At 44.8% G+C, this 72,089-nt stretch overlaps 1 protein-coding gene across 1 annotated transcript; it reads right to left on the bottom strand.

The window, feature by feature from the left end:
* Window positions 1-40,412: 40,412 nt before the first annotated feature.
* Window positions 40,413-56,251, bottom strand: LOC146195257 (uncharacterized). The gene is made up of 3 exons (XM_084596204.1): window positions 56,204-56,251; window positions 55,922-55,995; window positions 40,413-41,005 (listed from the first exon to the last, which is right to left on the bottom strand). The coding sequence occupies exons 2-3, from the start codon at window positions 55,974-55,976 to the stop codon at window positions 40,608-40,610; spliced, it is 453 nt and encodes a 150-aa protein (XP_084452330.1). The 5' UTR covers window positions 55,977-55,995; window positions 56,204-56,251; the 3' UTR covers window positions 40,413-40,607.
* Between the last annotated feature and the right edge of the window lie 15,838 nt (window positions 56,252-72,089).

The following is a 72,089-nucleotide window of genomic DNA, read 5'->3' as shown; positions in this document are numbered from 1 at the left end:
TCAAGGGGATCGGCCGGTGTCAGCAGACCGCTTTCGCCACCATTGCCATCAATGGTAATTGACTGAACGCAGGTTTGCAAACGACCAGTTGACCATAGGACCCTTTGAAGTATGCTCCTATATACAAAACATTGTTAATATAAAGTGCAAAACTGAAAAGGAGCATAACATGCAAAGGTTTAATTATATAATTATGTCTTAGTTTGACCCCTTCACAAAGAAACGAATGGCTAGCATACGCTGGATAGTTGGGCATTGCTAAATAGAACAGGCGCCCCATTACCCCCCCTCCACACACACACACACGCATACACGCACGCACACACGCACACGCACACACACACACACGCACACACACACACACACACCCACACACACAAACACACCCCCACACACACACACACACACACACACACACACACACACACACACACACACACACACACACACACACACACACACACACACACACACACACACACACACACACACACACACACACACACACACACACACACACACACACACACACACACACACACACACACACACACACACACACACACACACACACACACACACACACACACACACACACACACACACACACACACACAGACACACACACACACACACACACACACACACACACACACACACACACACGCACGCACTCACACACACACTTCAGAAAATTACGAGCGACGTGCTTGTCGTTTGTTGTGTTCGTTTGTCTGTTTTTTCTGCTCTCCAAACATCTTACCATGTACTAATGTTTTCCTTAGAAAGCTTTAGAAAACGCACACCGATGAGTCTCTCCCAAGTGCTACACATATAGAGGCTGTTACCACAATGGCTATAACGACGTGTGAAGCTTTGTTATTGCCGCCATTGGATTTTTATTGTTAAATCAGCCAGTGACGACTATGACTCTAGTTGATTTCGTTCCTTTTTCTAACCTGTCAAGAACCATTTACTGTGAAGGCAGCCTATGTGATATCCGTCCTGTGTTCTCGATTGTTATCAGCAATTTAAACTGTTTACGCGGTGCTCTTTTATGCTTTAGAATAGCTGTGCTAATTGTCATTGAAGAAAAAAATTGTTTTTGGCGCCGAAGCATTCCTACGTCTTGTGAAGCTTAAATTTCAAAAGTATATTTTTTTATTTTTCCCATTTGTTGAATGTAGGTTTTCCAGGACTAGCATAATATCTCTAAACCGTTCATATATCTGTGGGCATACCGATGCTCTACTTTGGTCCTTTGCATGCTTCTTCCGTATAATTTTTACATTGGTTAGTTTTGATTTTACGGGGTTTCAATATGCTTAGTGAAATGTGGATTTAATAGCTAGTTTGAATGTCTACCGTTGCCAGTAATTCGGGCACAGCAGGGTCGAATTGCCAGCCGCAGGGCACAGCTTCAGCACGAGAGATGGGCGCCGGAGACAAGCGATGGTGATGGCGATGCCGCAGCGTTTTTCGTTCTTTGTCTTCTTTACATTTCCCCCACGTGAAGAAGTCGCCATCCTGGCGACTCAGGGAGAAGAGACGACCAAAGGGTTGTAATATGGCTTGAGGCGGCTAACGTGGACAATCTCGCGGCCGCGACGGCGGTGGTCGGAAGAAGGGGTGACTGGCTCGATGACGTAGTTCACAGGGGATGTGCGTTCCAAGACGCGATAAGGTCCGTGGTATTTGGTGTCTAGTTTGTTGGTGGCAGGAACGCATAGCCAAACTAAGCTGTCAGCCTGGAACGTGGGAGCAGGGGTATCGGTATCATCCTGATCTTTGCGATAGCCTTGAGTGTTGGAGGTAAACGCGCGAGCTAGCTGACGGCATTCCTCGGCCTTCTGTACAATGTCTGACAAAGCACTGTACTCAGAGGCATCTGGATGGTATGGCAAAATTGTGTCCAGAGTACAAGATGGTTCACGGCCGTATAAGAGAAAGAAGGGCGAAAAACCAGTTGTTGCTTGGGTGGCAGTGTTGTACGCGAACGTTACGAATGGCAGCACTTGGTCCCAGTTGGAGCTTCCAGATTCAGATGTAACATACATTGCGAGCCATGTCCCCAAGCGTACGGTTGAAGCGCTCCGTGAGGCCGTTTGTTTGGGGTGGTACGCAGTTGTAGCCCGATGTATCGATTTACAAGACGACAGGAGCTCTTGGACTACTTCGGAAAGAAAGACACCACCTCTATCACTCAGTAGCTCGCGGAGGGCGCCATGTCGAAGAATGAAGTGGTGTAGAAGAAAATGGGCTACCTCTCGGGCTGTCGCCGCGGGAAGTGCAGCAGTCTCGGCATAACGGGTCAGGTGGTCGACGGCGACGATGACCCATCGATTACCAGCGGCACTGCATGGTAGCGGACCATAAAGGTCGATTCCCACGCGATCAAACGGGCGAGCTGGACACGGTAAAGGCACACGGCTGGCAATTCGACGCACAGCAGGGTCGAATTGCCAGCCGCAGGGCACAGCTTCAGCACGAGAGATGGGCGCCGGAGACAAGCGATGGTGATGGCGATGCCGCAGCGTTTTTCGTTCTTTGTCTTCTTTACATTAGCATCACAGAGGGAGTCAGCCTATGAGGGACACCAAAATGGAGTACCAAGATACTTTGTTGGGCGAGTTGGTACTTATTCATTATTGATATAAACAGCGCGAACACGAAAACAAGGGACAAGAGTCAGCGCATGTACTGTGGCTTTCGTGTTTCTTGTCCCTTGTTTTCGTGTTCGCGCTGTTTATATCAATAACCAAAATGGAGGACTCTAGCCACCCGTGGATCGTTAACGTGCACTTACATTGCAATAGCCCATTTTAGCCCTGCTTTTGGCCTCCACCGAAAAGCCGCCAGCGCCTTCAGGACTCCACCCTGCCTCTCCGGACACAGCGGTTGAGAGCCGTGACAAAAGAGCCACCTCAGCGGGGACATGCGTTCTGTTAAACATTGCCAATTTTGTGCACAGGAAGCACACGCACATGACCTATAGTTACTCTGTGTGCGAATATCTCCCAATTCCGTCTCTTTCCGCTCGTGGCGCCATACATGGTTTGCATTTTTTTTGTAAAGTCAACCCTCAGTTACATATTTAGTACTGCGCACATATATGTATGCTCATGAGCTTTCTGAATAAAATCAGTTGTCAGCAGCGTTTGGACCCGCGTAGCTTTTCGAGTCTGTTCTTTGCTTTAATGACTCACTACCATGAAGTAAAGCAAACAGGTTGCAGCAAATAAATTTTGTACCGTGCAGATGGAATTACTGAATCTTCACCATTTTCCTATCACAGTGCACGCGTATTTAGGAACGTAATCAAGCCTGAAAGCTTTATAAGGGCAGCAGTAGGACTAAAGTCTTACGTCACGCACGGATGGTGGAATATGATATTGATCGCTGACATAACACGAAGAATCAAAACGTGAAACACAGCAGGCGTATTAACACGAGGCATACCAAGCACGCTGTGAAATGAGATTGTGGGATTCGGGCTTGCTGCGGCTGCCCTTTGCGCGGCCGCCGCCCGCTTCCCAGTTGTTCTCCTCGTTCCCTTTCTCCCGCCTAAGGCGGCGGAGAGAGGCTCGGACGACTTGTCACTGTCGCTGGGGCCACAGCTCCACCCTGGCGTCCCAGTGGCTGATCCCATTGGCGCCTTTTGGCGGGAACATGGCACCGCTCCGACGGCCGCGCTCGCGCGACCCTCCGAGCGGGGTTCAAAGAGAGACCCCTCCGAGACATCGCAAGGTGCGTACGCTACTGTTCTTGTCTGCCGGCCTTTGTCCGCGCAGACCAGTGTGTACTCGAGTTCGTCCGCTCCGGGTCGTACCTGAGAGCGAAGCTCGAGTCTGTCGATCGTGATCCAACGATCCGCGACAGGCGTACCTTGCGGTGGTTGCCCACTCTGTCAAAGGAACCCTCTGGTCACTGCGAGAGAGAGATCACAGCACGCCCTTGCATGCTTGCGGCGCGCACTCCGTGTCACTTCGTGCGCGCAGGGGAGCCTTGCTCCTCGCGCGCTCCCGGGACACGGTGACCGAGTAGGTGTGTGTATGGGCGTTTGTATATATGTGTATGTGTGTGCGTGTGCGTGCGTGTGTGTGTGTGTGTGCCGCTGGAGGATGGCGTTTCAATAAACGTCTCCTTTGTGAACTTGGAGGCTTGTGTCCTTGCAGCGAAGTGCTCTCCTCTCGGTGGAGGTTGAGTGCGCGCTGCGGTGTTTCAGTGTGCGCGTGGTGACGGCTGATCAGGGCTTCGGCTCGCGCGACGATCGAACCCGCGGTGGTTGGTGGCCTATGTTCACGTAGAAACCACAAGATTACTTCAATTTTTCTGACGATGCAACATAATTTCGTTGAATATTGCTCAATATTGACACACAGATGGTTGATTTACTAAAACTCTTACGAACAGCTCGCGTATTCAAAGTTGAAAACAACCGAAGAAGCTGATAATGTTTTTCGTTAAACCGTGTATATTGTCATCTAGGCTATAATTCCCAGTCTAAGAGGCTCAGCTCAGGCAGAAAAGTGGGTTTGCAGCAATAATAGACTGCGTAAAAAATCATTCTTTATGACACTATCTATTTCGAACACAGCTAAATCGTTCGTACTGCCCCGTGCATTACTAACTCATATTTTAGGAAACTTAGCCGAAAAATTGGCAGAGCATGCGTGCGAACGAGGGACTCCTGTTTATTATTTAAGGACATGTTTGCAGGCTTAGCACCCGAAAACAGGCACTACGTGGCTCCGCATAGTATTAAAGATGCAGCCAGTACAGTGTTGCTAATATAAGGCTATGCGGAACAAATATCGAAAAAAAAACTAATGAGCACTGCAGAATCTGCATTGGAGTAATGCGAAAGCATGGATGCTTTTAGTATGGTTTCTTCCTTTTTGCTGTGTTTAAATTTCCATTGTTTTTGTTTGTTATTTTTTGTAACTGTTTCGTTAAGCGGCAATCTCTTCCCATGCCCTTTTTGTCTCTACTTCCGGTTGCGTGACGTCACATCCTTGACGTCACATTGTTTCACTTCTTGTTTACCCACTTTTGTCTTTGATACTTTCATATTTCGAGCAAATTCGTTACTATGCCCTTTTTTGGTTCGAGTTCCGGTTGTTTGACGTCACATCCTCTACGTCACATTATTTCACTTCTTGTCTACCCATTTTAGTTTTTGGTACTTTCAAAGTGCGCACCAATCCCTTCCTGTGCCCTTTTTCGTCTCTACTTCCGGTAGCGTGACGTCACATCCTTGAGGTCAGCCAATTTGACGGACTTAACTATTTTACTCTTTTGTGCTTTCAAATTGCGCGCCAATTATTTCCTATGCCTTTTTTTGGATCGACATTAGGTTGCGTAACGTCACATTCTTGAGTCACCTTAATTGACTGATGTAATTAACTATTTAGTATTTGCTACATCTTGAGGTCCCCCTAATTGACTGACCTAATTAACTATGTTTGTATATTATACATTCAAATGTGGCTCCAAGCCATTGGCTAATCAGACCATCTTCGCCTTTACTTTTACATTTCCTGTCTCTAACTACTTACCTAATAACCTTTCTGGCCTAATTATTTTTTCATTTTCAGCAACAGCATTACGTCACCCTATATTGATTGACTCCACTCATTAACTCTACAACATCTCCGTTCCTCACAACTGCTGCGGACACGATTTTGCGGACGCGGTCTGCGGACAGAAATATGTTAACATACGGAAGTAATGATTTCGCAATAATAAACCGTTCCATTTTGACGAGGTAGCGTAAACGCCTCCTCGTTCATCGAAAATCAGGCGTCGGCGACCGTCCGCCGGCGTTGGCTTCGTGAGCGAAAAACCACGACATGGCGCTGACAGGCGGTAGCTGGCAGCTGGCATGACCACATACTGACCGGATATACGTAGGGTTGTCTGACATTACGTTTGGCAGGAGCGCCGATTCGGGCCTCTCTTTACACATTTGAGGGGGTATAGAATAAGCCTGCCAGCACACCTGCATTCACTATTATTCCATGCAGGCACGTTCATACGGCTTGGTTAGAGCTGTGCTTCATATATGGGCAGGGAACGTTCGCTATCCCGTCATATCCACGAAAGCGGAGCTTAAGTGTTCTTATAATTTTCTGTGCAACATACCCTATAATAAATTGCATACACATCACATTTTGGTTGCATGTTTTCATCTGTCAAATAATGTATAAGACATTATTGAGCATGCATCGCCACGTGGTACATTTTGGTAATTTTGGTTCCGGCCCGTTGCGTAGTCCGTAGCCGACGTCACGAATGACACTGAACAGCCGCGAAGAAGCAGCAGAAGAAGAGGAAGAAGAAGAAAAAGAACGCTCGGTCACCCGCAACTAAAGTTTTTGCTTCATATTCGGTTCTGCAGCTTGGATCCCTTCTCATTTTCTTAATTAAAATTTTGTTGACTTATTTCCGTTCCTGTTTCTATTCAAGTGGTTTCTATTACGTCGAAGTCCGGTTTGGTTCAAGTAAAACATGAAAAAAAGAGTGACATAATTACTGCTTGATTATTTTTTATTCATACAACCCTTTATTTAGCATGCCTTAAGAGCGAAAACTATTACAGATTATAGCCAACGATTGTATTAGAGTTTTATGATCCCTCATGCGACATGTACCAAGATTTGACGTGATAGCCATCGCTCAGCCTTTGTAACGGAAACACGTCAGCAGAGATATTCTACCATATTTTATTCAGGAACAGTCGGCAAATACTTGACGGTGATAAGTGTTTGGTAACTTGTTATGAATGATTACAAAAGAAACGCGCAAAAATTTGCTAGTCTCAGTTCGTTTACTGATCTGTGCGTAACGATCGTCGTTAGAAATGTCATACCCTTTCCAAGTTCACCGTAGGGCGTACTTGTTTACTTGAATCCTGTAGCGAACAAATCAGCAGAGCCCGTATTCTGAGTTTGCGTCGTTATCGAAATGTCACTACCTCACGTGACCTCAAGGCATCTGATTGGTGGAAACGCCGGATCAAGATGTTGATACCTCTTCCGGTTCCGTAGTGGCAACGCCTGGTGCCGGCGTTTAGAGCAATCAGATGACTCAAGGTAACATGAGATAGCGACAAGGGAATGTCGAGCTCCATAGACGAGCACAATCGTGGCAATAGAAAAATGCTTTGACGAACCCTTCTCATCACAGGAAATTTATTGAACGGAGAGCAGAAACCCTATACACACTACAAGGTGACTGCAGCAGAAATGTCGTTAAAGTTTGGATCGATGGAAATGGAAAGAAGCCCTCCACAAAGCGGTCAAGCCGAAGCTCTGGGACGAGTTCCACATCCAAGAAATGAGATAACGTTTGCTTCGAGATATGCAAAATCGGGGAGTGCAGGTGCACACGAATGGCATAAATATTCTGGGGTTTTTTGTTGTGGCTTCATTGTAAAAATGGGCCCGAAGTATTTTCATAGCCAATGAACAGTGCTACAGAGGTTGGGCGATATCATGTTGACACGACACGGACACAATTGCCAGCAGCCTGTAGTGAAAGCATACATATTTGATTTTTTTTGTTCTTTTGCGGCATAGACGAAGCACCGTTATTGATAATTAAGAGCCATGCACGAGAATTTTGAGGTTTCCTCATCAGAATAAAAAGTGCATAAATACGTCATTCAGCCAGGAAAACATTGATGAATCCTTTATGCACATCGCGCAGTTGAAGTTGTAGACAACCACGTTTTTCTATATAGCTCGCTGAAAAATTAGAATTCGCGTAGGCTACGCATTAAAAACATATAGCAGTCTGTTCTCTCTATTTATACCATTTCACTGTGGAAAGATCACACGACATACATATACATGAACGCTTGTTTCCAAGCTGTGGAAGCACACCTAGCGTGACATGGTGGCAGTAGAGAAAAAGGCCCTGCGCGACCTAGCTGGCAGCACGTGTTTGTTGCAACATAAGAGGGGTAGAATAGAATCCTCGATGAAAATTCAAAAATTTGCAGTTCTCTCTCTCTCTCTCTCTCTCTCTCTATATATATATATATATATATATATATATATATATATATATATATATATATATATGATAGATAGATAGATAGATAGATAGATAGATAGATAGATAGATAGATAGATAGATAGATAGATAATATATATATATATATATATATATATATATATATATATATATATATATATATATATATATGATAGATAGATAGATAGATAGATAGATAGATAGATAGATAGATAGATAGATAGATAGATAAAGAGACAGAGAGATAGGTAGATAGATAGATAAATAGATAGATAGACAGACAGACAGACAGACAGACAGACAGACAGACAGACAGACAGACAGACAGATAGATAGATAGATAGATAGATAGATAGATAGATAGATAGATAGATAGATAGATAGATAGATAGATAGATAGATAGATAGATAGATAGATAGATAGATAGATAGATAGATAGATAGATAGATAGATAGATAGATAGATAGATAGATAGATAGATAGATAGATAGATAGATAGAAGAAATTGGGCATAGGCCAAAACCAGATGTATGCGATAAGGTACAAGGCCGGCAACGTCATCACGAATATGGACAAGATAGTCAAAGTAGCCGAGGAGTTCTATACAGATCTCTACAGTAGCCAAAGTAGTCAGGACCGTAATGAGATTGGCGGTAGGGAAAAACAGTCAGACGTTCCACCAGTGACGAAGGACGAGGTCAAGAAAGCACTAGAAACTATGAAAAGGGGGAAATCAGCTGGAGAGGATCAGATAACTACAGATTTGCTGAAGGATGGGGGGATATCGTGCTAGGAAAACTGGCCACGTTGTATACGCAGTGCCTGGTGTCATCGACGGTACCGGAACCATGGAAGAATGCAAACATTATTCGCATTCATAAGTAAGGGGACTCTAAGGACCTTAAAAATTACAGACCAATCAGCTTACCGTCTGTTACGTATAAGGTATTTACTAAGGTAATCGCTATTAGAATCAGGACAACCTTAGACTGCAATCAAGCAGAGGATCAAGCAGGGTTTCGGAAACGGTACTCTACTATCGATCATATTCATACCATCAATCAGGCGATAGAAAATGCTCGGAATATAACCAGCCCTTATACACAGCATTCATTGATCACGAAAAAGTATTTGACTCAGTTGAAACCTCGGCGGTGATGCAGGCATTGCGAAATCAGGGGGTAGACGAGCCGTACGTGAAAGTGCTTGAAGATATATATAGTGGCTTCACAGCAACCATAGTTCTGCATAAGGAAAGTAACAAAATTGCGAAAAAGAAAGGTGTCAGGCAAGGAGACACAATCTCCCCAGTACTATTCACAGCTTGCTTAGAGGAAGTATTCAGAGACTTGGAATGGGAGCAGTTAGGGATAAGGGTAGATGGAGAATACCTCAGTACTCTGCGATTTGCTGATGACATTGCCGTGCTAAGCAACTCGGGGGATGAACTGCAAATAATGATTGATTATCTAGACAGGAAAAGTAGAAAGGTAGGCTTGAAAATCGTTATGCAGAAGACTAAGGTAATGTTCAACAGCCTCGGGAAGGAACAGCAGTTTACGTTAGGTAGCAAAGTACTGGAAGTAGTAGGCGAATATGTCTACTTAGGACAAGTAGTAACCGCAGATCCGGACCATGAAAAGGAAATAAGAAGAATAAGATTGGGATGGAGCGCATTTGGCAAGCACTCGCAGATTATGACTAGCAGCTTACCGTTATCGCTCAAGAGGAAAGTATACAACAGTTGCATCTTGCCTGTACTCACCTATGAGGCTGAAGCGTGGAGGCCAACCAAGAGAGTTCTACTTAAGTTGAGGACCACCCAGAGGGCTATGGAACGAAAAATGGTAGGGGTAACATTAAGAGATAGAAAGCGTGTACAGTGGCTCAGAGAAATAACTCAAGTTACCGACATTCTAGTGGAAATTAAGACGAAGAAATGAAAATGGGCAGGACATGTAGTGCGAAAAGAGGATAACCGATGGGCGCTGAGGGTAACAAACTGGATTCGATGGGAAGGAAAGCGTAGCAGGGGGCGGCAAAAAGTTAGGTGGGCGGATGAGATTAAGAAGTTCGCAGGGGTCAAGTAGATGCAACTAGCACAGAACCGGGTTAAGTGGAGAAATATGGGAGGGGCCTTCGCCCTGCAGTGGGTATAGTCAGGCTGATGATGATGATAGATAGATAGATAAAAAGACAGACAGAAAGGTAGATAGATATATAGATAGATAGAGATAGATAGACAGACAGACAGACAGACAGACAGACAGACAGACAGACAGACAGACAGACAGACAGACAGACAGATAGATAGATAGATAGATAGATAGATAGATAGATAGATAGATAGATAGATAGATAGATAGATAGATAGATAGATAGATAGATAGATAGATACATAGATAGATAGATAGATAGATAGATAGATAGATAGATAGATAGATAGATAGATAGATAGATAGATAGATAGATAGATAGATAGATAGATAGATAGATAGATAGACAGATAGATAGATAGATAGATAGATAGATAGATAGATAGATAGATAGATAGATAGATAGATAGATAGATAGATAGATAGATAGATAGATAGATAGATAGATAGATATATAGATAGATAGATAGATAGATAGATAGATAGATAGATAGATAGATAGATAGATAGATAGATAGATAGATAGATAGATAGATAGATAGATAGATAGATAGATAGATAGATAGATAGATAGATAGATAGATAGATAGATAGATAGATAGATAGATAGATAGATAGATAGATAATGTATAGGCTTTCTCAGCTAACTTGGACCACTGTGCCAGGGCAAACCGAAATTCAGAGATGCTCAGAGTTGGCTACGCTGACCTCCAGTTTTTTTTTTCGTTCACTACAGTTGCATAATTAATAAAACCTAATTAGTTTATTTTTAAATATTGAGCTTGAGAGAAAAAATGTAAATGCAAGGGTTGTAGATGAGCTCAAAACGGTGTTAGCTACGTTGTTTCCAGCCTAATACGACTTACGGCGCCCTGTTTGAGGCTTCCAAAAAATGCTATCAATTGACCAGGTGTTATTTTAAATTATTCGCCAAGTGCGTACAACCATCTTCATGGTTGAGTCGACGAAACATGCAAACAGTATTTTTAGGAGTACAGCGGATATAACTAGCTGCAAAATGCCTCTAATTATGAGTGAAATTATCAAGTGTTCACTAATTAATTTCTTATTTATTGTAATCGCCCGGTTAGTTCTAATAGGCAGTTGGATGCTGTGAACGAGGCGATGCAAAATTAGTCTTTTAAACGAATAAAAACTCATTTTCTAGAATCATCGGCTCGATGAAATCTGACGTTTTCTTTTTCCCCACACAACTGAAACTGAGCGCACGAGGAGCGCCGGAAGGAGGGCGCATGCGCAACGTCCGCTGTTGACGCGTCAGAATCAATACAGCGCTGAATTCGAAACGCGTGTGCTAATTTCCCTGGATAGGGGCCTATAGGCGTTCGAGCTTAGACCACGTCCGGCGTTATCATCTGCTTCTTCGCTCTGCGTAAGAAAAGGATATTCGTCCTCAGCCGCGAAAACGTCTGTTTTGAGAGCGCCAATGGGCTGAGCCGCAGTCTTATTTTTGTATTCGCCACTTCAGTTATGGCGGCTCGGCGAACTCGATTTCAGTCGTCGTCTTGAATTCATTTACACATTAGGTTGTCTCCAGCTTCCTATAATCCCTGAATATGTGGTTAACGGTACGTCCAAATAAACAAAAAGTTTGTCCGCGTAGCTAGGGGGTTTGCGCGGCAGTGGCTATACGCTATCAGACTGTTGTTCTTGCGGTTGTGAGCATGTGTAAGAGTGCAGCCGTTTGCTTTTGAGGTGCCCTTTTTTTTAGGTGCGCATGTGTCAAGGCCATTGCAACGGTGTTTCAGATCTCTTTAATGTGTGGAAATGCCGCCTGAGAATAGAGCCTCACGCCGTATTGTGTTAATTGCGGGTATTGTCACGCCAGCGCAGCTCCGATACTCCACAGCCGAGAAGGTGGTCATTGTGATCGCTTATTTCAGTGTGGAAATGGACGCAGAGCTGGCATCCAGGCTATATACAGTAAAATATCCTGGTCTCTGTGTGCCGACTCTTCCGCCCTTCATATCAATATTTAATTGATGTAAGACTGCTGTATTAGTCCATGTGCAGAAAAACAAAAGACCGGAGTAGGGGGGAATCGAAGTATTAGATGTGCTTGCAAAGAAACTATCAGGTGCCGGGAGCAAGTGTCAGCTAAATTGCCAAAGCGTACGGGGCCATCCCGGCTCCATTTAGCTACAAGCCAACGATATGCGCGTCTTGAAATGAATCTGACATCGAACGACTTTGAGAAACGGATTGAGTTTTGCAAATGGCGTCTAATTAAATGTAATTAAGACTCAAACTTTCTGCACAAAATGGTTTGGACAGACGAAGCCTAACCGGGGACACGAACGCCAATTTACAGAATGCACATTATTGGCGCGACAAACGCCCACATTGGCTTTACGCCAGTACAACCATCAGGTAAGATAGGAAATGCCTGGCGTGGTATTTATGACGGCCGTATTGTCGGTCCTTACTTCGACGGCGGAAGCCTTAAATGCATCTCCAGCGTTTTGTCGACGGTACTGAGGTAATCATTGATTGGTATTGCTTAAGGCTTGGTCATCATAGTACGCGATTTCATTTTTTATAATGCATAAGCAATAATAAAAAAAGCAAAAATCTTGAATCACAATTGAAACTCCCGGACGTTTCCCGGTGGCCTATTACCAAACCATAATCCGTAGAAGCACTCCAGCAGACGACGCTCTGGCGCGTGATTCCTCTGAGCAACCGCCACCTGGTGACAAATTGTGAATATATTGTCTGAACGAATAATAACGCATTTAGAGCCCATGTTACCGTCACTTTCCATGCCCACTGGATTGACACCACCCACCTATGCACTAATGCCACTGAAACATCTGTTCGACTCCCGTATTGTAATTGTTTTTCTGATTTTGATTTTCATTTCCCTTCACCGCATTTATTTCCTGCTTTCAGTCAGTGTATGTTACCTTTAGGTTACGTTCACTGACACATTTCAGTAACAATTGGTATGAGAACGGTTAAAGTAAACAATTACCTTCACCCTTATTATTTCCTGCCTTCAGTGAGTGCATGTTTCCTTTAGGTTGCGTTCAGAGACATCTCCCAGCAACAATAGCCCTTTACAGTGAGTGTAGGTTATCTTTAGGTTGCGTTCAGGGTGATCTTTCAGCAATAATCGCTGTTTAGCTCGCTGAGAGCGTCGTCTGCTCCAGTGCGCCTACGGGATATGGCTTGGCAATACGCTTCCCGGTGAGCAGTGCCTTGCGCAAAGTCAGACGATGACGACACAGTCGTGCAGCCGTGCCGCACGCACCCGCTGTCGTTCTGCCGAGGTATGCGAACGTCAAAAAAAGAAGTTTGCGACTGTGGGAAGAGGGTTAAGAATATGCAAGGGCGTGCCACTGGCTCTGTAGTTTAGCGACATCAGCTACCTCGTGCGGACAGAAAAGAAAATGCAGAAGAAAGAAAGAAAAAAAGAGGGAGAAAAAGGCGCGCGTGTTGGGGGGGGGGGGGGCAATAGCTGTCCACCACCGAAACGGTTAATCGCTATTACATACGGCATAATGTGAAACCTATTATGTGATGCCATTCAGTCGTCCTCAATGTCATCGGACAAGGACAGCTAGGACGATAGTCATCCAAATGCAATTAAAAAAAAACGCAATATTTAGCATGCATAATCAATCAGGACAGAGCGAGCGAGCGACCTTGAATGTGGCTAAATTACTGCCATATGAAGCATCAATTCCCTAGAATGTTTAAGCCATTTATGTACTCGCAAATCTGACGCAAGTGGCCGGTATATGAGGGCGACAAATCGTTACTACAAACCTTTTTTTTTTCTTGATACCGATCATAAATTCGCCTCGCGGCGAGTGAAATTATTTTCTACACAGCAATAGCCTTGCCACACTGAAAATTTATTGTCATTCCCACCGAATGGCATTTGTTCAATGTATTATAATTTTTTTTCTGCGCGCTGCTCAACGACCAAAATTAATGTCTTTTGCAAATAATGGCATGGATAAAAATTAAGTGTACACAAAATTTTACAGGACTTCGATATGTTACGAAAATGATTGCACTGTGAGCGAAAGCAGTTTTCTAAATCCCGTTGACGTCTTACATGCCTTACGTAACCAACCTGCTGATCACGGCTATCCATTACGAAGCTCCGCGGCGGTGTCGGCGTTTGTTTACGAAAGGGTACGGAAGTTGCGCCGAGCCCGGAAGCAAAATTTTAAAGCCTACGGGCTGGCCATGCAGTTTCCACTACGCGTACTTCCCTACACTAACGCAAGTTTCAAGAGCAAGAAGACAAATAGGCATTGACTATAGTGTCTGTCGACGGATACAACCTTCGACAGGAGGCATCCAACGGCGCAGCATGTATCCCAGTTCCGTCCTCTTAGGATCGTTTGGTCAGCGTAATAAATATTAAGCGCTACATCAAAATATGACCGACCACAGCCACGACAAGAAAGTAAACGACAAATTCGTAACGCTTGTCGCATTGAATGCAGCGAGCTTACCGCAACGGTGCTTCCCGCAAGAGCGGCGGACAAGGCGCTATGGCCGTGCGCTGTGCTCTAGTCGTCGCTAGGCTTAAACTGTTCCAATAGCCCCCGCGAAAAATAGAGAAAGCTATGCTGTTTCACACCAAAATCGCAGCGGACGGTGCTTCGGAATGGATCCGCACTATAGTTAATTGTCTGTTCGTGGAGCAACCTTGCTGTCAACCTAACTGCCTGAGAGTAAAAGAAAGATGTAATCATGGCGACGCCAAACAGCGGAGCTAGAGTACGGATCGGATGAGCTCAGCGACATATCGGCCGCTTGGAGGTGCGGACAGAAATTCGCTTGTATCGCGGTTGTCCTCAGAATCTCTTTGCAGATCAGCAATCTTCAGTAAGGTTTTTTTTTTTTTACATTAAAAGGGGTTTGTACATTAATTCATCCTATCGCGTATTAGGACATCAGCAAATTTTAGCATGCTTTTTTTCTTGCCTTACAATTCCTGGACAGCACCTTTCCCAACCAATGCATGGGGCAAGGAAGAAAACAACTTGACCTTCTAGGTCACCCGATTTCACATCATTGATTACCTTCCTCAGCGGATACGTTAAGAACAAAGGTTTCGACGTGACAGAAATAACGCGGTGCGTGCAAATATACCAGCACCGTTTAAATTTCAACGCTAAATCATTCAACGCTAAATCTGCACGCTGTCACAGAAGCGTGGCGCGTTCGTTTCGCAAAGCTAGCGACGAAATTCTGAAAATAAAGAAGCTCCTTCCGGAGGTAATCCAAGGGCCAGGCCAGCGCTTATCAAGACTGATCCTTGTTGCTACGTCGAGCGAGAAAGCAGACGGTAACGCCAGCCGCTGTCTAAGCTAAGCGGCGAGGCTGGCAAAGCTCCCTATCTATGGAAGTTAGGACACCCGTTTCGAACTGAGTGCTGCATTCATTACGACTCGTAATCAGCTGACGTTGCGCTTGCGTCATACTTTTCCCGCTCCTCGTGCGTCTAGTTTCGGTTGCGTGCGCAAAAAATCGTCGGATTTTTCCTTGCACTTTAGGACTCAAGAAAACAAGTTTTTCTTGGCTTTAAAAACTGATATTGCTGCGTATTGCTATTGACATCAATCTTTTCATTGGGATTACCCACCCAGCTATAATAAATAGAAAGCCAATTAATGGATTTTGTTAAATGGATGAAAGATTAGAGATGTTTTGCCCGATATTATGTGGGCCAGGGCGGAGATTTTGTTCCTAGAAATATTTCATCTGTATTGTGTACCCACTAATTTAAAAAATTAAAGTATTGTAGTTAAATCCTTGTAACAATTGGGGCTACCTCTCTCTACAATCATGTACCATGAGTTATTTACTTTCTTGCTACGCGTGAGGTGGCTGTTAACGTGAACGTTCTAAGGTTTGTAGAATTTCCGGAAAAAGTCATCTGTCTGTGACATCGCGATCTTTCCACCAATGAAGATTTTGTAGCGAAAGCTATAGCATTTCGCTGGTGCCCGAAGGAGCGCTAACTCGGACCTCTCCTTTTATGTGTAAGGGTGACATTAGAAGCAGGCTACCATGAATTTTAAAATCAGTTACACCTATGCCATGCAGGCACGTTCATATGGCTTAGTAAATCAGAGCTTTATATGTGGGCAGGTAACCTACGTTATCGGGTCATACCCTTAAAGATGGAGCTTAAGTGTGAACCATAATTTGTAGCGAAAGGTACACCACGCTACCCATGAGTTTTTCCCCAGTCACTGAAAGAGCGCCCCGTTTCCTAGAAACTGGTTTCGCAATGTTGCAGAGGAACAATGACAAGAAGAGGGTGAAGACAAAGAAACCACTGGTGATAACCCCACAGGTGCCAGCCTGGTAGAGAAGAACGACAACAGCGAGTTGTTAGGTCAGAAGGCTCGTTCGAATGTTGTGACGACAGTGTGCCCCGGAGGCCGAATTAGGGATGATGTCATACCGATGAAAGGCAACGACGCTCAACGAGAGGCAAGTGGTGGTGACAAACTTTATTTTGAGGCAAGGGATGCTCATACGGGAAGTAATTCACCCTGAGACGGACCGAGAAGCGAAGCCGTTGAAAATTTCGCGGTGCCTGAAAAAGTGGGGCAGTGTGCATGCGCCGAGACCGGTTTTCGCCCGGGTCCGCCGCGTGTTGCGTCACTTGCGCTCAGTACAGAAGGGAAGAAGAAGGGTAGCGGCATCCCAGGAAATTCACGTGCTGGAGCGGACAGGAGAGAAGGGTGTTTTCTGAACTGCGCATGCTCGCACCGTCACGGAAAGCTTACCCAGTAGAGCAGGCAAGTGTCTGCAGGCGTCGTATGCTCATATATCATACAAGTGGATTCGCCTAGAATGCCAGTGAGCTTTGATGCGTTCAACGGAACGCTGGTTTTTTCAGTGGAACGCTCGGTCAACATCATCATCATCATCAGCCTGACTATACCCACTGCAGGGCAAATGCCTCTCCCATATTTCTCCAGTTAACTCAGTTCTGTGCTAGCTGCATCCACGTGACCCCTGCGAACTTCTTAATCTCATCCGCCCACCTAACCTTCTGCCGCTCGCTGCTACGCTTTCCTTCCCTTGGAATCCAGTTTGTTACCCTAAGCGACCATCGGTTATCCTCTCTTCGCACTACATGTCTTGCCCATGTCCATTTCTTCTTCTTAATTTCCACTAGAATGTCGGTAGCTTGAGTTATTTCTCTGACCCACTCTGCACGCTTCCTATCTCTTAAAGTTACCCCTACCATTTTTCGTTCCATAGCACTCTAGGTTGTCCTCAACTTAAGTAGAACTCTCTTGGTTAGCCTCCATGTTTGAGCCCCATAGGTGAGTACAGGTAAGATGCAACTGTTGTATACTTTTTTCTTGAGCGATACCGGTAAGCTGCTAGTCATAATCTGCGAGTTCTTGCCAAATGCGCTCCATCCCAATCTTATTCTTCTTGTTATTTCCTTTTCGTGGTCCGGATCTGCGGTTACTACCTGCCCTAAGTAGACATACTCGCCTACTATACTTCCAGTACTTCGCTACCTAATGTAAACTGCTGTTCCTTCCCGAGGCTGTTGAACATTACCCTAGTCTTCTGCATATTGATTTTCAAGCCTACCTTTCTACTTTTCCTGTCTAGGTCATCAATTATTATTTGCAGTTCATCCCCCGAGTTGCTTAGCAAGGCAATAGCAACACTCGGTCGCCCGAAGTCAAAGCTTTTGCTCCATATTAGGTTCAGGAGCGTTGAGCCCCTCTAATGTTTTTTTGCTCCTTCCCACTGACGTCGACGCTGGCTTTTGTGCCAGTTCACTTTAAACATTGCAAGTAAAGACGATTATAGAGAGTACAAAAGCAGCGCACTTGCAGGCTATGCCATCTCCCTGCTCTCAGCATCCATGGCTTTATTGGCGTTGGTTGTTAAAAACGAAGTGCCCAACTTTGTGTTGCATTGACGTTCTTACACGCATTTCTGAAAGATTTCCACCTTGTGCATTACGTCATTCATTTTCCAGCATGAGAGCCGAGCGATATATATTTTAGTTACTTGCGATGGAATGACGTAATTGTTGCGTTCGTAAAATCTAGACAACTTAGTTACAAAGCACAAACGACATCTATTTATTGCAGGTTAAGTAGGATGACTGACGCCCCAAGCGGCACTCGGTAGTTTTGTTCTTGCAGCTTGCTGGACTTGTCTTGCCCCCCCCCCCCCCCCCCGAATATGACTCAGGACATCTTCTTCGTTACATCATCCCCAGAGGGGGCAATATTCAGAGTTGATCCTCCTTGAGAGTTGATCCTCCAGGCAGCTTCAGCAGGCATGATCTCCTTTTTCATCTCTTCCTGGAAACAGTTTATCGAATTTTGTGGTCTTCTATTGTGGCTGTGGCTGCAGACTATCACGAAGAAGTATCAAGTCCCTTCCTTGAGTGTTCTATCCTGACGTTCATTCTGCTTTTGCACTGATCGCCGTTCCTCGAAGTAATGTCTTGTTCATCTCCGACAGAAGGCTTCTGTAATCTGCTGGCGTCGGACCCATAATCTGTGAACTGATATCTTCACCTCGTCTGCTTCGATTTTCCCTACTCTAGCTAGGGATGTGAATCGTGTTCTAGTCAAAAGTTTCTAGGGACGGCAAAGAGGTTCTGGCTCTCCAAGTTTGTCGTAGACATGTATTAATTGTCAGAAATTTAGGACTTCTTCGCTCTCTGCCAGGGCAGTGGTCAGCGCGTCCAAGGCAAGAAATTTGGATCCTATCATTTTCTTGCGCACGAGTTTGACCGATCCGATGAGTCGCTCCTTAAAGCCACCCCACCATGGGGCACGCATCACTATGAACCTCCTTTTGATTCATGCTTTTGCAACGTAGACATACACCTCTGGGATTTCGGATAGCGTTCAATAAGTAAAAATCTCTGTTGGCCTTCTTGGTGGAAAGCGCATTGTCACTGCAAATGACCCGAGGTACACCTCTTCTCGAGATGAAACGTCTGAGGGCCATTAAAAATAACTCGGCGGACATGCCCTTTGTAAGCTCTAAGTGCACCGCTCTTGTTACAGTGCAGCTGAATAGTGTGATTTGGGGTTTGTAAAGCGAGTGTTCTACTTTCACCAGAAGTGGTCCCGTCAAGTCAAGTCCTGTGACCTCAAAGGGTTGAGCCTCGGTCCCTCAGAAGCTGTTCTGTCACTTCAGCGGCTGGACATGCATTGCAGCGTTTACAGTTTATGCGTCCTTTTATGATTCATTTTACGAGCTGACCGGCTTGAAAAACATGATAGCACTCTCAACTTCACCAAAGCATCTCGCTACACTGTGATGCTCTTGGTGTGCTTAATGCACGAGCCGTTACGTCACACAATGTCGGGTTGACAACATAACTGGATGACGTTCACTGTATGGCTTGCCGCTCTGTTGACGTCTGCCGCTTAAGCGCATGATACCATAATTGTCAATAAACACTGAAATTTCTCTCAGCGGCAAGTCTGCAGGAAAGCTTTCTCCTTTTTTTGTGCACTCAAGTTCTCTTTTCAAGTCCTCTCGCTGAGTTTGCCGTATCCAGTATTTTTCGCTTCGTTCAGTTCAACAGCCGTCAGTGGACCCTTCTCACTTGTGGCGCTGCTGTATCGATCTGTGTATAACAGCGAGAAAACTTCAGCTCAGTGTTGCTTCCCAGGCAGCACACCAAGATCGCACCGACCTTGACTGAACGTCGAGAAAAAGTGGTACTAACTTCGGCGTAACTCTGGGTTTTTAAGAAATTACTACATTTTTATATATTGGTGCGGCGTGTATGTAACATTGAACCAGTCTTGGAACAGCCAACATATGCGATAAACCGGCCGGGTCGCTAGTTTCGCATTGTGGTATTTATTGGCATGCAACGAGGATTCATTGACACATGTGGCATTGCGTTGTCACTGTTAGGCCGCCTTTAGCCATGCAGTTATTTCATCTTTGCCTTTCACTTACTGCTGCCATTTGCTTTGAATAACTGTCAGTCTGATAATTGTGGTTTTCTTAAGCAATCATTTCCCAATACCATCTTCCACGTCATCTGCCTAAGAAGCCATGAAAACCATGCGATTAATTGAGGCAAACAAAACATTTTCAAAACGATTGTATTCAGAGCTCATTAAATGAACAGCCTTTGTCAAAAATATACGTCACGAGGGTTTCACTTCTAAGCCCCGTAACGGAGCTCGTTTTGTTTCTACAGAGTTCAATATCTTGTAGATAACAAAGATCGTTCTCACTCTGCTCAAGCTTACTTATATATTCCAGTGCTACTTCCAGGAGCCCAATTACAAGGCTGAAAAGCGAACCCCTTGGGCCGTATATTTTTGGCAAAGACTGCATATGCCACAAGGACATAAGAGGGCCAAAATGCAGTGGATTGGGAACAGGGCACTAAGCAGCACAAGGCCAGGTAGTGCAGGGAGAGGTGATGGGGGGCAGTGTGCATTTGGTCGTGATGGAAGGGGTTAGGCATGGGTGGCAGGGTTGAGTCACTATAGCCTTGTAAGGCGAGAACAGGGGATAGGCGTGGGTGCATTTCAGGGCAGGGTTCATCATGGATAGAAAAGGCAGTGGACTGTGTTGAGCATAGTAGTTGGCAGTGAATGGTCGATGGATCAAAAGAGAAGGTTGAGGCGCCGGACCAGGCAGTAAGCTGGACATCCCGCAGGAAGCAGATCCACTCAGGAAAAGTTTGTTCAGAAGATTGGCCCGTGGGTCTTGCAAATGACATCTGCACATAAAGCAAGCATATATCACGATAAGATCCACAATCAGCTCCTCAACACTTATCCAAACACATATTTGAAGTCTGGATATTCTATATGATTGCGTACAAAATATATACTGAAGGCTTATGGCCACATGTTCTCCTTCTAGAGCGTTTTGCCATAGGTCTCTGGGCCTACAAGGATATGCAGCATTTTATAACGTAGGGATGAAAAAATGCCTACAAAATAAAATATGCGCCCCGCATACAAAAGAAGGATATTTGGGAGAAAAAATTTGATTTTGGCAAATCAATAACTTCAGATGGATGCAAAGAGTTGTTATACAATTAGAGTTTCTGAAAATATGACGCTTCAGGTTCCAGAACCTCTCACTTTTTAAAAAACTCCTGCAATAACCAGTATTGATTACTAAAGCATGCGAAACCGGAGGATAATAAACACCACATCAAAGAATATATTTCTGCAGTACATCACTTACAGGCGCACATACATTACTGCGGCCAGAGAAAGAGAGAGAGAGATATTCATTTGGAGCAGGCGTGAAATATTCAACCCTAGGTTGGCAGCCTCCTCAGTCCAGGAAGCCGTGGACCCGAGCCATCTCCCTAGTCCGGTTGACCAGATTATGCTGATCATCCAGGCTGGGGCGTGACAGCTCAGTCTCCCACTGCTCTTCGGTTAAGGCCATGGTGGTTATAGCACCATTTGGTCCCTTGCATCCCCACACCATATGTTGTAGGGTGTTTGGTACGTTGCAAAATGTGCATTTATATTTGTAGGTGGTGGGCGCTATTCTGTGTAGTAAGGTGCCGTGGATGTGGCTGTTGGTTTGGATTCTTCGGAGGGTGACTGCTTCTTCTCCGGTTAGTTTCTTGTCGGGTTTGGAATATTTTCTTTTGTTAGGTCTGTAACGCAGGAGGATGTCAGTATATTTCTTGGGTACATCTTGTGTTCTTTGAAATCGCTCCGAAAGTGGTGCCCTGTTAGCATATCCTCGGGGTGAGGCGTTGGCAGCCTCGTTTCCTTCCAAATGATGGTGTCCCGGAGTCTATATGATGTAGGGGTCTGGGAGGTAGTGAGTTGTGGTGCTATGGAGGATTTGAAGTGCTATGCTGGAAATTCTTCCCTTTTGGTAGTTTCTGCATGTAGACTGTGAATCAGTGAGAATGACATGTTCTTTGCTCATCGAGACTGCTAAGGCAATTGCGGCCTCTTCGGCTACGCCAGTGTCATTTGTTGGAATAGCCGCACAGGTCTTTTCGGTAAATGTGGAATCCATGACGCTAATGGAGTGGAGTGTGCTTGTCTTCCCGGATATTTTGCTGCATCAGTGTATATCGTTCCCGCATTTGGTCCGTGCGCTTTGCCTTGCCTGGCGCCGGTCTGTTGCATGTAGGATGCAAATTTCGCGGGATGGGGGCTATGGTTATGTATGATCAGATTACGTTCGGCATGCGCAGCTTGGTGTTTTTTTTTGTTCTAAGCCTTCTCTGTGTCTCAGTTATTGAGGGTTGCACGCTCAGTTTCTATTAGCTTTAGGCGTTCCAATTGGTTTACTTTGTGGGCCTCGGCTAGGTCCTCCCACGTGTTGTGTAAGCCGAGGTAGAGGAGGCGTTGCATAGAGGCACGTTCGGTTATACCGATGGCGATTTTTATGGCTTTGCGGATGAGTGTTGAGGTTTACTACTTCTGCTTTATATAGATTTAAACATGGTGTTCCGTATGTTATGCGGCTAATGATGAGAGCCTGGATGATGCGGACGGTATCCTGTTATTTCATACCGTGTCTTCTGCTGGCCACGCGGCAGACCAGGTGCGCTACTTGAGTAACAGTAGCCTGAAGTCTCGGAAGTGTGGCGGACCTTGATCCATCTTTCGGGATGTTTAGGCCAAGAATGCGGAGAGAGTCGGCTTGAGGAATAGAAATTCTGTCACTAAAGATTTCCGGATCAGGAATGTCTTCTTTTGGTGCTCGTCCTCAAGCTGTAGCTTTAAGAACGAGGAGTACAGATTTCTTTGGTGCGTAGATGAGTCCGCAGACTTTTAGGTAGTTGCTGGTGCAGTCGACGGCTTCCTGAATGCTATCTTGCTGCTGTCCTGGGCAGCCGCCTCGAATCAATATTGTTATATCATTGGCATATAAAGCTTGTCGTATGCCATTGTCGTATGCCATTGAGCGATATTAGGCAAGAGGGGCGATATAACAGAACCTTGCGGTGTGCCTTTGTCTTCTACCAGGAATCTGTGCGTCTTGAGGTTCCCCATGCATATGATGACCGTACGATTCGTCAAGAATGTATACCAGAATAAAAAAAAATGCCGCCCTGCGAGCACCAATCAATCTTCAATCTGCACGTTTGAATCACACAAAATCTAACTAGGGAAATGTGTACATTTCAGATATTATCAAGACTGTGTATGGCATTATATTTTCAATGTCAGCGATGACTGAGGCACACCTGTTTGGTTTGCAACAAACATACCATATCAAGTTCCAGCCATTAGTTTTCACAGTTTTTTGCACGCTGCGTTTTACTATAAACAATTGCCTTACTTGTGATGTACAAGCAATAGTTTTCATAGAGTGCTGCTTTTTCAGCTAAACGTATTACAGTCAGCCTGAATTGAGCAATTGAGCAAGTACAAGAAATATACTTTGTACAGGCAGGATATTATGTTAGATCTGAGTACAATAATTTGATAATTCCTTGTCAGGTAGCAGCCTACCAGGTATACATTTTTCATCATAACAGCTAATTATATGGCCATACCATCGGCAACCTTTCATGTGCAAGCTTTCAGTTAGGCATACATCGTTCAATCAAAATCAAGGTACCAGGTGTGGTGCTCGGGCACCTCCGATTTCTTGAAACCAAATCGCGGTAATTGTTGCTATAGAGAACAGCAACCTGCCTGAATATTTGAGACAAAATTTATTTTCATTGCTTAGGCACATCATAAAATACAATCCTTTATATAACAATAGAATCCTCAAAAAAGAAAAAGATACCTATTGCATAACAGCAATTTTCATTTTCCCCAATTCCAAGTGCCTTCAAATACCAGTTCAATCCTGAGTATAAAAGTTATTTCCCACACATTTTATATTTCAATATGTATAAATTGTTGCTATTTGTGAATTTATTACAAAATCAAAATTTTATATCTATTTCACGAATTATTTTTTTTTAAATTGACAATGCTTTGTACTCAAATAAAAAATAACATTGTCTCTGGAGAAGTATATTTGTTTACAGAACAAAATACAACTATGCAAAAAAGAAATAATGTTTATCAAATTTAATGTGCATTGCATGAACTGAGCGTTCACTTAAAATTACAAGTACAATACTGCTAAGAATCCAATCTGTTGTCTTCTGGCTCATTCAGCTTTCTAAAAAAATATCTTGTCTGATAGAGGAGAACATTTGAAGTTAAGCAGCTAAGCAGCACTAGATCCACATGCGTGCTCCAACGCGTGACTCCTCAATGCACTGACAGTTGCAATTTGCTTGGCAATGTGGCAGTTCACTAAAACATCATTTGACCAGACATGACAATTAAAAGAAATCGGATCATCATGTCTGCTTTTCTTACGACTTACAAAAACAGTCTGGCATGGCTTTTGTTATTGGCATAGCATTCAGAACTGCAGCAGTTTGGCAAAGTTTTATATGTCTAACTGGTTTACAAGAGGTAACAAGTGGATGCAGAGAAAGAAATACGAAATATAATAGGGTGACATCATTCAGAAATGAAACTAATGGACCAGAGATGCACAGTGCGTATCTGAAATGTCATTGGTCACATCAGACACAGAAAACTGTACCTGAGTACCACAACTTTGAAGCTCAGAAGATGGGTTGGTTGTAAGAACCTAGTTGAAAATGGGCAGTCCTACTGAGAGGTGGGCAGAGAGATCACAGCCACCCAATATGGGGAAAGCACAAGCAACGCACCCCTAAATGAGCAGCTGCACTAACAATATCCTCTTGTCTTTCAGCCCGCCCCTACTGCACAGTAAGCAAGCCTGCTCATGTTTGCCAAACTCAGAAGCATATGTAAAAACAAACAAACTGGTCTCTAAAATACCAAAATTGAAAGTGTTTCATGATGTTTACCTTTCAGGAAAGGTCTTGCTCTAGGGTTAAAGAATAAATTCACTGCAGCTGTGAATAAAGTGAGTTCAGAAGCTAATGGCAAATCCCAAAGGCTTAGCGAGAGATAACTATTTATAATTGTTGCTTTGAGCAAAGTAAATGTTCTTGTTTACGTCGAATATTACATCTACATGGCAGAAGCTGGTGTAACCAACCAGCAATGTACAAGCAATCAGTAACTACATTTCATTATGAACAAATGCACACCGTGCTGGCAGCTGTAATGAAGGGAGAGTGGAAGATAAATAGCCTGAGCAATACTGAATGGCTTTCTTCTCGGCAATCTCAATACATGCTTGATGAAATTTCTTGTAGTGCAAACATAATCAAGTACGCTAAATATTTTATCGCTTAACCCCCTGCATCTCCCAAGTCTAGTGTTATTTGAATGACAACTACTTCGTTATTTCAATGAGCTGGATTACACCACAGGTTCCCTAAATCTTGCCTGAAATTGAAATAGTCACGTACTGTTGACATAATGCAGCGAAATATAGCATCAGATTTTAAAGCACAGGCAAGGCCATGAAGGATATTATTTTCTACGTACTGTGGAGCAACACTCCCGAACAAGGTTGTCTTGAGCTAAAAAGCCAGCAAACGTCATATAGCAATACCGAACACTTTTCGAGCTTTCCTTTCATGAAACCTGTTGCATTTATTCCATTGGCAGTCTCAAAATAAAATAACGGTAGAGTGAGTTTAAGCCAGCTGAGCATTTAAAGCCAATATATGAATGCAAAACAAAGGCAACGTGTCATACCTACCAAAGCAATGTTTCTTTACAGACAACATATTTCACGGCAAGGCTACCACAGTTCCTGACAGGTTATTTGGCACCAAAATGTTGATGTCTGCCTCACACTCAGGCAGCACCCCTTCGATGGCAGATTATTGCTGCTGCAAAATCAGTGTGATGATACAAGTGGAACCGCTGGAGTGCGAGCGTTATAGAGCCAAGAGCCCTAAATGCAGGGAAAGAACATCCAATAAATCAACGCCTCTAAAACATGATAACAGTATAGTACGGCTATTTTCTGTTTAGTTTATACCATACTTTTCATTCAAAGCTGTCTCAGAAAATGAATTACTCGCAACTCAATGCTACACATGGAATAACATGGTTGAGCCAGCGCGGCGGGGTGATCAGTAAGCGTAATGAGCTGAAAATGTATACTGATGTTCCAAGCAGTCCTGGCGCTGGTGGAAAGTGTCAAGGTGTGAAAAACAAAAATAAAAGCAGGTATGGACGCCAAACGTGCGCAACCCAACCGACGCGACTAGAGGTGTGCACGGGCCTAAATTTTGAGCCCAACCCGGGCCTCATATTACAAATCCGAGCCCGGCCTGGCACTGAAATTGCCTGAGCCCACCCGGTGCTCACACTTAAGGCTCGGGCCGGCTAGATATGCTATAATTGCAGTTGAAGCGACGATATAGTAAGAAAAAGATAGGCGATAATCCCTGGTAATGCATCATGCGATGACGACGCCAACGCCTGTCTGTCGCTGGTGCACACCGCACGGAGCGAAGGACCTCAGTCAGCGGCAAAGATTCGTTTTTAGCATTGCTTTGTTACCGCCGACTCGTCGTTCGGTCAAGAGGAGGGCAGCTAAGCTATATTCAGTTTTTTGAACTAAACAGCATGAAGTATGGTAAAAAGTGGTGAAATTTCTTGTAACGCATCGCGTTAAAAAAAAGGTCCCAGCGCAGCGCTGCGCTATAACACTGCGATTCAGACTTGACTGCAAGCAGTGAATTGATAATATCTAGCCACACTAACGTTTGTTTCCTTTATTACCTTACCAAGCTTTTACTGCACCGTCTAGATGCGCTAATATATTCACGGATCAGACGAAATGAGCGTCTGCGGGTTCTTCGCTCATACCGGATTAGGTACACAAACTTCGCTCGATAAAAAAAAAAAAAACTCAGAACGGAAGGTGAGTACCCCGAAGCCTTTGTGATTGGCTGTCTCACGAGCTGCTTCGGGATGACACACGAAATTTTCTAAAAACTCATAACTAGGGTAACAGCGACGAGCGGCAATGCTTTGACGGCTCTCAGCCACCTGCGCATCATGCCGCCGCGCGACACATACGCTGCTTAACGCACCATGCCCGCATCTGCGCCTTCACAAACGTTGCATAAGCTCGGGATCGAGGTTTCCGGCCCAGACCGACCAACACGAGAAAATATGCCTTTTCCCGGGCTTCGCTCGAGCACGAGGGATTCCTAGCGGCCGAGCCAGGCGGCGGCTCTGCGGGGCTCTATGCGCCTTTTCGAATATACGAAGTTGGCTTTTAGGACTGCGATGCCAAGCATTTGTTTACCTTTGGAGATTAGTAACAATTCAGCAAGACTTGAAATAAGCTGCAAAAGGGTCGGAATCTAGTCTCGGGCACTTGAGACGCACATTTGAAAAGTTAACAAGCTATTAAGATGCTAAAACAAGACACATTTCTCTAGCACATGGCATCTGCACCCTGTCGCAGCAATGAAATGTAAGACAACGCTTGTAATTTATAAATTTCCCAATCTAAGCGGCTAATATTTTGCTCCAATATACACAAAGGCTTTATAAAATAGGAATAAAAACAGCTACAGACTTACAGAAAATATTTCTTGAAGAAAGAAGTATTTTCCTTGTGCGGTGCGCACTCACCGAGCGCCGAGCCGAACGGCCGTTGAATGGACTAAACAACAGAGCGCCCTCTTTCAAAGGGAATTTCAACTGTCGCCATCATGCCCGCTAAACGATTATTGCCCCATCCCCCGAGCTTCACAGTAATTGCTTTTTAAGCAAAACTGCTGCCTGCTATTCTAATTGCTGTCCGGTGCAGTACCTTTCTTTTAGCAAGCGTTTCCTAGTAGGACTTGAACCATCCTTGAACGATGCGCTGCATACTGTTGCTCATCTATGTAGGGTTCGATGTCAGCATCGAAGCGCATCGTCGCCCTGGAGAGGCGCCTGGCTGTTTTGTTTACAACGCCCAAACCTGTTCAAGTTGTAGTTTGTGAATGCTGTGTTCTACTCTGAATACATTCCTTACTTATAGCATACCAACAAACATTTTTCATACAATGGTGCTAAATCGAGCAAACTATTCTAATCAGCCTGAAATGAGGATTTGAAGCAAGTTTGTTGAAAATTATTTTGTACAGGTAACAGAAGTTTGAGCTAAGCATCTCATTACCACGACTTGCCACTTCCTGATAAGTTAGTTTAAAATGAGGTTTACATTTTCTCTCATAACGGCCAGTTGTATATCCGCACCTTCAGCACATTCATCATTCTATCTACAAGAACAGTCGTTTGTTGGCCTGATTTATTAAGCGCTTTTTAGTTCCCCATGGTTTAGTTTCTTGCGTATGTTTTATTGACCAAGAAAATGCGGTAAAAACACATTTCCCTATACAACCTGTTATGAGAGCCCGAAAATGTTTGAAAGAAGTCTCAAGGAAGTTTACAAGTGGGCGTATTCTCTCCATGCGCAATATCACCTGTAACTGTTTCCCTGCACAGACAGTTATAGAATATACAAGCTTTGATATCGAATTAAACCTAATTAAACCATTTGGGCCGTGACCCCTTTTCCCAAGCGTTTCACCCCTGAATTGCCGAGCACCAGGCCGGAGGAAAGCTTGTACCCATTTAAAAACCGGTGGGTAACCAGCGGCACCAGGGATCGAACCCGGTACCTCCCGAATGCGAGGCGGATGCTCTAGAATAGTCGTTTGTTGTCCCGATTTATTAGGCGCGTTTTTGTTCCCCATAGTTTAGTTTCTTGCGTATGTTTTATTGACCAAGGAAATGCAGTAAAACACATTTCCCTATACAACCTGTTATGAGAGCCCTAAAGTGTTTAAAAGAAGTCTCAAGGAAGTCTACAAGTGGGCGTCTTCTCTCCATGTGCCGCACTATATGTAAAAAAAAAAACAAGCTTCCCGGCGCAGCACCTGTAACTGTTTCCCTGCACAGACAGTTATAAAATACATAAGCTTTGATACCGAATTAAACCTAATTGTAAAACAATGACTGCTTCATTTAATTTCTAAACTCCACAGTGCTTTAGTTATTACTTTTTCCATACAGCGCAAATATTGTTTTTCAGTGAATGACGACGGCGTCGCAAAATTGGGCGGGTGAAGAAAGGCAGAGAAAGGTTCGACTTCTTTTTTTCGCGCTTGTGAGAAAAAAAGGAAACATTAATTATAAAATTATGTTACCCATGCACTTGGCATGCCGCCGAAACAAATTTCATTCCGCTGAGCTGCCGTTCTTGTACTGGCTGCTACAAGAATTTTTTTTGTGTTCAGATGAAGTTCGGTGTGACAAAGCCCCACGCTGATATATTCCGCGTTTCAAGTTGTGAAATGTGCAAGCCGGCCCGCCGCCGTGCCATGGGCGACTCTAGCGAGCTCTGCGAGCGTTTTTGCCACTCCAGTAATTTGAATATTTGCGGCTTGTTTAGCAAATAGCTGGCTTACTCATGTGCCAAATATGTGTTTCAAGATAATCATAGAGCATTTACCATTACTGCATGTGTGGGATATTCCCCCAGTGATTAATGCACTGCGGTCACTGCAGTCGTAATTTTGATTGTACACGTATGCGATGGTCTACTCGTTTTAGAGCGTAAGTCGTAAGTTACGCGAGCTCTGCTTATGTCTAATAGATGTAAGAAAGCAATAGCGTTTTAAGTACAGCAGTTGACGTACTGCGTCCGAAATTCCTGCCTGGGCGGCGGCTGTGTGCAGCTTGAACCACACTTTGAGCGTTCAGTGCTTGCGTCTTGAACTGCATTGCGCAGCATTTAACTCGACAACCCCACCTACATAGCGCATCCGCTCGGGCAAGTTGGCGCCGCTGTTTCTGGCGCCGTGTCGTCCATGTTTGTCTTCCTTTGTTTGTAATGTTTTCAATGGAGCTAGTAAGCAGCTAACAGAGCGTCCATATTTCGGCGCGAGTGAGTGCGATCATTGGACTGGAACAGAAGTGCGCGGTGCGTCGTCAACAAGAGCGGACGCTTGCGAAGAAAAATGTGCGAACGAGTGCGATGAAGAAAAGTGAAACTGTAACTTAGTTAATGTGTTTCAGCATAATCTTATTATTATTCATATCGGGATTGTACGTGAAGTGTTTTCTCTCCATTTTTAATTTTTTTTTCTAATACTTCTTAAAGCGACAACGAAGCTGGAAACATCGATACGATTTGCCTTATGTGGGAACGTCCATGTGCGGACCGGCGTTTACCGGTCAATATCCCAGCTTTAATTTAGATCACCAATGTTAAATCGTTTAAGCGTATGTGCTGCGACCCTTCGTATTCGTATAGCTTGAACGGCCTAGTTTAATAAAGTATATTTTATATATAACTTTTTAATTACAAAAGAAAACTTAGATTCTCCCACGGCCGTGATCAAGCACTGTCGTACGTTCGAAACATTAAAGCTGCGTCGCATAACCCCGAAATTCGGCCGTCTGCCCAACCTGACCACTGTTGCAAGCGTGGATTCTCACGAGCATTCACATGAGGCTAAGCATTTGGCCGACATGATTCGCCAAATTGTCCGTGATGAGCTCTCCCGCCATCAAGATGTGAACCGCAGTGCAATCCCCTTTGATAGCTGCTTCCTGCAGGCAGCTCCCATCCAGCGCTCTTCTTGGCGTTCTACCGCTCCTCCTCCCGTCCGTGACCACCGAAACGACTCATATGGCCCTGCTCTCCCAGCTCGTACCCGCTACAGGGCGCCACCTCCTCCGCAACAACCCCAGCGGCTGGACTTTGCTGATCGCTTCGATCCTATTACTGAGGACTATTATTTGGACCGTGCTCGTGAACCACCCCTCTGTTACCGCTGTGGTATGCTTGGCCACATATCCAGATTCTGCCGCCGCAGGAATCAGGCACCACGCTACCAGCGCCAATGGTGGAATCGCCGTTCTACCGTGAGTCCAGAAGTCCGTGACCCGACCTACCCCCCTCCTTCGGGCCGCTACGTACCACCACGCAACGACTCACCAGTTTCTGATCGCAGCCTGACTCCTCCTGCCCGCCGCTCCCGACAATCGCCTTCTCCCCGCCGTTCTTCTCCGCCACCGGGAAACTAGCGTTCGCGGCCGATGGAGGTGCGGTCGCCAGGTCATCGATATTGCCAATTCCTCTACCGGTTGTTATGCTGAAGAACCGCTTGTAAGTGTTAGTTGATGGTGTTTGTGTTATGGCCTTAGCGGATACGGGTGCTACAGTTTCCGTGATGAGTTTAGAATTTTAAGAACCGTCTCGGCCACAAAATTATGTTTAGCTGGGATAGAACTGTCATATTTAGAGGTGTAGGGGGAGAATCGTTGCTTTCGCTTGGTATTTGTTATGTAAATGTAGCGATGGCTGGACACGAGTTTAGAACTGAATTTACAGTGCTCCCTCGCTCTACGCACGACGTTATTCTAGGAGTTGACTTTTTACAGCAGTGTGGCGCAACTCTCGACTTCAACAGTGGCGAGATATCAATAAGCCCCAGCCTTCGATCGGCCCTCATAGAAGAACCGCCGCGGCGGGTCCACGTGTTTTCTGTCTTCGAGGATACCGTCGTTCCGGCGATTTCCGCCATCTTCGTCCCAGTTGTGTCTTCGGGTGCGGTTCCCAATGCCTTCGACGCTCTGGTGGAACCCGCTTCCTTTCCGCTGCCAAAAGGAGTGTGTTGGTGCCCCGCAGCGTTGTTCGAGTGAACGAGGGCCGTGCCACGCTTTGGACTGTCAACCATACCAATGAACCTGCCGTATTGCCGCGTGGTTTGAAACTCGCCGACTTTGAAGAACGCCTTTCTATGCACATCGCCTCGTTCAGTGACGGCGTTGCTCGTTCAACTAGACGTCCCGATCATGCTGATTCCCAGTTTCAGTCTATGATAAATGAATTGATACCCACCAACGACCGCCGAGTTTTGATGGAGGTTCTTATGAAACATGCGGACGTGTTCGACTTTGCTCGAGACCAGCCACCACGGACTCCGCCTTCCCGCACCCATCACATGATCGACATTGGATCTGCACACCCGATTAGACAGACACCATACCGTGCTTCACCTTCAGAACGTAAGATAATGGACGAACAGGTCCGTGATATGATTCAAAGAGGAATCATTCAGGAATCATCTAGCCCATGGGCCGCCCCTGTGATTCTCGTGAAAAAGAAAGATGGCACCTGCCGATTTTGTTTCAACTATCGCCGCCTCAATACTGTCACCAAGAAGGATGTTTACCCGCTCCCGCGTGTTGATGATGCCATTGACTGCCTCCATTCAGCTTCCTACTTTTCATCTGTTGATTTACGGTCCGGATACTGGCAGATACCGATGCATCAGAAAGACAAGGAGAATACGGCATTCGTGACTCCCGATGGGTTATATGAATTTAACGTGATGCCTTTCAGCCTATGCAACGCTCCAGCTACCTTTGAAAGATTTATGGACATTCTTTTGCGTGGACTGAAGTGGCAAACTTGCATGTGTTACCTAGATGACGTAGTGATTTTCGGGAGGACCTTCGCCGAGCATAACAGCCGTTTAGCTGTGGTCCTTAACTGCATGGAGAAAGCGGGTCTCGTGCTGAACTCTAAGCATTGCCGCTTCGGTGAATGCCAGATCGTTGTGCTTGGGCATTTGGTTGACAAAGATGGTGTTAGGCCTGACCCACAGAAGATTGAAGCTGTCAGCTGCGTCAAAGAGCCCAAGTCTGTGAAAGAACTCAGGAGCTTCCTGGGACTTTGCTCTTACTTTCGACGCTTCATCCCTAAGTTTGCTGACGTAGCCTACCCCCTCACGTGCCTCTTGCAGAAAGATATTCCTTTCAAATGGACTCCTGAATGCGATTCTGCGTTTCGCCAGCTCAAGTTTCTTCTTACCTCGCGGCCCATACTGCGTCATTTCAGCCCGACAGCTCCCACTGAACTCCACACTGACGCAAGTGGAATCGGTGTGGGTGCTGTGCTCATACAATGGCATGACGGAAATCAACACGTTGTCGCTTATGCAAGTCGCACCCTTAGCAAGTCTGAACGCAACTATACCGTGACGGAGCAAGAGTGCCTCGCCGTCATTTTTGGCGTACAGCGGTTTCGCTCGTACCTTTATGGACGTTCCTTTACAGTCATCACCGATCACCATTCGCTTTGCTGGCTGGTGAATCTACGCGACCCCTGCGGTCGGTTGGCCCGCTGGGCATTACGCCTTCAGGAGTTCAACTTTACAGTGTCGTACAAAAGTGGCCGCCAACACGCTAACGCTGACTGCCTCTCGCGGCTGCCTCTCGCAACTACCCTCTGCGATGACAACTTTGACGGCTATCTTGCCGCCGTTTCCGTACAATTTCCGGATCTTGCCACTTTCCAGCGAGAACAACGAAAAGATCAAGACTTGGTATCACTTTTTGAAAAAGCTCGTGATCCGGCATCTGCGAACCCTTACTGCATTCGCGATGGTTTGCTGTATCGAAAAAATTACTCGTCTGGCGGTGCACGCTTTCTGCTAGTCGTTCCGGCTAGCCTCTACTCCTCTGTTCTACACTCTATGCACAATGACGTTACAGCTGGGCACTTGAGGTTTGCCAGGACTCTTACGCGCATTAAGGAACGTTTCTACTGGCCAAATATGCGTCGAACGACTCGGCGTTACGTGAACTCCTGCGTGCAGTGCCAGCGGTTCAAGCTCCCCACGTCTTCTCCGCCGGGCCACTTACATCCGGTGACACCACCGACCACACCATATGAGCAAGTGGGTGTTGACCTCATAGGCCCGTTTCCCCGCTCGTCCAAAGGCAATCGCTGGGTCATTGTGTGCGTTGATCATCTCACGCGTTACTGTGAAACTGCCGCCATCCCTTCCGCCACCGCCGCTGACGTCTCGTTCTTTCTTCTTCATGCTGTCGTCCTCTGTCATGGGCCTCCTCGTGTAATTATCAGTAACCGAGGCCGGCAGTTTACGGCAGATGTTGTGGAGCAGCTTCTGCGCTATTGTACTTGCCAGTTGCCTCACTCTACGCCGTACCATCCCCAGACAAATGGCCTCGTCGCACGTACAAACCGGACACTGACGAACATGCTTGCGATGTACGTTGACTCGCGGCACAAGAACTGGGATGACGTGCTTCCTTTCATTACTTACGCCTATAACACCTCGAAGCATGAGACAACTTCCTATAGTTCATTTTTCCTCCTCTACGCCCGTCCGCCTCGACGTTCTCTTGACACCATTTTGCCGTTCTCTCTCGACACCGAGCCGTCTGTTTCGAGCACCCTCTGCCGCGCTCAAGAGGCTCGTCGGGTCGCCCGATTACGCACTCTGGCCTCGCAGGACCACTCTAAGCAGCGCTACGATCGTCGGCATCAGGATGTCTCCTACCTTCCCGGCGACTTAGTGTGGCTCTGGACACCTCTCCGCAAGCGTGGTTTGTCCCAGAAGCTGTTGGCGCACTATACAGGCCCATTTATTGTGCTCAAACGCATCAATGAGTTGAACTACGTCGTGTCTCGCCAATGTTCCCAAGGTCGCCCTCTCGGAAAACACAGGTAGTTCATGTCGCAGGAATGAAGCGCTGCCACTCTCGCTCCGGACTCTGACTGACAGCCCAGGGGCTTCGTCTGCGAAGGGGGAAATGTCAGGCATGAGAACAGAAGAGAACAAGGAAGTGGAAAAAGAGGCTCTCAAGGAAAGAAGTGAAAGAAGAAGAAGCTCACTATATCTTGGTTAGCACATCAGGCTAAGGGGCAGAACCACTTTGTAAATAAACCTTAACAATATTTTGATGGAAGCGCGTTCGCCATGGGTCGCGTACGAGTATTATTGGACCGAAGCTTATCGCTCATAAATTGCATCGCATTGCTTGTGCGTCCTGCTGTAATCGTCTGTATGAAGCCACTGTTGTTAAAACTGAAACGAATTCACTGAAAGCTTTGGAATTCTCTTCACCTACAGCAGCCATTGAAGAGCCTAGACCATCACCGAAGAGAATAGAAAAAAAATAGCAGCAATTGCCTATGGACAATATATAACCGGTCATTTTGATTATTTAATTCTCCCGTCGGCGCGGAGCTAGTTAGCGCCCCCGCCACCATGGCGGACCGGCGACGATGGCGAACTTGATATTTGACGCCGTCGACCTATCATTGGTCTCATCAAAATTCATCGCAGTATACATGTGCATACATTACATTGCCAGCTTAAGTCAATAAAATCTAGTATAAAAGAACACGGTCTCCTCCCAAGCAACATTAACCACAGCTAGTTAGGATTAAAGCAAACACGACGGAAACCACCACCGCGGAACTATAATGAATTAGACACAAGATTTTCGAAACATTTCAAATTGCAAAGGTAACTTGAAAACATCGATTATAACAGCACAGTGAACTAATCTAAATAATTAAATGAGCCAGCTAACCAAAAAAGCAAAAGAATATTTTCCGATGTTAATTTGCATCTAATATCGACCAGTAGCCGAAATAGACGAGACAAAGTTCACTAAAGTAGATGCCAATGCATCTGACTTTGGCGGGACATGGTAACATACTGACTGTACTGTCAAGCATGTGCCATATATTGGCCAACGTGAGTCGAGTAACAGCTAACGCTTTTCGATATATCCATCACTATTACATGGCAATGCTAATATGGGTGATAAGTAAGGTAAGCCAATGTATATCTGACATTGGCGTTCCATTGTAACAGAGCTGACAGTATCGTCCAACGTATGTCATATACTGGCCAACGTGAGTGGGCGGACGGCTGACGCTGTCCGTTATAGCCATCCTTATAAAATGACAACGCCAGCAAAGGTGATACGCCGGGTAGATAGGCCCATTAAGCCATCCTTGATATTGTGAGAGCATCGGATATGACGGACCAATGTCGTTATCATTGTACATAGGCACGCCTAATATTGCTTACCGATGAGATCCTCAGGGCCAGTGTTGGACGTGTTATAGAATGCCATAACCAATACCAGCTATAGGATGGCAGCATTGGCCTACATGGGGCTGATCTTTGTCAGCTCACTGAAAATATTTGCACAGGCCCTTGTACTGCCTGGGTGGCAGAATATCATTACACATTTCTTTGTAACCGCTCCTGGAATAAAGCCTTTGACATAATGGTCAATAAAGCTAGCCCTCCAAGTGGGTCATAAAGTCTCGCTATAGTCGTGAGCATGAACTTTTTGTGCTTGTACCTGGTTCGGCAGGATCGCATGTAATGGGGTGAGTGTGAGGTGCTTGCGTTCCACGTCAATCTCAGAACTTTGACAGCTCCTTGGAGACACTCAAGGTGTTTTGCTTCGCAGTCATCCGTCACAAACCACCCGTTCAAGGTCGGATTCTTGGATGCCCACTTATGAGGTGTCATAGGTGCAGCGCTGAATATTGTCCTCACTTCTTCGTGGATCTTCAGCGCTTCGTTCTCTCTTTCTGCTCCTGTTAAGTGGTCATCCACATATAAAGAGTTTGCCAGCAATAAAGTAGTGACCGGATAGTCTCCTATACTTCAGGCATGGTGCTAGCGCACAAGGAGGACACACACGGCGGGTAGGCGGACAGGACAAACGCTACTGTCCTGTCCTAGTGTTCTGTAAGACCAGCGTTTGTCATGTCCGCCTACCGGCCGTGTGTGTCCTCCTTGTGCGCTAGCACCATGCCGGAATTCGTTCATCGAATAGCCCAGTTAAGAGCATTGATAGTCTCCTATAATTTGCGAATAATTCTGGAGAGTCGCTGTCAACAAGAAAAGACTTGTGGTTGTTCTAAAGGGGGCTCGCTTCATTCGCCAATTCTGTACTTCGTGTGTTGGTCCATTTGCATCCGGTTTTACATGGTACCACAGAAAGTGCAATGAATCTCTGCCGTTTTCTCTGATCTCTATTTACAAAAATGGCTTTTAAATGTCGGCTACAAAAAATGTCTGTGGCTTCTGATATTTAGTAGCAATGCTACAAGATCAGCTGACAAATTCGGTCCGCTTCCAATGTTTTGATTAAGGAAATTTGATTTTTGTCCTTGCGATAAAGCGTCGAAAACCACTGCTGATTTCTTTCTATTACTCGTTTCTCGGAAGACCGGCTGATGGGCATGTAGATCAGCTTTCCCCCTTCGTTTTTGACCACTGGTTAAGCTATGTCCTTTGTGCAGTACTGTTTGATGATAGCGTTGTGCTCCTCCAAGAGATGAGGAGTTTTTCAAACGCAGTTTGTCTGTTGGAACAAACATATTGCAGCAACTTCCTTTGTGTCATTTAGATTTATATTCTTCCATGCAAAGGCCACCTCGTATATAGAGCCACTGCGCATGATATTCTCTTCGAAAGCATCAAGCAGCTTGACTCCGCATAGTTATCATCGGCCGTTGGTCTAATCGACCCGAGAGTCGAGAATAGTTCCTGGCAGTTAGCAGTTTCTCTCCCCGCAAGTGATACACGAAGAGCAGAGGTTTGCATGCACTGTGAGTGACAAGCCTATTATCCTATCGGGCCTTGAATGCACCATCCAAAGGGTGTTCTCACTGCTCGCAGTTTCCCTTTGAGCTCCTTGCTTCTCATTACAAGTTCCCAGTAGTGCTCTGAGCCGATAAGCAGGCCTGTTACCTCTTTCGCAATCACAGATCATGTCAGCAGCAGTCAGGGATCCAAGTAATTCTTTATACTTGAGGTGAGGAAGCAGGTTTCTTTGCTCACAGACTATGTTTGTCTCAAGAACTTCGGTTTAATGCTTCTTCTTATAGTGCGAGATTAGCGACCTAGACACCAGTTAAAATCTGGTTCTGACTGGGGTCCGTCGAACACAGCCACGCGCAGCGTTTCTTTTCAAGAATTTTACAACTGAGGTTTTACATATGCTTGGTGAGTAATGAATGACCGTTAGAGTCCGCTTCAGAGATCATATAACGAGTCTACTTACGCCCGCTTGTACACAATACAGTTGCTGGTTCCAGTCGTATTTCGCGTTTTTTAGATTCTTCCTACGTAGAATGCCAGTTTACGGGACAGTTGTCATGTCGTTTACATTTGCCTAAATTTCGAATTGGTGAATTACGGATCGCAAATGGTTGTTACATGCCGTCCCATACTAAGTGCGCATCTAATGTTGCTTGGTGGTTCTGCTCTAGTTAGCATGATGCTTCGGTTTCATGCAGCAAAAACAACGTCTTCCCAATCGTAGCATTTTCCTCATTTCTTATAATTGAATGCTAGCTCACAGCATGCGGCAGTTTCGTGATTGCACTCCGTGCAAAATAAACAACAATTTCGTTTTGCTGTTTTGTGCAGTAGAGCTGCTGATGTTTTAAATTTTGTTACAGCGCTGTTCTTGTTATTCTCAGTTGGGTTTAACATCTTCGGCTTTGGCGCTAAGTGCTTCGTGCTCATACCTTGCTGCGCAACCAGGCTTTTGCGACTTTGTACTTCAATCCTCACAAATTCAACGAGTTTGTAATGACAGCATATAGTTTGCGGCCGTTTCTTTTTCTGTTGACTCTCCCGGTGCGTCATCGACCCGCAGCGGAATTCTTCCTCCTGCCGAGCTCCCTATTACGGTTTCTGACGCCTTCTCTTTCGCCACAGCTCGATGGAAGTCGAGCAGTGTTCCGTACGTTCACTGCGTCTGGCCAAGCAAGCGCCTGTAGGCCTCGGATCCCTAAGACGAGGGCATCGTATAACCACCGGAGGGAGCGTGTTTCTTTGGCACTCCACACAGGCTCATGGTCCAAGAGCGCAAGCATGTGCACTTGCACAATGGCGTTCGCTTTGCCGAAACGTCTTTGGAGCTGCAAGATGGCGTCGTCATAGCACTGCAATGTGGGGGGAAGGCCCTGGATCGCTATCGTTGCTTTGCCTGTCACCACAGATTTGAGGTATTCGAAATTATCCAGGGTCGTAAGAGGGTCTTTTTTAAGGATAATTTGCTCGAACTGCTCCAAAACTATTGCCATGGCACTTCTTTGCAGTAAAATGTTTTTTTAGTTCTAGCCTTCGAAGATTCACTTGGAAGGTCCCGTTCGTCGTGACTGCGTCGTTGTGAGGTAAGGTTCCTTCTCTCGGCGGCCTCATTCCTTGCATTTGTAATGTCCTCTTGGAGTTTCGTGATGTATGTAACGATCTGGTCGTTATACTCGATCGATTCGATATAGTCCTGCTAAGCTTTTGTCTCTGGAACTAGCGTCTCGACAGAGGCGTAAACTTCGCTCAGATGGGTCTACAGAGCGCTAAGGCTCGCCAACAAAACACTGAGTTCTTTTACATTGTCCATGCGGCTCTTCATGCAGGAGTCAATATCGCAAAAGAGTCGGGTCATCTGAGACCGAACAGCTGTTCTCTGCGCTTAGTGTCGCTCCACGTCGCTGCACTCTGGCAGCACTGTGCGGCAGCTTTGGGGTAGAAATCGGCTTTTTCTTTATTAGTGGTCGCCGTCGTTTGGTCGTGGCGTACGTCCCGAGTTTAGGCACCAGCGTATACTTATGTCGGTTTCTTTAAAATTAGACAAATTCGTTACAGGGTACAGACGACATCCGTTTGTTTAACTTCACACAGGACGACTGACGCCTCAAGCGGTGCTTGGTGCTTTTGTTCTAGCAGCTTGGTAGACTTTACTTGCCTTCAGACTTGGGGTGTCTGATTTCGGTTTCGCAACCGTAACAGTGGTGACAAGGTTCAAGTCATTAATTAATGGGTTTGTTTACGTAATATCAGGGTGTTTTTTGGAATGTGTAAACGTCAGAAGAATTTTCACGTGGGTAATTATCACTGCTATGGACACAAAAAGATTTAGCTACGAGGTACATTTTATAGTGCTGTAGCCGAAACCACACAAATAGATGTATCGATTGAATGCAAATGCAAACAGGTCGGCATAAAAGGTCAGTATCTGTGATACTACCAGCGCTGCGGCCAGCATGTTTTGTTCAAAATGCAGCTGACTTACATGCCAGCTGCCATTTGTCTTCCGGTACGTAGTGGTGTTCGGCTGTGTTGAGCCGCATTATACCCAGAGGTGTACTTTTCATTCCACCAGTATGAAGAACATTATTACTTCTTGTATTGGTTTCAATAACCATGCAGGCGTAGAGTGAGCATCGTTCTTTGCAAGTGGTGCCATAAAGACAACCAATTTCTAGAGGCAGCCACATTTTTAGGGCATTATCGAGCTGGGCAGACCCTTTCGAGAGAATGATTTATACATTTTGAAATTTGTACCAGACGCAGCGAAAAGGTTTAACGGCTGATTGATAAATTAACAATGCATAATAAACGAGGGATCGATTTCACGCATAGACAGAGAGGGCGAATATGCTCTTTATTTAAATTGTACTAAGCTATTGTGCAGTGCAATCAGCTATAAGATGAAAAGGCGCCTAGTGTTGAGATATGGGGGTTTTGGGTTGATTCTGAAGCGCTGCCGTCTTCGTCGATAAGATATGCCGCTGACACATTGATTCCAAGTAGCTAATGGGCTTTCCGATACGCGGCCTCAGAAAAAACCGGCTTCATCTTTCTCTTCTTTCACATCATTGTCGGCTGACTCGCTCCGTGAGGCGGGCTGTTTTGCCCAATTGTCTTCCTGTGACTTTTGCGCGGGGTTATTGAACGACTCGCTCTGCGCTTCACGTCCTTCTGCGAAATCAGCAGCCTTTGGCTGTTCTTTTGCAGCGTTGTTGGCCGACTCGCTCCGTTCCTGGAGTCCTTTACCCTCGCCGTTATCGTTCTTGCTTGCTTCTGGTGTTATTTCAGATATTTCAGGCGTCTGGGCTGACTGACTGTTTCCGGCCCTCTCGACATCGCCGTTATCCTCTCCTTGGGGCGAGGTTTGGTGTGAGCCAATTCGTGGAATTTCCACTGAAGGAACACTTTCCCGTGGTGCAGCGTAAGCTGAAAAATAGAGAAAGAAACATGTAGGGTCTTGGATTTTCAATAATACCCCGGGAAATGCATTCTGTACTTCTTTTCTACCTGTTAAGTGTATAAGTTATGTGATAACTGTTAAGTGATATATTGATAGCTGAATATAAAATAAACGCATTCATTTGTTTTATGCGACGCCCAGGCGTGCCTAATGCTTCCTTTTAGCACGGCCAAACATTTTATTTACGTTGTGGAGCAAGTGTCAAAAGGTTTTATCATTACACCTGTAATAAAACAGCTGTTACGGTCCCTTTTTTCCGCACATGCAATACGCTTTATTTCAAAACATATCAAAATATTATAAAGCCCCCCCCTCCCCTCATATGTGAAATAAATATTCCATAACGCAACGGTGAACAGTTTTTGGCGCAATGAATGCGAGAAATATATATGATAAAACGTCTTCAGAGGGTTTAACATTTCAAGGCTACTGAAGCTAAAAGATATGGCGTGGTAGAGGTCTCCAGAAATTTAGATCGCATGATTTCATTCTCGCAACGGTGGATGGATGGATGGATGGATGGATGGATGGATGGATGGATGGATGGATGGAGGGAAGGAAGGAAGGAAGGAAGGAAGGAAGGAAGGAAGGAAGGAAGGAAGGAAGGAAGGAAGGAAGGAAGGAAGGAAGGAAGGAAGGAAGGAAGGAAGGAAGGAAGGAAGGAAGGAAGGAAGGAAGGAAGGAAGGAAGGCAGGAAGGAAGGAAGGAAGGAAGGAAGGAAGGAAGGAAGGAAGGAAGGAAGGAAGGAAGGAAGGAAGGAAGGAAGGAAGGAAGGAAGGAAGGAAGGAAGGAAGGAAGGAAGGACGGACGGACAGACGGACGGACGGACGGACGGACGATCCCCTCTGAAACGGCGGGGTTGTAGTCATCGCCATGGTTAACCTCCCTTTTATATGCTTTTTGATTTAGACAAATCTTCAACTTAAATGACAATAATCTTAGACCACATCTATCTTTAAATTCGTCTCTTTAATCCTCATTTACATTTCTTGCGTCCACGTCCTACTGTTTAGCCACCAATCTTCCAAGTACTTCTTGCTAACCTCTACTGCCGATTCATTCAGATCTCCTTTGTTGCCTCTAAACCCCAGGGCCTCGGCTAGAGTGATTATGGCCGCACCGACATCTAGATGGGTACTGCAACACTCCAGCATAAGATGTGCACTTGTTTCTGGTCCCCTATCGTACATAGTATCTATTTCATGGTCTGGATTAGGCTTGCGTTTGTAGCTTTGGGATCTAAGACATCCATGAACTAGATTCAAAGATATTTCAGAGAGCTTGGGTTGTCATAAAAGGTCGCTTTTTTAACCGGAGTTTTCTATTTTCTATATATGTGTCGGGACGGCTTCTTTTCCATTGAATTATTTCAGTTTTTAGCCTCTGTGTTCCTTACCTGTCGTTTAATGTTCCCGCCCGCATTCGTCATATGACGCCTCATGGTGAGGATAGCATAAGGCCGTGAGCACGATTTCTCCGTCCTGCCTTCCTGCATACTTGATGGTTAGTTTCCTGGTCCTATTCCGCCAATGTGACTCAATGACTCAATAACTTTTGGTATAAGTGTTTAAATACTGTACCTCGCCACCTATTGTCCTCCATTTTCATGATGCGTTGTCATAAAGTAATAGCATAGCGCATGGTGGTAGCGCGAGTAGGGAAAGATAAGAAAGAAGTGCGGAGTGAGAAGTAAAGGTAAAAAAGCGTTGGAGCGTGTTCGCTGCTCTTCATCATTCTGGCTTGGGGTTTGGTTATTTGTGGCCATCCCCGGGACCCGAACGTCTGGAGCGGACCTACGCGCGTCGAAACCACATCACAGCCACGTCTTCGCTGAATCCACACCGGATCCGGCGTCGCAGCAGTATGACAGGCGAGTGGAACCCTCGCCTGCTTCTGAGCGTGAGTTCACAGATCCTGGGCTCAGAAGTTCCATCACAATCTGGCGATCCTGCCAGGATTCGGGTAAACGTCATTTCCCGCCGTGCCAGATCTGAGCCGTCGTAAGGAGTGAAGATGGAGCTCGAGACATCGGTGCTTATGAGCGAGCAACAAGGTATGACGCTTAAAGAATTCCTCGGCTGGTACAAAGAACAGCTTAGCATTGACAAAAAAAAAATGAGAAGCGGACTGGGCAGAAGCGCGAAAAGATGAGCGGCTGACGCCTAATGTCGAGCCCAAGCATTTGCATGTGGTGACAGAACTCCTTGAAAGAGAACGGTGGTTGAAGGCGGCGGAAAAAGCACTCTTTTAGCTTCCAAAGCGCACGACAGTGGAGGAAAAAAACATCTGATTTCATGCTGGACGTTATATAGAAAGAGCTACTGGGCTGGGTGAGAGCGCTAACGAAGTGACCTCACCGTTTATTGAAGCACTTGGGGCATTACAGACCGCAGTACCTGGTAGTAGGGTAAGATCACATCAAGAGCATAAAAACAAAGCTGTCAAAGGACTTATGGAGCCATTAGAGGTACATGAGCTCTGTTTTGACATAGCTGTAGTTGGCCACGGTCCTCATATGTTCGCGTTAGTTCATAACGAGACTGAGAGCTCCAGCAAGACATATCTCTGGATGGAAAGGTGCGCTTCTGACTGTCACTGAAATAGTCAAAACGAAGCACCTCATAAGGAACGACTGACCACCTAAGGGAAGATTGTTGAGGATGAAATCGTTAAGAGCAGAAACTTGAGAATGTCGGAATATGAGTAAATGCATAACAAGAGTTTAAGAGACCTAGGTTTTATAAGGCAGCAACGAAATGCTGGGCGTGAGAAGCACTTAAATCGAGTGTTGAGAAGCACTGGGAATTCTCCGGTTTGTTGAGACGTCTGTCTCACGTTAGATGATGTTGCAGCGACTGATATACCTGGTGAAGACCACCGCCGGAAAGGTGGGCAACAGAGGCTGACTAAGAAAGGTGCACATACTGACAAGCGTATTTCTAGACTATCTGGAGAACAAGCGGAAGCGAAAGTTTGGCCACAGCTCTTCTATGTTCTCGAAGCCGTAAAACCAGTGCTAGTTCATCTCAAGAAGGATGTTGCTGGCGGGAAAGGACATGCTCTACGATAAGCAAGCTGTGAGAAAATGTGCAGTAGATCGCGAATAACCCCAATATGCAAAGCTCCTTTTGGCAAGCACATTCGGTTTGAGCCGATGACGCAAAAAGCACATGCTCTGAAACAGTGGCATCGTACTCACTGCCGAAAAAAGCAGCCTGTGAAATAATGGGATATGTTGATCGAAGTCCGCGTACCATGTGCCAATTGTAGCTGTCAAGAAGCCAGACAACAGCATACTATTGTATATCGACTTCCGGCAGCTCAATAAGGTCCTGAAGTATGACTGTGAGCCCACATTTTGCGCATTGATGTCGTCCTCGCTCTTATAAGACAGAAAACGTTTTTCTCCAAATTCGATTTTACGAAGGGTTTGGTAGGTGCCTATGGCTGCTGGAAGCACGGAAAAACGACTTTTCCCAATATGTAAGGACTATCCATTTCCGATATATGCCTTTTGGCATCAAAACAACACCAGCCATATTCGCACACCTGATGAAAGCTGTGTTAGGTGACGTGAAAAATGTGTATTACAACTTCGGCGATGTGGTAATCGTAACTGACACGTGGCCTCAACTTATGGAAACCTTGAGACGTGTCTTCGGCAGAATATGCGATGCCGGGCTCATCATCAAGCCAAGCAAGTGCGAGAATGTTGAGCGCACGATTTCTTTCCTTGGTCATCGTGTTGGTGAGTCGAAGATGGAACCAATGTAAAAGACGTTGGACAAGATCTTGGACAAGAAGGCAGCAAGGTCATTTATTGGCCTCACCACATACTACTGAAACTTCATCCAAGATTCTGCGTCTATCTCTAAGCCCTTCACCGAACTCAAGCAAGGCCCAGCCCAACGTCGTCGCTTGGGTTTCAGCGCAGGAATAAGCGTTCCAGGCTCTCAAGAAGAACCTTCGTACTTCGCCAATACTTCAAACTCAGGACCTTTTACCACTATTTGTGCGGCACACAGACTCTTCGAGCATCAGCTTGAGCGCAGTTTTGCCGCAAACAGGTGATGATAAAGTGCTGCATTCGGTGGCGTACGTGAGCCGCAACTACCGCTAGAGACACGCTATTCTACCATAAAGCGGTAGTGTCTAGCGCTTGTCTGCGCCTTTGAAAAATTTCACATTTACCACTAGGGCAAGCCATTCATAAATCAATATGACCATCAACCGCTTCGGTCCTTGCAATCGGCTTGACATGTGAACAATTCAGTTTTACGATTGAGCCTAATGCTGCAAGAATATTGTTTCAGCGTCGAATACATCAAGGGAACTGACAATGTGGGTGCTGACTGCTCATGTCGCGTGTGAACTGTGGCCTGCATTCGTCAACATTTCATTGCTCCTACAGGTGTTTTAGTGTTGTGTCTATGTTGTGTGTTACTGCTGTGTTAGTTGCGTGGGTACTATTCTGGACAGGACACACTTCCCTTTGCCAGAGACTAGAACATTTCCGCTGTAACCGTCTTAAAGCTGGGGGTAGTGTCATGAAGTTGTAGCATAGCGCATGGTGGTAGCGCGAGTAGGGAAAGAGAAGGGAGCAGTGCGGAGTGAGAAGAAGAGGTAAAGTAGCGTTGGAGCGTGTTCGCTGGTCTTCATCGTTCCTGCTTAGGGTTTTGGTTGTTTGTGGCCATCCCCAGGACCCAAGCGTCTTGAGCGGACCTCCACGTGTCGAATCCACCCATCACAGCCACGTCTTCACAGAAACCACACCAGATCCAGCGTCGCCACGGAGTGAGAGTTGAGTGGAACCCTCGCCTGCCTCTGAGCACAAGTTTACCGATTCTGGGCCCATAAGGTCCATCACCGGCGTTCTTCGCACAATATTTTCTTCTGAGCCTCTCGTGCCTCGAAAGATGCCCAACCCATGTCTCCCTTTACTGCTTCGTTCGTAGTTTTGCCATGGGCTCCAAATCCTAACCTCCCCACAGATTTCTGATTTATTTCTAATCCCGACTGGACTTCTGCCCTTGAGCACAAAACTTGTTCCCGAAGGTTAACCCTGGTACCAATATTTCTTTCCAAATACCTTTAAATGCTTCATACTTGTTGCACCCCACAATGCTCTGGCCTTCCAAATCGCGGCATTCTTTCGTCCCATCGCCCTGGTGACCCGTGCATGTTTTTGCATTTATACCCACCCTTCGTGTATTCATATCTAAAAATATGTATATTCTACCAGTCAACGTATCTAACTCCCTCGTATTATAAGCTTCTTATCAGTGAAATCATTTAATCTCTTAAGGCCAAACCCGATATAATTGGGCTGAAGTTAAAGCCAGCTGTATCTTCATCATATCCATCTTTATTAACCTATGCTTTCAAATCTTCCTGGCTATAGGCTAACAGAACAGTGTCGTCCACACACATTAATCCTGGAAGCCTATTGGCTACGTCCATTTTATTTTAATAAGGGGCAGCGGTGGCATAGCGGTAGAACATCCGCCTAGCATGCAAGAGGACCGGGGTTCAAATCCCGGTGCCGCGCAACTCTCCACCGGATGAAAGAAAAAAAAAGTCCGCGTGTCGATGGAATTGCATATACAGGTTTGGGGTGCGACCTGATGCCGGTGAACACCTCCGGCAACGCACTCCCTCACCAGAACAGGAGTTGGCCACCCTGGTGCAGTAATTGGCCACAACCTCCTATGATAAGCTCCATAAAACCCCGGCCCTCAGTCACCAGCGGCTGCGGAACAACTGACCACGGCGGCGGTCAGACCTGTGACGCAGCAGGGGGTGCTAAGAAAGCCTGGCTCCGCTGGACAGGCCGCCATTGGAAACTGACCCTGGCAACGTTTAATGCTAGAACCCTAGCTAGTGTAGCTAGTTTAGCAGTGCTGTTAGAGGAACTAGTGGGCATGAAATGGGATGTCATAGGGCTTAGTGAGGTTAGGAGGCCGAATGAGGCATATACTGTACTGAAGGATGGGCATGTACTGTGTTATCAAGGTTTACCAGAGAGGCGACAACTAGGTGTAGGTTTCCTTGTCAATAAGTATATAGCGGGTAATATAGATGAATTCTATAGTATTAATGAGAGGGTTGCAGGCATCGTAATTAGGCTTAATAAGCGGTATAAACTGAAGGTTTTACAGGCCTATGCACCTACATGTAGTTATGATGACCAGGCAGTTGAAAGCTTCTATGAAGATGTAGAATCGGCAATGCGAAAAGGAAAGACGCAGTATACTGTACTAATGGGTGACTTCAATGCCAAGGTAGGGAAAAAACAGGCAGGGGACAAGGCAGTAGGTGACTATGGCATTGGTTCAAGGAATAGCAGGGGGGAGTTACTAGTTGAGTTTGCAGAGCGCAATAACTTACGAATCATGAATACCTTCTTCAGCAAACGGAAGAACCGGAAATGGACATGGAAAAGTCCTAACGGAGAGACTAAAAATGAAATCGACTTCATAATGTGTTCAACCCCCGCCATTGTGCAGGATGTAGAGGTAATCGGAAAAGTGCGATGTAGTGACCACAGGATGGTGAGGTCCCGAATTAGCCTAAATCTGAAGAAGGAACGCAATAGATTTGTAAGAAAGAAACCCATCAACGAATTAGCGGTGAGGGGGAGGGCAGAAGAGTTAAGAATCTCGCTACAGAATAGGTATTCAGCTCTAACTGAGGATGGCGACATTACCCTAGAGGCAAGGAACAATAACTTCAGAGATATCATTACTGAGTGTGCGGTAGAAGTAGGCGGTAGGATAGTTAGAGAGGATACCGGTAAGCTGTCTAAGGAGACGAAAGATTTGATTAAGAAACGCCAGAGTATGAAAGCTTCCAATCCAACAGACCAGATCGAATTGGCCGAGATATCAAAGCTAATCAATAAGCGCAAGGTGGCCGATATAAGGAAGTGTAACATGGAGAAAATTGAGCATGCTTTAAAGAACGGGGGAAGCCTCAAAGCGGTAAAGAAGAAATTGGGCATAGGCAAAAACCAGATGTATGCGATAAGGGACAAGGCGGGCAACGTCATCACTAATATGGACAAGATAGTCAAAGTAGCCGAGGAGTTCTATACAGATCTCTACAGTAGCCAAAGTAGTCAGGACCGTAATGAGATTGGCGGTAGGGAAAAACAGTCAGACGTTCCACCAGTGACGAAGGACGAAGTCAATAAAGCACTAGAAACTATGAAAAGGGGGAAATCAGCTGGAGAGGATCAGATAACTACAGATTTGCTGAAGGACGGGGGGGATATCGTGCTAGAAAAACTGGCCACCCTGTATACGCAGTGCCTGGTGTCATCGACGGTACCGGAACCATGGAAGAATGCAAACATTATCCTCCTTCACAAGAAAGGGGACTCTAAGGACCTTAAAAATTACAGACCAATCAGCTTACTGTCTGTTACGTATAAGGTAGTTACTAAGGTAATCGCTAATAGAATCAGGAAAACCTTAGACTGCAATCAAGCAAAGGATTAAGCAGGGTTTCGGAAACGGTACTCTACTATCGATCATATCCATACCATCAATCAGGTGATAGAAAAATGCTCGGAATATAACCAGCCCCTATACATAGCATTCATTGATTACGAAAAAGCATTTGACTCAGTTGAAACCTCGGCGGTGATGCAGGCATTGTGAAATCAGGGGGTAGACGAGTCGTACGTGAAAGTGCTGGAAGATATATATAGTGGCTGCACAGCAACCATAGTTCTGCATAAAGAAAGCAACAAAATTCCCATAAAGAAAGGTGTTAGGCAAGGAGACACAATCTCCCCAGTACTATTCACAGCTTGTTTAGTGGAAGTATTCAGGGACTTGGAATGGGAGCAGTTAGGGATAAGGGTAGATGGAGAATACCTCAGTAATCTGCGATTTGCTGATGACATTGCCTTGCTAAGCAACTCGGGGGATGAACTGCAAATAATGATTGATGATCTAGACAGAAAAAGTAGAAAGGTAGGCTTGAAAATCAATATGCAGAAGACTAAGGTAATGTTCAACAGCCTCGGAAAGGAACAGCAGTTTACATTAGGTAGCGAATTACTGGAAGTAGTAGGCGAATATGTCTACTTAGGGCAGGTAGTAACCGCAGATCCGGACCATGAAAAGGAAATAACAAGAAGAATAAGATTGGGATGGAGCGCATTTGGCAAGCACTCGCAGATTATGACTAGCAACTTACCGGTATCGCTCAAGAGGAAAGTATACAACAGTTGCATCTTGCCTGTACTCACCTATGGGGCTGAAACGTGGAGGCTAACCAAGAGAGTTCTACTTAAGTTGAGGACAACCCAGAGGGCTATGGAATGAAAAATGGTAGGGGTAACGTTAAGATATAGAAAGCGTGCGGAGTGGGTCAGAGAAATAACTCAAGTTACCGACATTCTAGTGGAAATTAAGAAGAAGAAATGGACATGGGCAGGACATGTAGTGCGAAGAGAGGATAATCGATGGTCGCTGAGGGTAACAAACTGGATTCCAAGGGAAGGAAAGCGTAGCAGGGGGCGGCAGAAAGTTAGGTGGGCGGATGAGATTAAGAAGTTCGCAGGGGTCAAGTGGATGCAGCTAGCACAGAACCGGGTTAAGCGGAGAAATATGGGAGAGGCCTTCGCCCGGCAGTGGGTATAATCAGGCTGATGATGATGATGATGATTTTAATTAGCTTATACTTGAAAAAATGCTATAATCTAGACGACTATCACTTCTGAACCTGCTCTGCAGTTCGCCCAGTACATTATTACTTTATATCCCTGCCTTAATTTTAGTTGTACTGCATGCAATGTGAGCCTCTACGTATCTAACGGTATAATGATCGGTCTAAGTGATTTAATGCTCTTATTTTCTTTTCCTTTAAAGACTAAGTTTATCGTACTAAATCGCTAGCTATCCGGAATTTCTTTATTTGTTATGACTGTTTTCAATGCCTCTAAGAAGGAGTTCTTGCTTCTTGGGCTAAGCCCATTATTAGCTTGACTGGAACTTCGTCCATCCCCATGGTCGTACATAGAGAAATGTTTGTCTCGCCGTCTTTAAGTTAAAAAATTTCAGTTGTAAGCTCCTCTCCTTCATGTTGTCTGATGCAATTTCCTCATTGAAGGTGATTACCACGTCATCGCGCCTAAAATATTCGGCAATAACTGATGTAAGTTATCTTATAGTGTCATCCCCTTTCAGAAATTTTTCCTCGGCGTCCTGAATCTATTGTTGCTTCCTATCGTTTCTTTCTGCCAGACTATGATGGTTTCAGAATTTCTTTGCCGCATCTTTATTTGAGTCGAGCACTTCGGTCGTCCAGGAATCGGCGTGCTGTTTTATTTTACCCTAGACAAGCATCTCCACTTCCAGTTTCTTTTGCCGACAGGATTCCCATTTTTCGTTTACTTCCACTTGCGATAGCTTCATATTCATAGATTCTCTTTGTTCTATGGATGTCATTCTTTTTCGTTCTATTGCCTGTTTAATTTCATTATCCACCACCTTCTAGCATCCCTCCCACCTTTCCACCAATTCAACTCTTTTCCTTGTCGAATTTTTGTACGGGTGAGTTGTGCTAACTTATGATAATCCCGCACCTCCATGGGGTATTTTTCTATTGTTTCTTTAATGCCTGATACTATTAGCTCTAGGTATTTGCAGATTAAATTTGCGCTTGCTCGTTGTACCTCCTGATTTGTTTTTATACCAAGTGTCCCATCTGAAGGCTAATACGTTTATGTTCACTTCAAAAGCATTACGCGCCTTCATTAATTTCCGTCCTCGCTAGCGTGATTCCGAAGATCCCACGTCATCTGGCCTTTACATCTTTTTTATCTATTCGCAATGACTAGGTTAGACTGCTTAGTGATTTCTAGCATTAACTTACCTTTGCCGTTGGTGAGTCTATCCAAATCCTCAATGCGTCCCACTCATACCAACCAACAAGACTATCTCGGTACTGGCTCCAAGTTGTTTTATTGATATCTTCACTGAGGCATTTAGCTAGATTTTCCTGTTTGCAGTTGTTCACTGTAAATAATACAGCTACCCATAAACATGCCTTTTCTAACTGCTATTGTTACTGAAACCGGGAATTGTTGTTTGGAAGCTGTGTTAAGGACCATTGAGTAACGTCGCCTGGGGGAAAATATTAAAAATATATTTAAAGCGAATAAGAGCGCATCTAAAGTCAACCATCCAGCGCCTGCTTAGAACCCTCGCATTGAATCGGTAAAGTCACTGAAGAAATGTTAATCATGCTACCTGAATCAAATACGGCTGACGTTTTTAGTGTAAATATTGTATTATATGAGTGCAATAATAAAAATAAACAGTTCTTTGGCACAATGAACTAACACAACCTCTCTTAATGCCAAAACATTTGTTCGAATCCGTTATGTGTGAGTTGTTATCTTAAATAATTTTTTATAATCTGCGATACTAAAAGCTACTAACATATTCCCATAGGCGTGTTCTTCATAATGATGCATTATGTGAAGTTTTTTATTCTAAACAGGCATAAAAACACTCGCCAGCAGAGCCGGGACGCGGCATGAAACGATGGAGCATGGCAACGCTTGCACGATGCAATTACCTTCCCCGTAATAATTTCCGGCTTTCACTGAGTGTATGATATCGTTAAGTTGCGTTCACAGACTCTTTTCAGCGGCCGTTTAACTCGCTAACAGACAACCAGTGAGGAGAAAAAAAGTTTGATCCTACCGTTGAAAGATCGGAATTGCACATTTCGACCAATTTAGGTTTAACTTGCACTGTCATTGTACAGAAACATATTACTGAAATGTTTTGAGCGTAGGAGGGGGGGGGGGGCGGCGGGAAAAGGGAACGTTCCCAAAAGAAAGCCAGCCGCCAGTTCTTGCTATAAAAAAAAAGAACAACTCGACGCCCCGCATGCAGGTGGCTAACAAGGTCGCAGTCGGACGTCCTGACCATTTGTTACGCTTAAAGAGCACAAAAGAAAGGGGAAACTAACTCATTGTATTTCTATATTGTGGCCTGGGACGTTGAAATATTCATTTCGCATGTGTATTTCGCATGGTATAAGCGATGAGCAACTATAAATTATAAAGCTTTCCACCCTGCTTCGCGCTCTTATTAAATGAAAGGTAAATGTAACTCTGACACAATTACTTTTGTTTAGCCTGACATTTTCCATTAGTTTTGAAGGCTAGATATAGAAGTCAACTCTTCAGATAAATCCCGGCTTTTAAAATTGGTCACAACAAATGCAAGAAAGCTGGCACCAACTCCTTAAATCAGAGGAAATGCTCGACATATCTTTCGCATTCTCTCTTCTGCAAACTCTCTTCTGCCAAAACGGGATAGCGAAAGAAACGCATAGAACAATACATAAAATATTCGGTGCCGAAATTGAAGTTTAAGCATTTATTGCGCATATGGTGGAGTGGCTACATAATTTCTTAAAATGTGGAATAGAATATATGAAATGTAATGATGAAATAAATATTGAGGGTTATGCAAGACATTGTCATTAGTGTCAATAATGTTGGCTCCCGCCATATTCTGAGCCTGTGAAGAGGCGAATACCCCATTTTCAGCAGCTATACTTCCGCGGTCACCTTTTCTCCTAGCGGAGACTTTTAGATACTGTAGCCGCACGCCTCTAATATTTTTGAACCACTCAAGCTTTATACGAGAAGCTACCTAGACAGTAAAATGTTCATGCATTCACGCCGCGCGAGAACCTATTGACGCCAAGACCGCCACAGCACTAATATATGCGACGTGGCCAAACCAGCTGTAACTCGAACATGTCATGGGCTCTGATGGTGTCACATAGTCCACTGATAAATTACCTAATTTTATGGCATATGCCGCCGGCGCACACTGGACGCCTTACTTGCTCACTGTTGGGGCTTTTGCTGCATAAACACCAAAATGTTAGGGACACATATAAGGATGTGCAACACAGTGCTCCAAGATAATGATTGCGAAACAGGGATGAGACGATGTACTCGCAGTTTGAGTACTATAATTCCCTTCTCTTTGAACACTCCTGGACTGGTATGACGCAAAAAATATTCTAGAGCTTCAGCTCTTGCTGAACAAAGTTGTGCAAGCGTAATTTATCGAGCGCAGCCACTGTCGCTGTTGCCACTTCGATCTTGGCACTCTTCCGTGCTTCGTAAACCTACTCGGCGATGAACTACACTGGCTTATTGTTCGGGGGCCTCGGCTGCTTGTCTGCCACGGCTGCGCTTTTTGTCTTTAGCGAGTGTTGCTTCCTCCAGCCACGCCAGCTTATTACCTGCGCCGTCTGGTGGACGTTCCGGACACTACGCTCGCGGACCTCGTCCAAACATGCCGATGAGTGCCTATGGCGGATTTTCCTATAGACCCTATTCACTATCAGGTTTAGCAGGCGGCAGTTGTGGCAACCCTGCATTGTGTAGGCGCAATAACGTTGGGCGGTTTGAAACTAAAAGCATGCAAAAAATGTTTTCGGTGCGTCGGCACCGGTCTACCGGAGTTCTCCATGCTGCGCACCCTTCATTGGTCGGACACGAGACGCCGTTTGCAACGTCGTCCAACCAGAGCTAGAGGTTCACCGACCCCGTGTCACGATTCGCCGCAGGCCCTCTCTAATTTTCTTTCCCCTCTCCGATGTTGCGTTGTGCGTGTCATGGTTGCCATTTACGCTGCAGTGACGTCACGTGAATAAGCTCTAGAGGTTAAATGACGAAGCAGCTTAGACGAAACTGCATGAAGACGATTACGCTCGTTGCACAGCGCGAGAGTGTATTCCAGTTGGTACTTTATGAAGGCGAGCATGCATGCTGCACAGCACGGGAGTGTCTTGCACTATTCTTCGCTGGTGTGATCAGCTGCGACGAGATCGTAGTGCTGTCTGTAGGGAACAGGGAAGCTGATATATTCGTTCTTGAGCGGGTTCGAAACCCAGCCGTTGTAATGTTTTTCTTTTTTTAAGTGTAGCTTAGGCGAGGCACAGAAAAAAGTGGCACATGCGGCACCTAGCTACCGCTATCATAAATATTAAAAACCTGGAGGCACACATATGCGTTAAGGTAACGCAGCCAGCCAGTGAAGACAGAAGGCAGTCTCCCTGCACAGCGTGAACTTCCCGCTGCGAAGCGCACGGCTTTCGCAACACCGTCTGGTATGATCATGGCGACTAAGCATATTGGTTAGTCATTTACAGGGCACTGAAGAACGTTCCCACAGGGCGATAGTTTCGAGGCTTTGTACGACCGCCATGTACCTTAGTGTTGACCAAAATCACATCATTTTACAGCACATTTAAGCCCAGTAATTACATTCCTTAACCACTAATAAGGAGTGCTCCATCCTGGCTAAGTACAACACACTACTGCTGAGCAGCACTAAGCGTTAGGCCTGATACCTTGCACTGCTAATTACGACTGTTAGAAACAATATACAATTTCCATACGGTCGTCGCAATAATTGAGCCTCCGGTACGTTTGGATGCCATCTTAGTATTCAGAATCAAACTGGTATTCGTATCTTCACTAGCACAAGGTGAATATGTGAATCACTATGCCATTGCATTGCGTGCAAGGCGCTCATACGAAAATATAGTTCACATAACTTGAGCGACAAAAGGCGTAAACCTGAAAGGAATATGCATTCCTGCCTTTTTTTTTTTACTGGAAACGTGGACGCACGAGGAGATTTGAATTTCTGCTGATATGCCCAAAGTATATATTCAGCAGGGATTGAATAGTCTGTGGTGGCGAAAACTACAAAACTACAGCAGAATGAAGGTATAGTCCGAACAAGGCAACTTTCGCCAAGCCCCGAGCAACTCAGAGATACAGCTTGGGCTCAAAACTTAGCCATGGGCCATGACAATTTCCTGTACCAGAGGAAACTGTCACAACCAACCTGCAAGGCTGTCTTCTTGGGTCTACACTTAAGAGTATCTGTGGATATGGGACAACTGCGCATTGCGTAGCCAACTCGCATGACTTTGTCTCTAATGCGCGCTGCGCTGCGTCATCTGTAAATTTACCTTCTTGCGCATGAAGCTGTTGAGAAAAACTATACGACGGATCTGATGAGCTTTTTCTTTTGTTGGAGCACTCCATAGTTGCTCTACAAATTTCGAAATTTGGCAAGCCCAACACTAACCTTGGATGCATTCTAGACACGCGGTTTGGTCTTCCTAGAGTTTAGCCTGTTCAGCGAAACCAGCGTTTGGGGGAGTTGGTTCAAATTTCTGATGAATAATCAAGAACCACGCACTCTAGAGGCATCAACCAGCGTGTGCGAGAAGTCCTGGAGGATTATCATACAAAGAATGATCATATCTGTGCATGAACCAGTCCTCTGCAGTGAAGGTAAATTGTGAGTTTGATTTTTTGGCCTCCTCCTTACCAATATTGAGCACATCGTGTTTTTCTCATGCGATCAGTGATATGTGCTGCTTGCAATGTAAACTAGTACAGTGTTGTTCGGTTTTGCATTCATGGCAAGTTTTGGTGTTGTTTACTTTTCTGCATAAAAAACACGTTGTTTCCTCAGTAAATCCCAGTTGGAAATTACCGCTTGTCTTCGTCGTTCCTGTCCGTTTCGTGTTCCTTTCGAGTTATTCTTCATCATAAAAGTTAATCAAACAGGCATATTAAGCGTCATCAACGGGAATGACTTTCATTTTGTACTACTCATTTTGCCTCTTCCATTTTTTTGAACAACTTGCCTACCTTACCCTTATCGTTCCTGCATGGGTCGATAGACTCGCATTACCAAGCAATATGTAGTAATTGCTCCATGTACACACTGCGGTCTACTGTTATAACGGCATGAAGGATTGAAAGAGCATCACTCTTCTAGACTGTACCCAATGTAAAAAGCCTTTCTCACCATACACGAAAAAGGCGCAAACGGTCAAAGCCACCGGCATAATCTTCCGCGCCATGGTGATCCAAGGAAATTACCTATAAGAAAAAACAATAGATGAAGGTTATGGATTACTCTCGAATATGCAGATATAATGCCAAAAATACGCATTCAAAGACCGCACATACTCAATACAATGTTTTACTATCCATAAAATAAAATATTCTCTTTTGACATACAGATCACGAGTTCCTAATAACATGCCGTTGAATCTCTGTAACCTGTCTAGAAATGCAGCTTACTAACCTTTATTGAGATGAGATTGCCTGCAGCGACTATGAAAGAAGCTCTTCCTGGGACGCCTTTTATTTGAGATTTTGGTAGCGAGGAAATGTAAGAGGCAAAAGCTACAAACCATGAATACACGACAAAGGCCAATAAGAGCTTTTCCTTTAACTAAAAGCATTTCATTGGCTATCGGTGCTTCCCATGCAGACAGCTCCTTTCTCCACTTCAACCATTGGTTGCTAGGCTGCAGCGATGAGTCAAACGCATGCTGTTTCCATGAGTCAGTTTCCCCATTGCGTAAACAAAAACCACCGTACAATGTTCAAACTTCCACGTGCACTTTTCTTTCCACTCTGTCTGGTTGTCCTATTGAAACTAAAATAATATAAAAAAATCTACGCAGAAATGCGCACGTGAACAGGTGTTTCCCAGATCATCGCGCGTTTGCTTAGAATGGCATTATGGCTCCGGCTGGAGAACAGCACGAGGATGATGTAATCCGCATAACGAGATGGCTTGGGCTTTTATAAACACTTTCTGTTACGAATGAAAGAATCCGAAGTAGACATGCAACCGGCCCAATCAGAAAGCTAAAACGAATATGTTTTTTTGCGTGCATCTTCATATGGGATTATGTATAGACGGTGAAATGCTGAACTGTACGCGCCGCAGGATGATGTAGATAGAATTAGCCTAGGTGTGAACATAAAAAGAATACTGGTGGGAATGAACGTTTAGAAAGGCAAGATCTGGCTAGACAAAATGTGTTCCGCTTAAGCTGAGGACTACGCTTTAGTATGTAAGATGAACGATACTTTTACAAACGCCGTTGCTATGCGCGGCTTCGAAGTACAAATGATATAGCTTAGCCATATCTCATGGAGTTGTTTGAAGGGGTGAAGGATCTTTATTGCAAATAAGCATAACGAGGGCTTTGCTACACAACACTAGCAAAAAACTCAATAATATTCAAATTTTTAAGACAGACAATTCTTCACTGGAATACTTTTTAACTTCAAAATTGAGTCAAAATAATTAAACTACGCAATTTTTTCAGGCGTTCAGTGCTAAATGTGTTTTCGCGTCTCTCTACCCAGCACCGCTCCAGCCACATTACTGTAAAAGTATCAAGGGTACACAGGGTAGGTAAATTCAACTAAGAATAATATGGACAACGTGACTATTGCTCTAAACATGTAGGTTGCCTAAAAGCCCTGAAAAATAACTAGGCATAAGATACTTTACACCGAACGCATTACACCACCAACAGAGAGACTGACGGATTCCACAATTATATCAACAGTAGCCGAAATAATAACCACATTTATGAAGCCGACAGTAATGTGGAGGAATTTAAAATCCGCCTTCAACAGAAAGGAAAATAATGAAAGCATTTCAAAGGAAATTATGTAGGTCAGAATCACGGAGCTTCAAATCTGTAAGAAAAGGGGGACAAGAAAGTGTTTGATGTAGCTGCCACCGCGTGTAAGCAATGCTGCATAATTTCTAGAATATGAATATTTCCCACCAGCGCTAATATTATGTCAGTACGTTGAAAAGGGAATGAAAAAATGTGATATATTTGCGCGCACTTAAGCTTAGCCTTTAGGAGACACCATTTATAGCTCCAAAAAGCAGCTCATATCATGGCTCCTATAACCGACACTCAATGAATAGCGCCTGGCATTCAGCATAGCAGGGATAACTTAAAATAGTCGGTTCAAATTTGGTGATGCTTCGTACTTTGCTGCATGATGCCAGATAGCGCTTCCAAGCACACCATACGTCATAGATTTAATATATTGACTCTAGAGGAAAAGCTGTGCACAAGAAACATATCTAGAGGAAAAGCTGCGCATTCAGCCTGCGTATAATAATAGATATATATGAGCGCCGCCATTATGGAACGATTCGGTGATTTTCAGGTGATTTAGACTTGCTAAACCTGGCCAAAGAGCGAGATTTTCATCTGGCAATCGTTAATCGTGGAAAGATGGTGGCCTACTGTGTATAACTGTCAGCTGCTGCAAACAATGACAAAATCGTCGCATCTGAGTATTTATGATGCAATGTTGCGTCCCGTACCTACTGTAATCTCAAATAGGTGTCATGATTCTTTATATTGTTAGGAAAGCCAGCCGATTTCTTTCATAGTTAAGAAGCGTTTTTTTTTCTTTGTTGCCGTTCGACCGCAATGAAAGCATTTTGGAATTGATAGGTTGTTTAATAATGTTCGAACGAATAATGAGGGTCATGACTATCCTAGTTTGGGTACTATATTTCCAGGTAAGGTCGAGGTGTGTGTGCTATATGGTTTCGGCGCCTCACGGAGACGATTTGTCATTTCCCTGTATGTAAGTATCGTTTACAGGAGATGTCGAGACACGTCCCGTTCCTTCACGGTCTGCTAGTGGTGGGACATGTCGGATCACCTTCTCATTTCTCCCATCTCCCTTGTCTGCAAGGACCCAAACGATTTCTACGCGGCTTAATCATTGGCTTTGGCTATTTTGTAATATTTGTGCGGCTGCAGAGCAAATTAGACCTGTCGAAATTATGGATGGTAATTTAGAAGTGCCTAGCTATTGTACCTATGCTACCCTCCCTAAGAGTGATTGAAACGGCTGCTTGGGCCTCTGTTGCTGAGGAGACTGTTGACACAGAAAGAACCTGGATTCATGTTCTGTCGCTCACACACCATGGTGGTGAAGTATATGTCTTCCTTAAGTTGGCCACGTCGACAAAGACTGCAGCTTAGCCTCTCCTCTTTTCGTTGCTTTGAACACGGTTCACCTTTCCAGTGTCATGCTTTTGGGGGAAAGTGGGATTTTGTGGTGCTGTCTGATTGCTATCAGCAGAATCTCCTTGCAGATATAGTCGTCCACCGGCTCTGTCTCTACTCTGTATACCGAGCTGGCGCCGGCACTTCTATTTGCGTTTATGCTGTTACGCGCGCAGATTGCCGTATAAATCATAAGCTACCATATCCTGTGTACACACAACAAATATTCTACTCTGTTAGGTTTTACTGTGCGCAACAAATAGATGTACAATCCCGCTTCTTAATGCCTTAACAACAGGCCAGTATATCCTACAGGTAGCGGGACTGAGTACAAATAAAAAGCCCCGGATTTCATGCGTCTTCACTGTCTAAAATGTTTTTTACTGCAATTTCTTTACATTTCAGTTCCGCTGTTCTTCGAGCCACATTTTTGTGACCAATCCAGATTTCCTTTATTCACCGTAGGTCCTGCCTCTGTGAGCTTTCTGCTGAAAGAGAACCTTAAAGCCGTCGTGATAAGGTTGACCCTAACTCCTTGCCCCCTGTGCACTGTAGGAATTCAGCAGTCACCAGAAAAAGACAACTTCACATTACGGCAAACGAAAGAGTGTAGCTGCTTTTTGAAAAGGCTAGTCGATATTGCCGGTATCTCCACTATCAATTATGCAAATAATAGAGATAAGGCCAGATAGGACAAGCCTTCGCATGTACATTCAAACATCTGACGTTGAAGAAAACTGCTGCACTCTGCTGTAATCTCAACAGTTATGCACAAACGAGGAGGAGGAGGAGGAGAAGAAGATTAATGAGAAAAAGCAGGGGAGGTTTACCGGCATATTAAATCGAATTTATACTGTGCACCAGGAAAAACGGATATAAAGGAGGAAACGAAAGTGAATAACGATGCAAAATAAGTCACCAGGCGAAACATTAAAGGCGCAGCCTCTCATGCAGGCCCGACGTGTGGTTATCGTTATCTGTTTTAGCCACTATGGACCTAGATTATCTACTGCATTGCTTCAAGATTGTCTTTCGGCCCTGTATTTAAGACACTCATAAAGAATATGTGAGATGGGTTGCTCACTAGCACAGATGTCGCACGCAGGGCTATCAACCAAGCACAGATAACGAGACCAGGGTGTATGACCTACATGATGATCGTGTATACGTGATAGTTTCACTTGCAAACTGCTTGTTTATTGGAATTTAAATTTTACGTTAGGAAAACAGGTATCATTTGAAGTTCCTTGCGGTTGTTATTGCATGAGACGCTCCATGGCTGAAAGGAACGCCTCAGTGAATCAGATTGTCGTATTGGTAGCTTGAAAAACAGTCTGGGCCTGCTCCTGCTCTCAAAACGTTTCTATGTGTATTCTAAAGAACCACAAACACTGGTACAAACGATATTCAAACGAAACTACAAAAAAGGTATAAATGATTGGGATCAAAAAATAAATTTTAGGTAGGTACATCAATTAACAGTGAGGTAGATGCCAACCAAGAATTTTCGCAGATCCTGATTAATCAAAACGATGCTTTCCTCGAGTCTGTGTGCGTGCTATTGAGTGCGCAAATAAATTCGCCTGTTTTCATCACCAGAGGACAACTCTTTGTCTAATTTGATAATGCTAATGACACATCGAGGGAAAGTGCGTGTACAGCTATGACCACATGAAATAACAATATGTCCTTTAAAACGTTCGCACCTCAATGCTGATGGCGCTGTTGCTAGAATCTCGGTCCTCCTTACTTCATGGGTAATAAAGCTCCGTTACATGGTGTATCGTGACGCGTTAAGCCACTTCAGGATCAGAGCCTAAAACTCCTTACGGGTCAGAAAGATGGATGCAGCGATGATGAGCATGTTTTCAGTGCATTGGAAAGGGATGCTTTGTCTGTGATTCTAAAGGCTATAGCTTCGCCATACAGTATGGGTTATGCGCTTCACAAAAGAAAGTACTTAACTACTGATTTAGCCAAAACAGAGTGCTTCAATTTAAAACTCAGCACACATTACTCATGATGCGTGCCGCTTAAAGTCTGAATAGCGAGAAACCTTTCCCGTGAAAGGTATTTGCTTCCTTACGCGTAAACATACAGGCCTTTTAGATTTTGTTATAAAGGACAAGTGGCACATCGCACAGAGTATATATTGCTTTCTCATGTAAGACGTAAAAGAAGCACGAAACAAAGGTTTAGTGATTGTTCCGCAGCAAACAGCAATTCAGGTACTTGCTAACACACTGCAACCGTGAATTACCGAATAAACCCCTAAAGTGAAATGCGTCGAAGCGAGTGATGAATCGCTGATACTGGACCAGCCCCTGAATTTTAAACAAATGCAACTTCGCTTTCGTGGCCCCGGTAACATCGAATGGAGTTCGGGATATCTCCGGCTTTTAGTGGACGCTCTTTCGCTTGGAATTTTCATTAGCCTTGTCCCTTCTGAGCCTTTGACATCTCTTACGCATCTTGAGCTCTTCATTACCAAAAAGTCAGCAAAATGCCGTCAAAACCGGGAGCATAGGTTCAACACGTCTAGTGTTTTTTTACGTGCTCCCTTGGGGAGCGGAGTTGGAAGAATTCTCGCCATTACGCTCCAAACTCGCCCGCCGGGATGGTGCAGTGATAAGAGGCCCGACTACTGTCCGGAGTTCCCGTGTTTGAACCCGACCTCGGCGGCTGCGTTTCGCGGCGAAACGAAGTGGCGTCCGTGTGCTGTGCGATGTCAGCGCACGTTAAAGATCCCCAGGGGGTCGAAAGTCCGTAGGCCTCCACTACGGCTCCCCATGCTCTCTTTCCACTTTAACTCCCACCACCATCCCTTCCCTTACGGCGCGGTTCAGGTGTCCACAGAGTAAGTGTGACAGATACTGCGCCTTTCCCTCCCTGCGAACCAATTATTATTACGCTCCAAACTCCCCTAGAAATCAGCTCCTCATGTGCCAGGAGCTACGATTAGGGCATTAATATCAGTGGTGTCGATATATGACTTGTTTTCTCAGATCCGAAAAGTTGCTGTGGAGTACAAACAATGATGTTGTTTTGTTTAAACGTACTGCACCATAGTTTCGAATAAACCCATTACGCTGAATGTTCTGCGGTCAGTAGCCTGAGAATTTTTTACTTAAGCTGTGGTACAGAATGTCGGCTCGTTCGGTGTGTCTCGGTACCATCATTACCACGGCTCAATTTCCAATGTGTGCAATTGTGTGAACGGTTCCACGGTACCCGCCATACTGGTAAATTAAAAGTTAACGTAGGGCGTACTGCCACCGCTAGAACGTAACACCCGCCGGCAGTAACAGCCCTAGAGCTAGAGGTCATGGGCTCATACCGCCAGGCTCCCGCAAGAAGTATAATCACGTAGGCCTCACTGACACATGCCCATAAATTAAATTGGTTCACAGGAAGGGAAAGGCGCAGTAACTGTCACACTTGCTCTGTGGACACCCGAAACGCGCCGTAGGGGAAGGGAGGAAGGTGGGAATGAAAGTGGAAAGAGAGAAAGAGGAGCCGTAGTGGAGGACTACGGAGTAATTTCGACCACCTGGGGATCTTTAACGTGCGCTGACATCGCACAGCACACGGACGCCACTTCGTTTCGCCTCCATCGAAACGCAGCCGCCGAGGCCGGGATTCGATCCCGGGAACTCCGGCACAGTAGTCGGGCGTCTTACCACTGCACCACCCCGGCGGGGCTGAGACATGCCCATGTGAAGCATTGCTGTAGGGGTGAAATCGGCCGCGCCGCATCAAACTGAAATTTGACGAGCAGTGAAAAGAGTAGCAGAACTCTACTCCCTATATATATAGGGGAACACTTTCGACTTCTGAAAACAAAAATAAGTCGGTGAATGGCGCAGAAAAATACCTTTATATTCAAATAGGTGCGACCCAACCGACTCCTTATACTGATTTAATTTCAGTATAAGGAGTATATTTAATTCTATTTAATTTCATTTGCCTTTGGAAATATTGCTTTATTACACGTCGAAAGACAACAAAGTGTACAAGTGTTGTAAATGCGTGGTCAATGTGAACGCCGCTCCCGGGTGAATGCCTGGACAATGGGAACGCCGCTCCCGGGTGATGCATCTGACAGCGTAGCCAGGCCAAAGAACGCCGATTTATTTTCGGATCAAGGGGTATTATATAGCCAGAGGGGTGAGGGAAAGACGGAAAGAAAGAATGAAAAGATTGGTGCCGTTGCCGGTTCATAGATGGCGATATATCGTCTCTGCTATCAGCAGCAACAAGAGTCGTCCGACTCCTGTTGGATGACTAGTCTTTCTCCCTGCCCTTCTCGTACGGCGCAGAGACCTTTGACCGTCCAGCGTGTGGTTGATGCCGCATTTGTGAGAATATTTCCTCTACACCTTTTCGGGAATAAACTTCCATGTCGACGGCACTTGCCTGCAAACTGCCAACAGCGATCAGCGTCTCAGGAGGCCAGGCGTGGTTGCGAGGTTGTCATCCAGCATGTTTTCTTTGAAAATGTGCAGCATATGGACTTGTACTAAACAAAGTATATTTTTGAGGCTGTCTGAAGCTGGCCCGTCTGAGACTGTAGTATCAAGCAATTCACCTGACAAGGATTAAGCATCATGCCGAGGGAAACAGAGCACTTTGAAAAAACTGGTGGGTTCCGGGCGGAACCAGGGATCAAATCTAGTGCGCTTCAAATGTTAGGCGGATGCTATAACAGGAAGGCACCGCTCCGATGAAAGTCTGCAGGGGGAATTGAGCACCCTGGGAAGCCAGCAACCAGGCCCGAAAAAGCTTGTATCTATTTTACCAGTGGGTATCCAGCTGACAGCAGGAGTTGTACCTACTATTTCTCCTGTCTCCAGAAGTCGAGGCCTGTTCTTTACTCCGACTTGCAGGTTTTGCGCACAAGATCGCATTCAAGAAAAGATGCTTCACCACCGAGTTTAACATAGTGGAATGTAGCTGCACATACTCTACCGGCCTTTCCAACCTTGCCAAAATGGGTTGGAACTAGATCCCTGCCATGAGTAACTTGTTTTGAGGTTTACTTGAACCTTACGTCGCTAGATAGAGGTCCCAACCCCATAAGTGCAGTATACCTTTTGGAGTTGCCCTCGGTTAGTTGGCTGCACACGTTTTAGATGTATGCTTCCTGCGACGCTTTGACTCCGGAAGCCCTGAAACTGCAATTTGACAGTCTATTTGTGTATTTGAGTCGCTCGATGCTCCCTGTGGTAAGTGGTTCACTTAAAGACTTCTTTGAAAAGGAGTGCTACTTATGATATATCCAAGTAATGTAATAACTGTATATATAGGAAAACACATGCCGGAGGAGCTTGAGCTCGTGCTCATTTATCAATCGCGTTATTCATCCGGAATCCACTTCGCCGTCAGTGTATGATCACCAGCATAGCGCGCAGTAAGCCGCTCGAATTCCCGAAAATGTTAGCCAAATGAATAACTTGTAAAAGACACACATCATTGAACAGAAACACAACCGAAAGCTCGACGCCAAGTCCAGCTGTCAAAGAAACTGCACTTAGAAAACAGAGCCATGGTCACAACACAATCATGCGACATTAAATCAGAGCTCAGAATATAAGTTAATCGTTACTTGAAAAAAAAAAAAAAAGAAGTCCTCCTGAGTGAAATGTTTCGAACAGTCTTCCATAGTCGTGGCCGCGTATTTTTGCAATTCTATGAGGTTTTTTTGTCATCAGACTGCGTTGACAGCTTCCCTCGGGAAACTTTGAAATGACCACCTGCAGTCTTTCCAGCTACTCGGCAAATAAAACGGTACGCTGACGAACTCTTTCGACTTTCTCTTTTTCGTTTTCATACATTCATAAATCGGCAAAACGACGAATCAAAATCAGTGATACGTAAGTAACAGTCACTTATCACGCACTACTTGCCGACCGTGATTCGGAGAGTTCTAGCCGAGGCCGCTTGGCGGCTAAGAATAATCTGCAATCTCAGGTTGACTTCAGCCCCAAGAGTTATTTTTGTGCACCAATAAGAGCATATGAGGCGAGAGTCAATATTTTATTGTTGGTTTTTCAAATGATTACCCAAATATGAATTTTTCGGTATTAAGATCTTTCTTGGGTATCACAGGGTGAAAGTGACTTAGAGTAGTTGAGCTTGAAGATTTAAATACTGGTATTTCGGCCCATTTTATGTACTTCATCTGCCTCACATTATTTATTAGGAGAATCCATCTATTTCCGCTCATTACATAACTGAAAGGTAGTTGTTTTAAAGGATATTAGTGAAGCAAAATGATCCCATGCGTATAAATAAGCAGGACAAACTGAAAAGAGATGCGTGCACATCATCGAAGGCGTACGAAGCAAGAGATTCATGAGATCGTTGCGGTTATGAATGTGGTAACATAAGAAACCTTTTAACTCTATTAATTTTCGCAACCTCGCATTGTGAGTTACGCCACGCTAAATATAGCAAGAAAGTTGTAATTTTATGGCCTGTATTATATACGATGGTTTTCTTTGGCCTTGAATTACCAGGTTTTTTCTATGCTTTATTACTTGATTCTTTTCATTGCCATGACCTCCTATTTACAAAACACTGATATTGTACAGATGCAGATAAGCGCGCTTCTGGTTCTCTTCATTCTGCAAATTAAATCACACACACGAATGGTAACCCTGTTCAATACGGCATACTAAAGGGGGCCGGATAAAATAACGAACCCGCTTTACTCCCCAGTTTAATATGGCGGGACTGCTACTCGCTACCCTTACTGCTTCTAGGCTCCGCTTCCAGCTTTTACTTTATTAGATTGTGCTCTGGGCCAAAGTTCACAAAAACAAGATTTGAGTGTATTTTGTAAATTTCATTGTTATTTTAAATAATTGCTGCAGTTTCTTCGGTTCACTTTCAGGACGCGGCTAAAGAGAGACAACATAAAAGTGAGACTGAGGTGATGCAAACACTGAAAAGGCGCCTTTTTGAAATACATTTGCGAGAGATTTAAGTATTCCAGAGTAAGCCAATTGCTCCCTTATCGTCGCTGTGAAGTATTTTGCGCACCAAAAGGTACCGCTCTTCGTTTCGAGAACACAAATGCGGGCTCTAACGTTTTGGCTTTCTGGAAAGTTCTTTTCTTTTTTTGTAATCGACGCTCGACGTTGCAAAACTACGTGCCTACAGTACACGAGACTTCTAAGGGAACAGAAGGATGCAAGACAGAAGATACAATCACAAGAAATGGTTATAATTGCACCCTTAACACATATTTGAAATACGTTGAGCTTAAAATCCGTTAAACACATACTCAATCTGGATTTTAAGGTGCTTTGAGGGCAGTTTCGGATCCTTCTTATGTAGGTTCATTTTAAACTAGCAAAATATGTAACCCATGAGAGACACTCGATAAATGGGGGCCTAAATGTAACGCACTGCAATAAAAATGCGCTTTATTATAAAGATAATAGCAAACTTGAGTGTTTTCTATCGACCTGCGTCATTTAAGGCCTGCCAATTGTTACGATTAATTAGGACAAATAGGCAAAGTAGCTCTTATAGTATGAATTTGGCTCTTAAATATCTGCCCGTAAATTTCCCATGGCAACAGCACGTGGTGAATGTTGGAAAACAGGAAAGGTTTGGCATTTTTGTGATGCATGGCCTCCGGCACCGCAGCTGTCGCGGTTTCAGCTTAGTGACGATTCGACTTCACAGTCACAGCTGTTCCTCTGTAAGAGAACGATATATAACTTTAAGAGCAGCTGGTGCCTCTATCCGCCAGGCCATCCCTCAAAAGGCGCATGATGCAACCTTTGCAAACCTAAAATTCATGCGATGACTCATTCGAATCAACAGCGCTTGCTGTCCGTTATGTCGTTAAATCCACATCTTTTCCGCAGTTCTGTCATTACATGCACGGTTCAGCTTTCTCTGTAATAGTGAGCTGTGGGCACTCGTTAGTGGGAAAACGTAATATATGTTCTTTCTACCGACACTTTTGGCCTCAGTGTCAGCATCTTCAAAGGCCTGCATCAGAGGCTCGCGCCAATGTAGAAGCGAAAGTTTCTCGCGCAGACGCACCGCGGCATATTCAAACTGGGCTGCCCAAGGTGCAGTGAAAGAAACAAGAAATTAGTCCGCATTGCATGAAATATGAACCTGCAAATGAATTAATCGCATACCGTCGCCCGATTCCAGACATAAAAAACTCATCATCATGGGGTGATTTTGCAGAATGTATAACCATGCGGGCATTAGTCTTAACCTTTTTCGTGCGTCTGTTTCAAAGTACAGAATTTGAGAGATCAATGTTTTCTGTTTTCAATGCACAAAATATAAGAAATGATTATTTGGATGTCGGTAACACCTATTTTGGCATTCCTATCCGGTGAAGGTGTCAGTTTTTTATAGTCGTTTCAATTCTATATTTAAATGAGCTTGTTTTTGCATTCCCTTCCTATGCTAAGGGAGTACTTGCTCGTGCCGACATGATGCGCAGGTCCTCTCATCACGATGCGTTACGGGTGCCCACTTTTTATTCATCATGACGTATATCAAGGGATTGTTACAACGATCTTGTATAGCGCATTTAATGCCATTGGGTCCTGTTGCCAGAGCACTTAAATTTAGCTTCCGGTAAGCGGGTAGCCTTGTAGGCAGTCAGAGCACACTGGCTTTAGGGTACCGCCGTCTCTTGTCCCCGAGCACCAGATCGCTTTCCATCCCATGAGCACCCAAAAGGCTAGGGGCATCTTGAAATTTCTGATAGTGCTCCTTCGAATCATGAAGTCAATCACTTTTCAAATGGCGATGTTATATCGATGTATGTCTAGTAAAAACGTTAGCTGCGGAATTCAGCTTATGTGGATTGATGAGTTTAAATGCAAGAAATAAGTGCATGTGGATTTTTCGCAGAACGATACAAACTCCTGGGTGTTGTCTCTTAGGCACTTTATAAATTTGGAATGAAAATAGAGAAACGCCCTATTGCAGTACGTATGTCATAGCGTGTGTCCCAGCAGTAAGCGAATACCAAAGAAAGAAAAATTGCAGCCACGGGATGAGATATGAAAGCTGCTATTAGAGCGATGATTCGCAATAAGCCGCATCTATCTTCTATTTCGCCACAACTCTTGCGAACCGCTAACGCAATAGCAACGCAGTCAGGCGTCGCCTTTTGCGACGTCGAGCGTCGATTACGAAAAAAGAAAAAACTTTCCAGAAAGCCAAAATCGGTTGTCGCACGGCACACTTGCGATTGTGGTGTATAAGGAAACTGCCATTTTTAGACCGAAGGAGTTGAGAATATAATTAGTTCAAATGCAATCTGTATCAATCATTGGTTGTTACTTTCAACCCGAACATTTTCTCTTGTAGAACAGTTTCGACTAATTTTATTAGTGATAAGTTTTTGCTGGTCTTTCTAATGCGTGACACTATTTTTGGATGTTGACGTTATTATTATTCAGAAACACATGCTTTTCACTGCTTGCTGAAGCCATTTTATTTAGTAATTTTCCGGGAATTTGGAATCTGCGTTTGTAGTTTTCAGCCAGCCGACCATCCAATTGTTGCAAAATAAATTTGATCTGATTCGATTGAGAAACAGAGGAGTCCCGATGCTCAGTATTTGGGCGAGCATTTGGCGTTCACTGGTTCAGATTATTAACCATGAAATAATTTACCTGGAAATAATCAACGTGAATGGAATCGCTTAGATCATCGCATTACTAGCGCGCAATTTCTATCTTCACTCCTATCATAATAAGTAGAGAATTTATTAAATTCATGATAGAAGTTACAGAGCCTTACCTGCTACCTGTTGATAGGAAACGGTCACGTGTACAATTTTGAGATTTACGCGATGTCCAGTGCATCGTGCAGTTGTTTTTCATTGCTTATCTTTTTGCTTTGTACGTCACTTTAGCACACGTAATTTTTTCTTTTCGCGTACGTGTACTTTTATGTCCTGCTTTGCTGCCCATGACAATTATGTATATATGTTCTCTGCTCGAAATATACTAAGAGCCCCCTGCTATGCCCTTGGAAGAAGACTGGCACTATTTTAAGTAAATACATATGATTTGCTGCTTGGGGATGGCGAAAACAGGACATCTTACGGATTTGAAATGCATAATATAAATGCGCTCACATTGTTTAACGTTCTAAATAGGCTGAAGCTGCACGAAGGGCGCTGGAAGTTAGGGATCGGCAAATTATAAACAACCTTCAGTGCCTGTAAACGGACGCCTTGCTTTTCGCCTGGATCGAAGAGGAGAAAAAAACTTTATTATCGCCTGTATCGAAAGCAGTTTTGCTGCTGTGATGACAAAAACCGCATGTTTTCAAATATTGTCATTGTGATAATTATGTACTTACTGTACAGTTTCTGCATAATTAACTTATGATATGAGTTGGGTCATACTCAACAGACTAAAGGCTAGTAGGTATACTTGATGTTATTTAGCCCAACTAGCAAAAAGACTCGACACAAATGCTGATGCTTTGCCTCTGTTCTCGTTGCAGTATGAGACATCAGGACAATACTGAGCAGCTCTAAATCTAGCCGTTTCGCTATACGCTGTTTCTACACGCTATTTCGTTTCTTCAAGACCTTAACATCACCCTTGTAAAAGCGTAATACAATTGGATACGATGCTTGAAACGTTTCAGATACTTTTCACCATGTGCAAGAACGTCCATTATAAGGTTTGGTTTGTGTAAGGAGTTTACAGTCCCAAATTGACGTCGCCTGTGAGGGACGCCGATGGGGGATTGCAGAAATTTTTACCAGCGGTAGTTCGAACGTCACACAGTACACTGGCCTTTTCGTTTCGTTCCTATGAAAGCCAGGCTTCGCGGTCCGGGTCAAACCCGAGTCCTAGGGATCTACAGTCGAGCGCCAAAGCTGTTCAGCGTCCACAGCATCAGCGATATTGTTTCCTGAATCTATAATTCACGATCTTCTTCGGGCGCTCTTGTAGGCCATTAGAAAATTTTGAGTGGGATTGGATTGACCAAACTAGGCTAAACTAAAAAACGGCTAATCTTGGCTACAGTTTTACCACAAACTAGAGGAGGCGTCACCTGTCGCGATTGCTAGGGAACTTGCAAAAGGTAGCCTGCTTGATGAGACTCTTCAGTACATTAATTTCAAGAAAATATCTAGCATGAAAAGCGACACTTCAGCCCCATTTATTATATCTATTTTCTATCAAGAAACAGAATATGAACTAATAATAACTCCTTTAGCAGTTACTTGTTTTAGCAGCGGTTACGCACCCGACCGGTGCTTGAACGGACTTGAAGGGACCATACACAATATCGATCTTTATATCTCCCGCCGGATACTTGACTATTATGGTGCAAAAGGTGGTTACAACGATATGGCGGATCCTCGAAACCTCTGGTGAGCAGCAACCTAAATCGGTCTGTAAAGAGGGTGTAATTTTAAATTGATTTATATATTACGTTTATAACAATAAGATTTCGAAGTAGTCTCTGATTTCGATTTGCCAACAAGAGGAAAATTTATATCTTATGTCAATTTGCCATTGCAAACAGCCGAATAACCCTTCTTTTTGCAAGCTCGGCTTCATCACCGGTTCCGTGAAGTTCTGAATGATGACCCTATTCCTAAACCTCGCTCCATTCGAATACGGGAAGATGATGAACAGTCTAGGTACTGTTGTGAACAAGATTACTTTAAAACGGAGAGACGAACAAGTGGCTTAGGTTATGTATGTTCCGAGCGAAACAGACGAAGACAAGACAGACCAAAAATGCACGCGCTGCTATTGACAATTGAAAGCTTCACTGTACGCTGGAAGGCTGGAAGAAAACCGGTCAGAATGTCTGCGGGTACAGTTGCTATGTGAGCACTAGTTTTCATAATAAACATTTATTCCCAGCAAATGACCCGATGGTATGTTCGTCGGGAATCATTTCTGCCACTACCACTATAAGAAGACTCGCTAACGTGCAGTCAAAAAAGACCAATGTGTGTTCTAGAAAGATTGGTATATTTATTTCAGTGCAGTTCAGTTCAGTCGTTCAGTCGTGTCCGACTCTTCGTGACCCTATTGACCATGTCACGCCACGCTTTCCGGTCTCTCACTATCTTCCTAACATCACATAACTTCATCTGCAGTGCCTCGAGGATGCCATCTAACCATCGCGTTCGCTGCCTACCCCTTCTCCGGCAACCCTCAACCTTTCCCAACATCAAATCTTTCTCCAGCGACTCCTCTCTTCTCATCAGATGACCAAAGTAGCTGAGCTTTAACTTTAGAATTTGACCCTCCAATGAGCAGTCAGGGTTTGTGGTCGACAATATTGACTGATTTGATCTTCTGGCAGTCCAAGGAACTCTCAAGAGTCTTCGCCAGCACCACAATTCAAACGCGTCAATTCTTCGGCGGTCAGCCTTTTTCACAGTCCAACTCTCGCATCCATACATCACAACTGGAAAGACCATAGCACGAGTTATACGGATCTTGGTTGGCAGACTAATGTCTCTGCTCTTTACTAGGCGGTCAAGGCTAACCATTGCTCTCTTTCCCAGAAGCAGGCGTCTCCTAATTTCATGGGTGCAGTCTCCTTCCGAGGTAATCTTGGAGCCCAAGAAGAGAAAATCTGTCACTGCTTCCACTTCTTGTCCCTTGATGCTCCAGGACTTGATAGGGCAAGACGCCATGATCTTTGTCTTTTTAATGTTCAGTTTAAGCCCAAACTTCTCACTCTCTTCTTGTACGCGCATCAGAAGTCTCTTGAGTTCCGCTTCACTTTCTGCAATTAAAGTGGTATCATCCGCATATCTAAGGTTGTTGATACGTTTTCCAGCAATCTTCACTCCAGCTGAAGACTCGTCCAGACCGGCCTTCCTCATGATGCACTCTGCATATAGGTTAAATAGGCAGGGCGACAGTATGCAGCCTTGCCTCACTCCTTTCTCAATCGGAAACCAATCAGTAAGACCATGCCCAGTTCTGACTGTGGCCTCTTGCCCTTCATACAGGTTCCTGAGGAGACAGATGAGGTGAATTGGAACTCCCATCTCTTGGAGAGCTTGCCACAATCTGCTGTGATCTACGCAGTCAAACGCTTTCGCATAATCAATTATTTCAGTGCAGCAACCTTTAT

Source organism: Amblyomma maculatum, chromosome 3 (genome assembly GCF_055883805.1).
Source record: "Amblyomma maculatum isolate TAMU_Amacu chromosome 3, ASM5588380v1, whole genome shotgun sequence".
NCBI classification, from domain to species: domain Eukaryota; kingdom Metazoa; phylum Arthropoda; class Arachnida; order Ixodida; family Ixodidae; genus Amblyomma; species Amblyomma maculatum.
The sequence above is the reverse complement of the archived record's forward strand: the minus strand, read 5'-3'. Positions and strand labels throughout refer to the sequence as shown.

Coding starts and splice junctions, on each gene's coding strand:
- LOC146195257 (XM_084596204.1), bottom strand. CDS start 55,976: ATGGCGCGGAAGATTATGCCGGTGGCTTTGACCGTTTGCGCCTTTTTC. Junction 41,006..55,921: donor TTGCGCCTTTTTCGTGTATG/GTGAGAAAGGCT, acceptor TCTATTTTTCAG/CTTACGCTGCACCACGGGAA.